The sequence below is a fragment of the Dreissena polymorpha genome, chromosome 4 (genome assembly GCF_020536995.1).
Source record: "Dreissena polymorpha isolate Duluth1 chromosome 4, UMN_Dpol_1.0, whole genome shotgun sequence".
In the NCBI taxonomy this organism is placed as follows: Eukaryota; Metazoa; Mollusca; class Bivalvia; order Myida; family Dreissenidae; genus Dreissena; species Dreissena polymorpha.
This window is the reverse complement of record NC_068358.1, coordinates 66,194,202-66,245,425: the sequence shown is the minus strand read 5'-3', so window position 1 is coordinate 66,245,425 and position 51,224 is coordinate 66,194,202. Positions and strand designations below refer to the sequence as shown.

At 35.2% G+C, this 51,224-nt stretch overlaps 2 protein-coding genes and 1 long non-coding RNA gene across 3 annotated transcripts; 2 read left to right on the top strand and 1 right to left on the bottom strand.

Annotated features, from left to right (window-relative positions):
- The first annotated feature begins 8,379 nt into the window (after positions 1-8,379).
- On the top strand, positions 8,380-19,665 carry LOC127879537 (trafficking regulator of GLUT4 1-like). The gene is made up of 4 exons (XM_052426445.1): positions 8,380-8,453; positions 9,729-9,874; positions 18,898-19,035; positions 19,255-19,665. Exons 1-4 carry the CDS (start codon positions 8,441-8,443, stop codon positions 19,426-19,428), a joined length of 471 nt encoding a protein of 156 aa, XP_052282405.1. The 5' UTR covers positions 8,380-8,440; the 3' UTR covers positions 19,429-19,665.
- Positions 19,666-32,140: 12,475 nt separating this feature from the next.
- Positions 32,141-48,856, bottom strand: LOC127875890 (transmembrane protein 272-like). Its single transcript, XM_052420637.1, has 7 exons — positions 48,770-48,856; positions 48,093-48,280; positions 36,668-36,761; positions 34,698-34,811; positions 34,297-34,356; positions 33,411-33,623; positions 32,141-32,320 (listed from the first exon to the last, which is right to left on the bottom strand). The coding sequence occupies exons 1-7, from the start codon at positions 48,783-48,785 to the stop codon at positions 32,145-32,147; spliced, it is 861 nt and encodes a 286-aa protein (XP_052276597.1). The 5' UTR covers positions 48,786-48,856; the 3' UTR covers positions 32,141-32,144.
- LOC127875892 (uncharacterized) lies at positions 33,541-35,298 on the top strand. Its single transcript, XR_008047494.1, has 2 exons — positions 33,541-33,727; positions 34,733-35,298. It is a non-coding gene; the product is annotated as an uncharacterized LOC127875892 (long non-coding RNA).
- Positions 48,857-51,224: the final 2,368 nt, after the last annotated feature.

Sequence of the window (51,224 nt, the reverse complement as noted above, 5' to 3'; positions counted from 1 at the left end):
CGATCTTTCGAAGGAACTGGCGGCTTTTATATTTAGATGTGTGCGCAAACTAGTACAGTCATTTACCGCAAGACACAGGACTTTAATATTTATGACTTAAGTAGCTGGCTCGTAAGTGCCAAATTTTAAAATACATGTCATTAAAAGCAGTCAATGTCAATCGTCATAAGCTCTTTGATAGGGATATGTCCATGTGAATAAGCTCTTTGATGCCTGAAGCATTTCCTTAGCATTTGTTGGAATAGACATCGCTGTTGAAGTTGTGGTTTCTTCAAATACAGTTCTAAATAATGTCATCACAGAACGCAATTTAAAATATATTTATGAAGGAAACTATCAATCTATGGCATTCAGTTATTGCTGATATTGTCGCATTTTCTTTTTTTAACTTCGAGCTGTATTGATAAACTGTGTATAACTGTTCTATAGAATTAAATTAATGCTTTTCCATAAACTAAACGATAGACATTACATATTGTTGATTCTGATCTGAAGTAACATTTTTTTTATTGTCATTTGCAAATCGGTTGACGAGTTTTTGTAATTTTAAAATCCATCATGGATAAATAAAATAGGTGCATTAAAGTCGGATCTCCACAACTAAGGATTAACAAATCTTATATGTAGGTGAAAACTTTGATCCAATGCGTGTAGCATCTAAAGTTTCATTCAAATAATTAAAGGTAATGCGGTGTAATATTTTCAAAGGATATTAAATCGGTCGGCTTCGTTTTTACAAAGAGATTAGCGTTTGTTTCTTGATGTTGGTTGTTTTCAAATTCTAGAAAAGTCTGGTGTCTATGACGTCTTTGACAAAACGCGTAACTTTATTATTCTACTTCTAAAACAATTCAACATTCAACAATTTTCCATCCGTACATGTCATGATTCACGAGACCAGCTTGATGAGGACAAATGATCACAAGTTTGGTCTTTACTTTCTTTACTTCCTCTTCCTGATAAGAATAACATAAACAGTAACATCATGGCGGTGAAATTTTAGCGGCTTAAATTGTTTAGCTATGGATAGACAACAATACACAACATTTACGAAAAACATCATGACTCTATTGTAACATTCTAGAAAATGTTTGTGTACTAAATGGTCTTCTGACACACTTAGTTCATCAAGTAAACTGCTTTTTGTGCATAAGTTGACTTCAATGAAGCCTTTGATTAAGAGGTTCGAGGAAATCTTTGGTGCAAACTCATTTAACTAGGGTTTTGAGGCAAAAAGTAAAATTAATATCGACATCTGTTCAATCCAAAGTAAAATAGTGTATGAATTAAATGGAGATTTTAAATCGTTGCCAGGGGTCAGGCATGGAGATTGCTAATTGCCGTTCCCGTTTTCTAAGATTTTACGGATAAAGAATCGGTCTTTTCTGCAAATGGTATAGATTTAGATTATTTCAATCTTTTTCTTGTGTTTTACGCAGATGATATTGTGTTTTAAAATTTACGATAAGGAATTGCAACACTATCTAAATGTATTTTATGCATATTGTAAACGCTGGAAGTAAACAGTTAACACCTATACAACTAAAAGCGTGATATTCAAGAAATGGCCAAACATTATTTTATGATCAATGACCAATATTTTTGTTTTATGACCAAACAATAATATTGAAAAATAGTAACGATTTTCAATTATCGTTGCGTTTTATTTACGTCTGGTGGCCTTTTTCTGATGCACTAAGCACAATAACTGACCAAGCTATATAGGCGATATTCAAGGCGAACAAATAATCTGACAAGTTTACTTACATTACTGTGAAACACAGACTAGATAGTTTTGATAACTAATATAACATATCCTTAATTACGGATGCAAAGTTAGGGGTTTCCAAGGACAATTCATCAGAAAGCATTCATATGCAATGGTGTAAAAAAATCTGTTCGATGTTAACAGAAGCACTCAAAACGATTTTAAATACGGCAATTTTGGGCACATAAACAAGAATAACATATTAAGTAAAAATATAACACGCTTATAGCAATGATTTCAATAAAAAAATACATTAAAGTGTTGAGTGATTGCGAAAGATATCCTAACAAATTGTTGTTCCTTACTTTGTAATTTGCTCAAACACATGTTTTTTTTAATGCCTGGTATTTTCAGGATGTCGGTAAAGTTTCTGTATTTTTTGCGCTATTAAACAAAGAATTACGGATAATTGTATCCAATATTGGAACGGTCGATTGGAATTCGATCAGAGCTCTTTTTTAAATTGAAATATAGCAAACTTTCAAATTCAACCATACGTTATATTTATCAATATTAAAATTTACCGATGTAGCATATCGATGTCACGATAGTTTTCTAATAGATTGAGAATAAGAAGTATCATATGTCTGAACCCAACCCTACACCTGTTGAACAAATGACATATGTTGTATGTAACCGTTAAGAAGACGAATACCATTTTGTGCTTGAATGCAACTTAAATGCTTTTTAAATGTAAAACTTTATTTTGCAGCAACATACCACTATGCAAAAAATTATAGAACTCATATCTTCAGATAGTGAATCTGTGTTAAGAAAACCTAGAACCATACCGCATTATAGTTAGATTAACTAACATGTATCTGCTCATGGGATGTGTATTTACCCATTATAAATGTATCCCATACATGTCACCTATCTAATTATGCTTCCGATAGCTCAACTATGAAATTGCAGCTTCTTGTGGTTTTGTATATGAATAAAATATACGAATATTCCTTACGTCATTAAAATTTTAAGTATATAGCTTTTAAGTCAACCAAAAAGGGTATTTAATTTTGTCTGTTTAAATTTTAATTGAATGACGTAATCCATGCATGCTATATATCATATGTTTTTGTTGCGAACTTGTCTGCCCTACTAACATAAATTGCTTTGTGTCAGTATGTAACAACATCATGATGCTAGAAGAAACCTGGAAGCAAAAAGAGTTCAAGGTCACTCACTCCAACAAGTTCCTGCTTCTAGCGGAGCTGCTTGACGAAGAGACGATATAGCAAACGTGCCAGAAAGTGAAAGTACTAGTGACATCAACATGCCAAGAAGTTTTAAGCCCCAAGCTGTACACGAACAAGGAGTGAATCTCATCAGAATCTCATCAGAGACGCTTCACAAATTTAGAGAGAGCAGAGGAAAAAATGCTAGTGTCAACAAGAGAATAAAATTAGCCGCAAAGTGAAAGCACAAGAAGGGTACATAGAAGCACATAGAAGCGTCAAGCGAAGTATTAGAGCAGACAAGTGGAACTACCTATAGACGCTGGCAATAGAGGCCGAAGTGGCAAACATCGTCACCAAAAAAATAAGCAGAAATTTGCGAAGCAAAATAGGCCATTAGAAGATGTAGATGAGCACTTCAATGAGTTATTCAACAGGCCAGTCCCTGCGAATCCACCGGAAATACCTCCAGCTATAAGCAATCTGCCATTCAAGTACTGCGCTCCCACGAAGGAAGATTTCCGCTGCGCTTCAAGCTATTGAAGAACGAAAAATCTGCAGGACCTGATAAGCGCGGAAGTCTAACGTCGAGACCAGTGTGGAGCTACTCTACCTGCTTTCCGAAAGATATGAAAAGAAAAAGAAATACCAACAGAGTGAAACGAATGATACCTTACTAAGCTCCTCCAAGAAAGACGACCACAGTTCCTGCTCCAACTACCGAGGAATCGCGCTGTTGTAAAAATATGGGTCACTGGCATTCTGGAATTGTTGTGAAAAATCTTTATCCTACCTGTGTTTATGTTTATCTGTCTAGAAGCGCAACTGAAACTGTCGATCATTCTCAGATTAAAAGTATTTTAACAGTATAACTTATAAAAGAAAAAACACGAATGTGTACATTGAGTCAACGAGATCCGACGCGGTTGTGTGTGGACTGTGTATCATGTGGTTTATGGCCACATGGTTCACCCACCCAGAGAAGGTCATGCACAATGTATTTATGACTACCTTAAATCGGATCGTCTCTGACACATTCAGTTTAAAGATTAAGGTCAAGTGCCTCATTTTGGTATTTTCACTCCTTTTCATGTTCTTCCAAAAACCTCGAATCGTTGAATACACTTTTAGAATATTATATCCATGACAGGAAAAAGTGTCGTTTACACGACTCATGCTATCAGACAAAAGGTCAAATTCATACATCAATGTCAGATAAACATGTATATTTATATTTCGTTCATCGCAATACCTTATAAATGTCTGATTCAATAGTGTGTTGTTGTTTTTCAAATTACTTTTCCACACGATTCGTCGATATGAAGCAAAAGTGTTACATGCTTATCAGACAAAGATTAGACAGACATAAACATATTATGTTCTTTCTCGTAAATAGCTAAACACACATAACATTATATAAAATAAACAGTCAATTATGAATGCAAATACAAATACACACAATCGACGACAAAAATTACGTATTTATATTTATCGAGGGAGAAATGAAATGTGATAATATTATTAAGGATCGTCCCAGTGGGCATCCAACATTGCTGCAACGTTGTATTTAGGTTGCATTCGAACGTTGCAGTTTGGTTGTACCAATTGTCAATATGAAAGTTTTCCCGACGTTTTTTTCCCAACGTTGCTGCAACGTTGTATTTAGGTCGCATTAAAACGCAGCATTTTTAAATTCTATTTTTTTAATAATATAACATTTAAAAACAATTATTTACTGCCAACCTTTTTTCGATTAGTATCGGCAGTTATGGACATTTTCGAGTTCGTTTCTTAGAAAACTTTCATATAGACCATTGGTACAACCAAAATGCAACGTTCGAATGCAACCTAAATACAACGTTGCAGCAACGAAAAAAAAACGTCGGGAAATCTTTCATTTACACCATTGTGACAACCAAACTGCAACGTTTAAATGCAACCTAAATACAACGTTGCAGCAACGTTGGAAACAAACGACGGGAAAACCTTAATATACACCATTGTTACAACCAAACTGCAACGTTTAAATGCAACCTAAATACAACGTTGCAGCAACGTTGGAAAAAAACGTCGGGGAAACTTTCATATACACCATTGTGACAACCAAACTGCAACGTTTGAATGCAACCTAAATACAAAGTTGCAGCAATGTTGGAAAAAAACGTCGGGAAAACTTTCATATACACCATTGTGACAACCAAACTGCAACGTTTGATGAAACGTTCGGGTAATGTTTTGTATGCAACGTTTTGGCAACGTTCGGTAATGGTTGCCGACGTTGCGACCTAAATATTACGTTGCCACAAAGTTGCATACAAAACATTACCCGGACGTCCGGAGAAGTGAAAATACCAAAATGAGGCACTTGACCTTAATCTTTAAACTGAATGTGTCAGAGACGATCCGATTTAAGGTAGTCATAAATACATTGTGCATGACCTTCTCTGGGTGGGTGAACCATGTGGCCATAAACCACATGATACACAGTCCACACACAACCGCGTCGGATCTCGTTGACTCAATGTACACATTCGTGTTTTTTCTTTTATAAGTTATACTGTTAAAATACTTTTAATCTGAGAATGATCGACAGTTTCAGTTGCGCTTCTAGACAGATAAACATAAACACAGGTAGGATAAAGATTTTTCACAACAATTCCAGAATGCCAGTGACCCATATTTTTACAACAGCGCGATTCCTCGGTAGTTGGAGCAGGAACTGTGGTCGTCTTTCTTGGAGGAGCTTAGTAAGGTATCATTCGTTTCACTCTGTTGGTATTTCTTCTTCTTTTCATATCTTTCGGAAAGCAGGTAGAGTAGCTCCACACTGGTCTCGACGTTAGACTTCCGCGCTTATCAGGTCCTGCAGATTTTTCGTTCTTCAATAGCTTGAAGCGCAGCGGAAATCTTCCTTCGTGGGAGCGCAGTACTTGAATGGCAGATTGCTTATAGCTGGAGGTATTTCCGGTGGATTCGCAGGGACTGGCCTGTTGAATAACTCATTGAAGTGCTCATCTACATCTTCTAATGGCCTATTTTGCTTCGCAAATTTCTGCTTATTTTTTTGGTGACGATGTTTGCCACTTCGGCCTCTATTGCCAGCGTCTATAGGTAGTTCCACTTGTCTGCTCTAATACTTCGCTTGACGCTTCTATGTGCTTCTATGTACCCTTCTTGTGCTTTCACTTTGCGGCTAATTTTATTCTTTTATTCACACGGATGCCATTAAAAAAAGGAAACCAATGTAAATAAAATGAACAATGAAATATTTTGTGGTTACAACACAAAATCATAGATAATGGTTATTTGTGGGTTATAACACAAACTCATAGATAATGGTTATTTGGGGGTTGTAATGCAAAATCATAGATAATGGTTATACAAGTATCTTTTTCTATTTTTTTTAAAAATAATCAGCCAATATATTAATATTGACAGTACAAAAAAAATCGTTCCATGTAACTTCATTGAGTGCCTTTTACACTGAAATTTCCGACGCCCTTTGATTCTTTGCATTAAAACTTATCTTGTATATAGTATAAAATACATTTGACTTTGTATGCGGAAGAATGGTCGAGAGGTCTAAGTTTTTCTTTTATTAATTTTATTCTTGATTTGTTTTACTGAAGCATTTGAGAGCAAATGTTTACATTTATCAATATAAAGCATTTATTGACAAAGTTCAAAGCATGTCAAAATCTGTGAAAAGGCCCCTTTAAGTCCATAGGACATCCGGTCCTGTGGGCTTAGATAATTTGCAGGACCGGACCGGATTCATTGGGCAAAACATAAGTAACTGACTCAAATTTATTGACATAATGATAATTAAAAAAAGGAAGTAAACTGATAACAAACAACACAACACAGAACAATGAAAAGAGAACAATTACAGTTCACGACATTCTCAGTCAGTGTTCTAAAGAAAACATATTTAAACAACAATATAGTTAAACACAATATAAGTTCGCTATTGAAAATTCTAGACATATACGGGAATTCACATACATATTAAACATGTTTTTTAGAAACTGATAGTCAATTGTGACAATGACTGAAGAATATCAATCAATATTAACACAAAACACTCATAAATACTGGTTTAGAATCAAAGAGGTATCTTTAATTTAAACAACACATGTAGAAGATCATTACATAATGCAGCACACTCAGTTTTAAGAGCATAAAGCAATCATAAGAATTTAGATATTCATAATGACAAATATTTCCAGGTCGCGAAATTATATGACACCATAGAATTTGAATACAAACGTCAACGAAATGGACACAAAGATATATAAATCAATGAAAGATCAATTCAAAACGTAAGTTGAAATTGAAACAAAATGTTAATGCCCGGATTATAACGATCTGAGATACAGAACGTGTTTTCTTTAAACTGAAAATTGACTATTGACACATTTTCTGTCATTGGAGGAAGTTTTCGGGTGCGCATGTGCAAAAACCTGTCATGAATATACAAAAACTACGAAACCATGTTTTCCTGCTCGTATTTCATTTTAGCTCGGACCTGTCTTTAAAACGCCGGTGAAGTCAAACACTTTTGAGAATGTCTGTTACATGCATTAAAAATTACTACTTGTCACATGAAACTAATAACTTATGGTATTTTTGTACAGATTGATTGATATATAGATTAATATATCTTTGACTTTAGTGTAACAACGATATATACATATACAATGGTATTGGTCTTGTAAATCAACGCCGTTACAACACTAACAGTAACCTTCGTTCCGTGTGATGTATTTTGAGCATAATTATTAGCCACTTTGGTTTCTCAACGGGTTTGCAGATATTATTAATCTTATCAAAAATAAAACTTACAAGTTGTTATATTCCAAAGAAGTTTAACAAACTTTATACTTACCTCATACAGAATTGTTATTGAGCTATCCATAACATGTTTCACAACCCAGTGCAGAAACGATTTGTTATATAATTTCCGGTCGTTTTCTACTGTGCGCATTTAATGCGCCGTTTCTATTGTGTATGTCATTTTGCAAGTAAATGTACTGTATTGTTTTTTTGTCAAAGATTATCGTAGGTGTCAAAATGTTTTATTATGCATGTGGGGTATTAATCAAGTCATTATAATAAAACAAAAATGAGTTTACGAGTTCGATATGCTATCCATTAATAAGAACTAAAATTTCAATGCGTAGCCATGATTCTGGTGCTGAACTCTTAAAATAAGTAATAATGTATTTATCATTATATTATTTGTATCCATTACTTCTATTTGGAGAGGTAAACAACGGTCTTATGAACATTATTATGTCTATATCTTTAAAATGTATGAATCGTTTTTTACGCATAACGAACACTAGGTTGCTAAGTTGCTCCATGTATAAATGAGCACGTGTTTAAACAAAAATCGAATTTGTTTCCTGTTTGCAGGAAAGTATAAAAGCCGCCGCATTATGTTTTGCAACACTTTTTCAATTTCATATACTTGGTATTTTGTAACACAATTAGGATGGACAAAGCAGGTTAATTGTTTAGTTTTTTACATATAAAAAGCAGAAAAGCAAATCGCATTTTGCAACATCTTTAGACAAGTTTTGTTCTTTTTTGTTAATAAATGGTATATTACTTGATGCTAAACTTAATTTTGTAACATGTCATACATATACATGTTATGTCGGTTATATCGTTGCTTTTTAAAAATAAATCGTATATAACCGTGTTCCAGCGGGTCATGTAACTTTTTAGCTAACTTCGCTTACGAACAGCATTTAAAATATACGTAATTAAGGTACATTAATCAATGATACCGGGTTTGGTCGGGGAAATAAGAGAGCATGTGTCGCCTGCTGTAAACATTAATATGCATACTTTGTTCCCTTGTTAATAAAATGTAGTGTAAAATATGTCAGTATATTTAAAACAGTTCAAAATAATGTAACAATTCTTATTGAACATTCTTTACTTATTTGCCTTTATAAAACGCTTTAAATCAGCTATATTACAATGTGACGTCATGAACATAACATGATTATGCAATTCAGCACTTCATTTACCTTTACCTAATTCAATTTACCTTTCGAATGTGTAATATATTACAGACAAAATATATACATACCTACAACAAAAGTCTTATAATATGTATAAGCAAATTGGTTGGTATAGTGTTAGAAATATTAAACCGTATAATTCGTAAAATGAATGTATGTTTCATAACTTAATGTATGCTGTACTCAAATAGCTGAACTTAAATATTCTGTAAAAAAACATGCTTGTATGTATGTTGTATCTTACGGATAGAATAGTTTATGTACCCCCCTTATACATGTTCGTAAAATACTTTTTATAATATATGATTGTATGTATGGTATGTATGTATGTCTGTAATGTCTTACGAGGAAAATAAACGTATATGGTAAAAAAAAATTATTACCGATGTAAAGGAAAAAGGACGAGAATAAATTAGAACTGACAGTAAAACCTTCTTTAAATGCATAAAGGGTATGGCATCGTTTTCTTTTTCAAAATGACGCCGTTGTGTGTCTTCAAAAAACTCTTACAAATTTCATGTACAACAAATCCATATACATTTAAGACACTGGATTTAGCCCCGGCATGACTTAGTATAGACCTAGTTAGAGTCATGAGAATAATTTAATAAACCAACATATATTTTTTACTTTGAGGTTAATACGTTACGTTTAAAACTACGTGTCTGACTAAAAATCCGTATGTGATTTTAGTGTGATATGCGACAATACCAATTCCAAATGCCCAAACCGTTTATTTAAACTTTCCAGATCAGCAGTATCCTCCGGCCTACAATCAGCAGGCAGTTAACTACGGACAGCCACAAGGACAAGGTGGCTACATACAACAAGCTGGCTACATACAACCAGGAGACTTCATCCAGCAAGGATTTGTCGCCGCCTCTGGGCAGGTCGTGGTAAGTTGATAAATCTTAACACAGCACAAGTCATCTAAATAAAAGCTAATTTTTTTACAAAGCCTATGTCAAGATAAGTATTGCTTACACATGTTATTTCTTGGTAGTAATAGTTCTCTACACTGGGCATATTAGCTTAAACCTACTTAGTTAGCTGGTAATGACAGTTCGTTACCCCGGGCAGGTCAATGTAATAATGGACACTTCATAATACTTATAATTATTTACACCAGTTCTGTGATGGGAAGTTTCATGGAAATACCAATTGTTTTCACAGTGTTTGTCTTGGTGATTACAAAGCTTTACACATTGTGGGCCGTTGTGATTACTATGATTTACACAGCGTGGGTCGTGCTGATTACAATGGTTTACACAGTGTCTGTCGTGATGATTACAATGGTTTACTCAGTGTTTGTCGTACTGATTACAATGGTTTACACGGTGTTTGTCGTGCTGATTACAATCGTTTACCCAGTGTGGGTCGTGCTGATTACAATGGTTTACACAGTGTGGGTTGTGCTATAACCATGATTTACACAGTGTGGATCGTGCTGATAACCATGGTTTACACAGTGTTGGTCGTGCTGATTACAATGATTTACTCATTGTGTGTCGTGCTGATTACAATGGTTTACTAAGTGTATGTCGTGCTGATTACTATGATTTACACAGTGTGGGTCGTGCTGATTACAATGGTTTACTCAGTGTGCGTCGTGCTCATTATAATGCTAAACACTGATATTACCAATGTTGGACCGTACTTATGACATTGTATGAGTCACATCCATTTTATAATGTCTAAATCATGATCAATTCAAGGTCTTAGCCCAGCCTCAGCCTACAGCGGTGATCGTAGCGACTGGGTCTCGACCGCCGGACTACTTGGTGCCCTCTTTTTTCGCTTGCTTGTGTTGCTTTTGGCCTACTGGGGCATTCGCACTATACTTCTCAAACGAGGTATTGTTCATGTATTTTACTTGTTTTTTATACATCTACAATAATACGAAACCATGCAAGGATAAGATCGACATGTTCCATAACAAATAACGTGTCGTAATGCAAAACAGACAACTATTTGCGACTTGTAAAAGAACAGCGCCCAAATTATATGCCATGCATTTGTGATTTAAGATATAGATCGATTATATTTAAACATCCGATTACTTAATTTGACAGTCAAAAAAGGCGTTTGAGGATGGTGATATGACGAACGCCAACAGGTATTCGGTGCTTGCCCGAAACCTCATGATCAGCAGCATTGTGATTGGTCTGATCTGGATCATCGCACTCAGCGTCGGGGTGGCATTAAACTATTCAACATCAAGGCATTGTACTGGTTATTACTGTTGAAGTACGTACACGGGAGAGACTATCGCAAAGCATGACACGTCAAGAAATTGTAATTTATTTCTTTTTTAAAAGAGTTTTAAAGGTTTGGTTTTATATAAGGAGTTACAATGTCAATCAGTGATTATGAACATTATTGGCAAACACGTTCAGACATTTGCTCAAGAACGAGAGCAAATAAATAACTTGTTAACATTGTGTATATTCTGATAAGTTATGTTCTATAATTCCATTTTCCTAACATTCTTCCTCAAAGGACTATACTTTTTTGTCATTTTCCTGTATGTAAGTATATCTTCTGTTGAAAGTAATAAAAATGTAACAATGAAATAATCTCTGGTAATTATATATATGTATTATGTTGCTAAAACAAAATATTCGGCTCGACTAGGCGAGACACAAGTGGTCTATGATAAACGCGTGATAATCATAACGGCATCTTCCGGAACAACAGAAACGTGCGAGGTGTCAATTTTTTTCTTGAGCTTATCACAGTATGGTCTGTTTGTCGTAAATTGATTACCATTTATACCAAATATTATTGCGTCATTTATTAAAAGCTACCTATTTTCGAAGTCAAACACATCGTCATTTGTGTAAGGATTCTGATTGAAAATAACAAACGTATTTGACACTTCTGAGATAAACTAAATCAGGTGGTTTTTAATTAAATTCATGTTACTACTTGTTTGTGGCATGAGCGTATATTAAATTTTCATGAAGAACATGCAAATATACGGAACGTGGCTTTATTTATATGCTTAAATTACATCGGTAAATCAATATTTGACCGTTTACGACTTGATTTTAATTTTAGCTGCTACAACGTTTTGAACACACTACTAGAGGTCTCCTTCGTGTTTCGGAAGGTGTTCCCAATTGCCTTATTGCCTTACTTATTCCAATTTAGTTTCAACAAACGCGGAAATGTACAGTCACACAAACAGAAAAAAAAATCAAGTTATTGGTGTCCTGTTTCGGGTACTGTCGAGGCAGACTTTCGAGCAGTTGTCAAAAGTGAGAACCCGATCTTTCTATTGAGCACGTCATATAAGTTAAATTAAGTTAACTTGACGCCGCACGGCCACCATGCCCTAACCCTACGTTTTCTTCATTTGCATAAAGCATATGAATAATAAAGCAAGTGAAACATAAGTATTGGAAGACAAACATAAAAACAAGCCGTAAGTTTTGTATTCCTCACATAATCAAGTTGATATTTATCCATTCACTGGCTATGGAAAAAATGTTCCCGATGATAACTATCGAAATTATACTTTATTCCCGTCATCGTTGCATTGAAATGTTCACCCAAAAATGGCGACAGAGATATGCCAGTTCCATTATTGTGGCACCTGTACAGTATATGAAAAGGTGTGCACAAGTACTGTAATTCTGGTAGATTTAATATTTATAGCTTTAATGAAGATTACCAGTGTGCTCCGCGTGTGTGTTATGCATTTTTTCGGGTAAACAAAACGTGCACATAGCACGCGTTTCTGTCCGTGGTATTTTTTACACTTTATATTTAACGATCGCTGTATTATATTTAACGACTTTAACCATCGTCGGTATCCACGGCATCTGTTTTCAAATTGTATACGATGTGTTGTATAAGGCCTTTGTGTGAAGGTGAATGCAAATTTGTAAGGAAACTGCACGGCGCATTATGGTTTGACGCAAATCATAGGATTTTCGTAAGACTGTTTTATTGTGTGTGTGTGTGTGTTTGGAAGCTTATCTCTGAAGCCGTTCAAAAATCGTGCGAAATCTGTGTCGAGTCCGTTGGTCTTCGCATGGCCTTCTTACATAACTTAAACGCGATAAACCATCGCTGGGTGCAGCCATCTAAATATTTACCGGCTAAATGTTTTTACGACCTTAAAACAGAAAACGCCTTACCTTTATTAAAGAAATCTTACGGAAGCTTTTGAATCCGTAAATCCGAACGTTCTTGTGTGTAAATCGTGTTTAACATTTTAAGGAGTTTCGATATTTTGACCTTACTTTTTTTTTGAAAAAAATGTTGTATTCGTCATGGCAGGCTTTTAATGAAGTTATTTCGTTGTTGTTAATTTTGTCGTTAAAAATAACTTGTAAAATTGTTTATGGTGAATGTTTATGCCTTACATGTCAAAAAAAATATCTGTTAATTTTCCATCATTGTTTACAGCTATATTGTATACCCTCTTTTCAAACCATTATCGATTGATCAATGTTAACTTAAAACATGAGAATAATATGGAGGAGGAAAACTATCGTGCAATCAGCGGAATGCGGCTTTTAAGTAAATATTATCCGGGCATCTTAATTTTTACTATTACAGAACTAACAAAATGGTTGAGGTTTGTTAGTATCGTACATAGATCGATATACATTGTTTTGTTGCGTTTGAGAGGAAGTAAACTTGCATTGAACGAACAAAATATGTGGTTTTCACAATACGTCTTTTTTCTGCACTATTAAAAACAAAAACGTTGAGACAACTACGTTCGATAAAAGCCTTTGTTGTTTGTTCTCCTCCCATAAGCGAAAAAAATGCATTACATACTAGTCGCCGCCCTCCAGGGCGACGCCAATAAATGTCTGATTCAATAGTGTGTTGTTGTTTTTCAAATTACTATTCCACACGATTCGTGGATATGAAGCAAAAGTGTTACATGCTTATCAAACGAAGATTAGACAGACAGACAGTAGAGACTCATACAACAGTACATTGTCTTCATACTTTAATAAACATATTATGTTCTTTCTCGTAAATAGCTAAACAAACATAAAATTATATAACATAAACAGTCAATTATGAATGCAAATACAAATACACACAATCGACGACAAAAATTACGTATAAATATTTATCGAGGGAGAAATTAAATGTGATAATATTATTAAGGATCGTATTTCTTATAACTTAAGCTTCTTTGTTATTACACATTAAACATTCCCAAAAGTATTTTAAAAGGGCCTTTTCATGTTTTGGTAAATTGACAAAATTTTAAAAAGTTGTTTCAGATTCGCAAATTTTCGATTTAGTTATGATATTTGTGAGAAAACAGTAATACTGAACATTTACCATGCTATCATATAGACATTATATGCATTTTTTACGATTTAAAGACCTGAAAATTATAAAGCGTTGCAACGCGAAACGATTAAATAATTTGGAGAGCTTTGTTGTTGTCGCTATATTTTGTGAAACTACGATGATTGCTTATATATAGTATAAAATACATTTGACTTTGTATGCGGAAGAATGGTCGAGAGGTCTAAGTCGGAGACTTTTTACGCCAGGACTCCAGGGGTCAGCGGTTCGAGCCCTGTTGAGGGTTATTTTTTTTCTTTTATTAATTTTATTCTTGATTTTTTTACTGAAGCTTTTTAGAGCAAATGTTTACATTTATCAATAGATAGCATTTATTGACAAACTTCAAAACATGCCAAAATTTGTGAAAAGGCCCCTTTAAGTCCATAGGACATCCGGTCCTGTGATAATTTGCAAGACCGGACTAGGATTTATTGGGCAAAACATAAGTAACTGACTCAAATTTATTGACATAATGATAATTTAAAAAATAGGAAGTAAAATGATAACAAACAACACAACACAGAAAAATGAAAACAAAACAATTACAGTTTACGACATTCTCAGTCAGTGTTCTAAAGAAAACATATTTATACAACAATATAGTTAAAAACAATATAAGTTCGCTATTGAAAATTATAGACATATACGGGAATTTACATACATATTAAAAAATGTTTTTCAGAAACTGATAGTCAATTGTGACAGTGACTGAAGAATATCAATCAATATTAACACAAAACACTCATAAATACTGGTTTAGAATCAAAGAGGTATCTTTAATTTAAACAACACATGTAGAAGATCATTACATAATGCAGCACACTCAGTTTTAATAGCATAAAGCAATCATAAGAATTTACATATTTATAATGACAAATATTTCCAGGTCGCGAAATTATATGACAACATAGAATTTAAATACAAACGCCAACGAAATGGACACAAAGATACATAAATCAATGAAAGATCAATTCAAAACGTAAGTTTAAATTGAAACAAAATGTAAATGCCCGGATTACAACGATCTGAGATAAAGAAAGTGTTTTCTTTAAACCGAAAATTGACTGTTGACAAATTTTCTGTCATTGGAGGAAGTTTTCGGGTGCGCATGTGCAAAAACCTGTCATGAATATACAAAAACTACGAAACCTTGTTTTCCTGCTCGTATTTCATTTTAGCTCGGACCTGTCTTTAAAACGTCGGTGAAGTCAAACACTTTTGAGAATGTTACATGCATACAAAATTACTACTGGTCACATGAAACTAATAACTTATGGTATTGTTATACAGATTGATTGATATATAGATTAATACATCTTTGCCTTTAGTGTAACAGCGACATATACATATACAATGGTATTGGTCTTCTAAATCAACGCCGTTACAACACCATCAGAAACGTTCGTTCCGTGGGATGTTTTTCTGAGCATATCAGCCACTTTGGATTCTCAACGGGTTTGCAGATACTATTTATCTTATCAAAAATAAAACTTAAAATTTGCTATAGTCCAAAGAAGTTTAACAAACTTTATACATACCTTATATAGAGGTGTTATTGAGCTAACCATAACATGTTTCACAACCCAGTGCAGAACCGATTCGTTATATAATGTCCGCTTGTTTTTTACTGTGCGCATTTAATGCGCCGTTTCTATTGTGTCGGTCATTTTGCAAGTAAATGTATTGTTTTTTTTGTCAAAGATTATCGTAGGTGTCTAAATTTGATATTATGCATGTGGGGTATTTACGTCATCATGATAAAACAAAAATGATTTAAAGAGTTTGATATGCTGCTCATTAATAAGAACCAAAATTGCAATGCGTAGCCATGATTATGGTGTTGAATTCCTATAAGTACTCGTATTATAAATACGTTGGAGAAAATAAACAATAGTGATTTAAGCGTTTCATGTTTTATTTGTTTAAGTTATTATTCACGAACGTATAGAGCATTGATATTTTCTGTTTACGTGGATACCATCTGTTACCGGTCGGGTATAGAGAATAGTGTTTGCTCATGAAAGTCAATACAGCAACAGCCGTGACAATATACTATCTAGCCATCAATTAACATGTATTTATCATTATATTATTTGTGTCCATATGGAGAGGTAAACAACGGTCGTATGCACATGATTATGTCTATATCTTTAAAATGTATGAAGCATGTTTTACGCATAACGAACAATAGGTTGCACAGTTGCTTCGTGTAAATGAGCACGTGGTATAAAAAATCGAATTTGTTTTCTGTTTGCATGAAAGTATAAAAGCCGCCGCATTGTGTTTTGCAACACTTTTTCAATGTCATATACTTGGTATTTTGTAACACAATTAGGATGGACAAAGCAGGTAAATTGTTGTTGTTTGTTTGCATATATAAAGCAGAAAAGCAAATCGCATTTTGCAACATCTTTAGACAAGTTTTGTTCTTTTATGTTAATAAATGGTATATTACTTGATGCTAAACTTAATTTTGTAACATGTCATACATATACATGTTATGTCGGTTATATCGTTGCTTTTTAAAAATAAATCGTATATAACCGTGTTCCAGCGGGTCATGTAACTTTTTAGCTAACTTCGCTTACGAACAGCATTTAAAATATACGTAATTAAGGTACATTAATCAATGATACCGGGTTTGGTCGGGGAAATAAGAGAGCATGTGTCGCCTGCTGTAAACATTAATATGCATACTTTTTTCCCTTGTTAATAAAATGTAGTGTAAAATATGTCAGTATATTTAAAACAGTTCAAAATAATGTAACAATTCTTATTGAACATTCTTTACTTATTTGCCTTTATAAAACACTTTAAATCAGCTATATTACAATGTGACGTCATGAACATAACATGATTATGCAATTCAGCACTTAATTTACCTTTACCTAATTCAATTTACCTTTCGAATGTGTAATATATTACAGACAAAATATATACATACCTACAACAAAAGTCTTATAATATGTATAAGCAAATTGGTTGGTATAGTGTTAGAAATATTAAACCGTATAATTCGTAAAATGAATGTATGTTTCATAACTTAATGTATGCTGTACTCAAATAGCTGAACTTAAATATTCTGTAAAAAAAACATGCTTGTATGTATGTTGTATCTTACGGATAGAATAGTTTATGTACCCCCCTTATACATGTTCGTAAAATACTTTTTATAATATATGATTGTATGTATGCTATGTATGTATGTCTGTAATGTCTTACGAGGAAAATAAACGTATATGGTAAAAAAATTTTATTACCGATGTAAAGGAAAAAGGACGAGAATAAATTAGAACTGACAGTAAAACCTTCTTTAAATGCATAAAGAGTATGGCATCGTTTTCTTTTTCAAAATGACGCCGTTGTGTGTCTTCAAAAACTCTTACAAATTTCATGTACAACAAATCCATATACATTTAAGACACTGGATTTAGCCCCGGCATGACTTAGTATAGACCTAGTTAGAGTCATGAGAATAATTTAATAAACCAACATATATTTTTTACTTTGAGGTTAATACGTTACGTTTAAAACTACGTGTCTGACTAAAAATCCGTATGTGATTTTAGTGTGATATGCGACAATACCAATTCCAAATGCCCAAACCGTTTATTTAAACTTTCCAGATCAGCAGTATCCTCCGGCCTACAATCAGCAGGCAGTTAACTATGGACAGCCACAAGGACAAGGTGGCTACATACAACAAGCTGGCTACATACAACCAGGAGAATTCATCCAGCAAGGATTTGTCGCCGCCCCTGGGCAGGTCGTGGTAAGTTGATAAATCTTAACACAGCACAAGTCATCTAAATAAAAGCTATTTTTTTACAAAGCCTATGTCAAGATAAGTATTGCTTACACATGTTATTTCTTGGTAGTAATAGTTCTCTACACTGTGCATATTAGCTTAAACCTACTTAGTTAGCTGGTAATGACAGTTCGTTACCCCGGGCAGGTCAATGTAATAATGGACACTTCATAATACTTATAATTATTTACACCAGTTCTGTGATGGGAAGTTTCATGGAAATACCAATTGTTTTCACAGTGTTTGTCTTGGTGATTACAAAGCTTTACACATTGTGGGCCGTTGTGATTACTATGATTTACACAGCGTGGGTCGTGCTGATTACAATGGTTTACACAGTGTCTGTCGTGATGATTACAATGGTTTACTCAGTGTTTGTCGTACTGATTACAATGGTTTACACGGTGTTTGTCGTGCTGATTACAATCGTTTACCCAGTGTGGGTCGTGCTGATTACAATGGTTTACACAGTGTGGGTTGTGCTAATAACCATGATTTACACAGTGTGGATCGTGCTGATAACCATGGTTTACACAGTGTTGGTCGTGCTGATTACAATGATTTACTCATTGTGTGTCGTGCTGATTACAATGGTTTACTAAGTGTATGTCGTGCTGATTACTATGATTTACACAGTGTGGGTCGTGCTGATTACAATGGTTTACTCAGTGTGTGTCGTGCTGATTATAATGCTAAACACTGATATTACCAATGTTGGACCGTACTTATGACATTGTATGAGTCACATCCATTTTATAATGTCTAAATCATGATCAATTCAAGGTCTTAGCCCAGCCTCAGCCTACAGCGGTGATCGTAGCGACTGGGTCTCGACCGCCGGACTACTTGGTGCCCTCTTTTTTCGCTTGCTTGTGTTGCTTCTGGCCTACTGGGGCATTCGCACTATACTTCTCAAACGAGGTATTGTTCATGTATTTTACTTGTTTTTTATACATCTACAATAATACGAAACCATGCAAGGATAAGATCGACATGTTCCATAACAAATAACGTGTCGTAATGCAAAACAGACAACTATTTGCGACTTGTAAAAGAACAGCGCCCAAATTATATGCCATGCATTTGTGATTTAAGATATAGATCGATTATATTTAAACATCTGATTACTTAATTTGACAGTCAAAAAAGGCGTTTGAGGATGGTGATATGACGAACGCCAACAGGTATTCGGTGCTTGCCCGAAACCTCATGATCAGCAGCATTGTGATTGGTCTGATCTGGATCATCGCACTCAGCGTCGGGGTGGCATTAAACTATTCAACATCAAGGCATTGTACTGGTTATTACTGTTGAAGTACGTACACGGGAGAGACTATCGCAAAGCATGACACGTCAAGAAATTGTAATTTATTTCTTTTTTAAAAGAGTTTTAAAGGTTTGGTTTTATATAAGGAGTTACAATGTCAATCAGTGATTATGAACATTATTGGCAAACACGTTCAGACATTTGCTCATGAACGAGAGCAAATAAATAACTTGTTAACATTGTGTATATTCTGATCAGTTATGTTCTATAATTCCATTTTCCTAACATTCTTCCTCAAAGGACTATACTTTTTTGTCATTTTCCTGTATGTAAGTATATCTTCTGTTGAAAGTAATAAAAATGTAACAATGAAATAATCTCTGGTAATTATATATATGTATTTTGTTGCTAAAACAAAATATTCGGCTCGACTAGGCGAGACACAAGTGGTCTATGATAAACGCGTGATAATCATAACGGCATCTTCCGGAACAACAGAAACGTGCGAGGTGTCAATTTTTTTCTTGAGCTTATCACAGTATGGTCTGTTTGTCGTAAATTGATTACCATTTATACCAAATATTATTGCGTCATTTATTAAAAGCTACCTATTTTCGAAGTCAAACACATCGTCATTTGTGTAAGGTTTCTGATTGAAAATAACAAACGTATTTGACACTTCTGAGATAAACTAAATCAGGTGGTTTTTAATTAAATTCATGTTACTACTTGTTTGTGGCATGAGCGTATATTAAATTTTCATGAAGAACATGCAAATATACGGAACGTGGCTTTATTTATATGCTTAAATTACATCGGTAAATCAATATTTGACCGTTTACGACTTGATTTTAATTTTAGCTGCTACAACGTTTTGAACATACTACTAGAGGTCTCCTTCGTGTTTCGGAAGGTGTTCCCAATTGCCTTATTGCCTTACTTATTCCAATTTAGTTTCAACAAACGCGGAAATGTACAGTCACACAAACAGAAAAAAAATCAAGTTATTGGTGTCCTGTTTCGGGTACTGTCGAGGCAGACTTTCGAGCAGTTGTCAAAAGTGAGAACCCGATCTTTCTATTGAGCACGTCATATAAGTTAAATTAAGTTAACTTGACGCCGCACGGCCACCATGCCCTAACCCTACGTTTTCTTCATTTGCATAAAGCATATGAATAATAAAGCAAGTGAAACATAAGTATTGGAAGACAAACATAAAAACAAGCCGTAAGTTTTGTATTCCTCACATAATCAAGTTGATATTTATCCATTCACTGGCTATGGAAAAAATGTTCCCGATGATAACTATCGAAATTATACTTTATTCCCGTCATCGTTGCATTAAAAAGTTCACCCAAAAATGGCGACAGAGATATGCCAGTTCCATTATTGTGGCACCTGTACAGTATATGAAAAGGTGTGCACAAGTACTGTAATTCTGGTAGATTTAATATTTATAGCTTTAATGAAGAATAGCAGTGTGCTCCGCGTGTGTGTTATGCATTTTTTCGGGTAAACAAAACGTGCACATAGCACGCGTTTCTGTCCGTGGTATTTTTTACACTTTATATTTAACGATCGCTGTATTATATTTAACGACTTAAACCATCGTCGGTATCCACGGCATCTGTTTTCAAATTGTATACGATGTGTTGTGTAAGGCCTTTGTGTGAAGGTGAATGCAAATTTGTAAGGAAACTGCACGGCGCATTATGGTTTGACGCAAATCATAGGATTTTCGTAAGACTGTTTTATTGTGTGTGTGTGTGTGTTTGGAAGCTTATCTCTGAAGCCGTTCAAAAATCGTGCGAAATCTGTGTCGAGTCCGTTGGTCTTCGCATGGCCTTCTTACATAACTTAAACGCGATAAAACATCGCTGGGTGCAGCCATCTAAATATTTACCGGCTAAATGTTTTTACGACCTTAAAACAGAAAACGCCTTACCTTTATTAAAGAAATCTTAAGGAAGCTTTTGAATCCGTAAATCCGAACGTTCTTGTGTGTAAATCGTGTATAACATTTTAAGGAGTTTCGATATTTTGACCTTACTTTTTTGTTGAAAAAAATGATGTATTCGTCATGGCAGGCTCTTAATGAAGTTGTTTCGTTGTTGTTAATTTTGTCGTTAAAAATAACTTGTAAAATTGTTTATGGTGAATGTTTATGCCTTACATGTCCAAAAAGTGTCTGTTAATTTTCCATCGTTGTTTACAGCTATATTGTATACCCTCTTTTCAAACCATTATCGATTGATCAATGTTAACTTTAAACATGAGAATAATATGAAGGAGGAAAACTATCGTGCAATCAGCGGAATGCGGCTTTTAAGAAAATATTATCCGGGCATCTTAATTTTTACTATTACAGAACTAACAAAATGGTTTAGGTTTGTTAGTATCGTACATAGATCGATATACATTGTTTTGTTGCGTTTGAGAGGAAGTAAACTTGCATTGAACGAACAAAGAATCTGGTTTTCACAATACGTCTTTTTCTGCACTATTAAAAACAAAAACGTTGAGACAACTACGTTCGATAAAAGCCTTTGTTGTTTGTTTGTTTTTTTCGTTACAATGAAAATTATTTTCCTCGTTAAAAGGTGTGTCAAGACCAGTACCATTATTGACTTGTGTGTCGCCATGGTGGCTAATGCTGAAAAATCGTTTTATTTATAACACTTTAACGTATTACTCTGCTCCTTTATTAGTTGGCGAAATTATATTAATATGCAACCATACTCAACTGTTTTAATGCCAAGAAACGTTATATTTAACGATCCATTAAAATGTTGTGCCCCAATATGATTTTGTGGAATATCTTCAAAGCGTTAACATCCGGTGAATAATTATGTTAAGTATAAGAGCATGCTTACATCCGTATATTCGATTGTTTCGCCCTTTTTACAAAAGGTACATGCAAGTGAATCTTTATAAAATATTTTGAAGAAAAAAGTATCTTTAAGTATGTGTTTTAACCTGTACTATATTGTAGCCACTGTAAATTATTTTCGTTTGTAATAAAAATAGTGGTTTAAACATATGCCGCAATTTTTTAAAGTTAAATATTTGGTAACACCACTAACCATTTTTTACCTTTACATACTGACAATAGTCCACCCATCTTTAACTTCATACTTAAAATAGTTCATAATGACATTATACGGTTATCTCGCTAAAAGTAATTAAGGAGAGTTTGGATCATTTACAAGATCATCCTTCAGGTGTTATAGTTAGTGATGACAGTGGCAGCCTTAAGCAGCCACCACAGTTGAAATCCGGAATACCATTAACACCAAAACAGAAATCTTCAAAGTTTCAAAATATTAAGCAAGTCAGTTTACCAATAAATACAGACAGTGGAAATATTGGAAACAATAGTAACTTGGTTACTGAAAAGACTGAGGAATCGCCAATTGAGAATGTTTCTAAACTGCCAAAATTAAAAACTGACAACTCCAAACCTCCTGTTTCTCAGCATAATCCTGGTGAGGTTAATGGAAATGAAAGGCCACAGCAGAACATGGAGCTAGAATCTCTAACTGAATCACATCAAAAAACAACTCCAATACAAATTGAAGAGCAAGTTGCTGAACCAAGTGTTAACAGTTTAATTGAACCGGACAAACGAACAAGGGCTGACAGTATTGGGAGGCCACCAGTTGCACCAAAACCGAAATCAAATCTGCCAAAATGTTTGCCAAAGCCAAAGATAATTGTTAAAGAAAAGTAGTTAAATAACCTAGAAAATGCCATAATATATGTAAGAAATGAAAATAATGAGGTTGAACCTAAAAATGACAATACGTGTAATGAAGAAAGGAAGAAAAAACGTCCTGAATGTTGATAGAAAAAATCAGGCGCAGTCTGAACCCAGGTCTGAGTCAGAAACTGGGGAGGGTTTTAAATCTGGAAAAGAAAATGATAGCAAAATTCCTAGTAAATTAAGCAGAGATTCATCCGAACGTGAAAGTAAAATTCCAAGTAAAGTAGGAGTTCATCTGAAAGTGAAAGCCAATTGCCGGGTAAGCATAAAGTAGTTACAGAGAATGAAAGCAAAACTCCACGCGGAAGTGCTATAGTCCAGAAGTCACCGCAATTAAGAGGCAGAAAGTCCAATATACCAAGCCCAGGAACGAAAAATAAAAGCAAAAATAAGTCCAAAACAGAATTGGAGAAGGAAAAGAGTCAAGGTACAAATAATGATGAAAAAAGTTTGCGTCAGCGACCCAACAGTCAAGCTAACAGAACATGTATTCCATCATCTGTAAGATACAAGTCCAACAGCCCAGCAGGCAAATCAGGAATACCGTCTCCTGTTAACAAAACCCAAAAACATAAGCCAAGTGGCCTTGTGGCTCCAAAAAGATTCTAAACTGCGAGGATGTTAATAAAACTGATGAAAATCCTGAGCAAAACCATGTAAATGAAGAGGCAGTTGCCAATGCAAATTGTGTAAGCAATGATTCAACAAATGCTAATCCAGAAAATCCTGCAAAACCACCAAGGGTGCAAAGGCAGAGCAGCCAGAATGGAAGGACACCAAAGGGTAAGAGCCTTCTACCACTGATACACAAGTCATTGGAGAGTGGGAAGGGATCTCCGAATGGGGTCTCCTCACCCACAACTGGGACCAAACAAAAGCGGGGCATCCCTGCTGCGAAACCAAAGAAACCCTCGTCAACATCATCTGATGGCTTTCAAAGGGAATGGTTTTGTTATAATTTATTTTGAAACAAATATCTATTACATGATTTTCTTTATCTTAGAACATATATATTTAGCGTTTTTTCCAGAAAATCGAAAAAGCATGGGTTTAAAGGTTACGAGCATGTACACTCGTACTTGCATTGCCTTGCCTAGTTATTGTTCTTATCTTTTCCTTGATATATTTAATATGCAGTTTGGGTACGAACAAGAAATTGGGTCCGAAAACAAAATTGGGTACGAAAAAAAAATTGGGAACGAAAAAATTTGGGTACGAAAAAAAATCGTATGTTTAAGTGAATCGGTGTAGAAATGAAAAAGTAATAGTAAAAGAAAATTTTGGGTGGTTGTTGCCTATATGGGCGGGGCCCTGGGGTGGGTAATGAGGACATGGATGGTCGAGATAGACCGTGTTTTCATAAGAGATGTTCAGTATTAATTTGAAGTCAAGTGGAAAATAAATGAAGAAGTTATATTAAAACAACAAAATTTTGGGTTGGCGTGGTCTATGTTGGCGGGGCGCCCAGGGTTGGTAATGGGGCCATGCATTGTTGAGATTGACCGTATTGTCATAAGAGATGTTCAGTATCAATTTAAAGTGAATCGGTCTAGAAATGGAGAAGTTAATGTAAAATAACCTAAACTTGAGTGTTAACAAGGTTTTACTATAGCCATGTAAGGAAAACTGCCCCGCCCCCATAACTTTTGACCCAGGGGTCAGATCAAAATTCCAAATAGTGCACAGTCGCACATATGCTCACAGCTACCATATGTGTAAGTTTCAAGGTTTTAGTGCTAATAGTGTAGGACGAGATAGTGGCTAGGACGGACGGACAGAACGCGGAGATAACCACAATATCCCCACGCTTTTAAAACCGTGGGGATAATAACATTTAAATAGTGTCATGTACTTCGTCTTTTATGGTGCTTTGTCTAATGGTTATTTAACACCCCTCTTAAACGTTCGAAAGTTCATTAAAAATAACACAACCATACGTCATACCTTTGAGAATTATAGTCATATAATGTTTTAGACGGCTTTTGTTTATCTTTGTTTTGTTTAATCATCGATGCTGATTCTTCAAACCACCTTTACTCTGATGGTCATGGGTAACTCGTTTTTTTATAAAGATGAAATACCGTGTATAAAGGTACACTAATCGTACTAACTAATATATCGTTGCATTATTATTTAGAATGGTTATACTTATATTATAAATACTTATAAATTTATTTACTAAACACATGCCTGTATGCATATGTTTGACGTTATTGTAACCCGTTTTAGTGCTCATGAAACTTCTGAATGTCAACAATAACAATCAACAAATATAAAATCATCGATATTCTACGCTAAAGACATTTACACGTTCAGCCTCGTTCTGAAATTAGACGCGTCACGTGATATCTAAAAATAGCAACAGTGGTAGTATTGTGAAACTGGTCTATTAAGTGACTCGTAACCTACAATTAAGTCCCTTTGGCCTACAAATAAGTGACCCTTATTCTACAAGTAAGTGACTTTGCCTACAATTAATTGAAATATTAGCCTACAATTAAGTCACTCTTAGCCTACAGCAAAGTACTTCATAGCATGCAAAAAAGTGAATCTAAGCCTTAAAATGTACAAACTGGCTGCCTGTAAGTTGCATGCCTCTTAACCTGTGGATATTCAGATTTTGCTAAACACTGCATTCTGTTGTATGTTATTATATTATGTTTTTTTTGTTAAGATCTGATTATTAAAGTGAAAAAATCTTATTTGTGTTTAAAGGGCCTTTTCACAGATTTTCGGCATGTATTTAAGTTTGTCTTTAAATGCTTTCTATTGATAAATGTAAACATTGGATCTAAAAGGCTCCAGTAAAAAATCAAGAATACAATTCTAAAAAAGAAAAAAGTATCCCTCAACAGGGCTCGCACCACTGGCCCCTGGAGTCCTGGAGTAAAAGTCTACCGCTTAGACCACTCGATCACCCATGCTCATACAATTAAGGATACTTTATATAAGCAATCCTCGTAGTTTCACAAAATATAACGACAACAACAGAGCCCTCCAAATTATTCGTTTCGCGTTGCAACGCTTTATAATTTTCAGGTTTTTAAATTGTCAAAAGATGCATATCATGGCTATTTAAGAGCATGGTTCAGTATTACTGTTTCCTCACAAAATGTCATAACTAAAACGAAAATTTGCGAATCTGAAACAACTTTTTTTAATTTTGTCAATTTACAAAAACGTGAAAAGGCCCATTTAAACACATTATCAACTCTAATATGGTATTTGGTTTAATTGAATTGACACAAAGTGTCATACTTGAGCAGTATAAGGTTTTCAATGGTTAACAGTTTAGAGGAAGTTATTGCATGAACTTCGCAACTATTTTGCTTCATAAAAAAAATTATTTATCTTATAGAGTAGTATGTTATGTTCGTCTTTGATAGAATAATATTTTCAAGACTATGCCCTGGAAACATTAAACAAAACCAGTTTATGCCCCCCCCCCCCCCCATCATCATGAACAAGTGGCACATGAACGGCGTCCTGCAAACATGGGTCTTATGCCATATGCAACCAGCAAACCAGCAAAGGTCTACACCGAGTGCACAGTCTGGTCAGGAGCTAAATTGTCTGCTATAAAGTCACGCAAGGTGTCCTGGTGCCATCAGTGAACAGTGTATCTTCCGGCCAGATTGGCTGCATATGGCATATGACCCATTTTCGCATGATGCCGCTCATTTTGTGATAGTCCCTCTTTTAGTGTGTCACATTGTTGACCACTTAGATTTTTTTATGATTGTGATTATACCAGTTAAACACACATTTTGGCTCGAACACAGCTGATAATTTTTTGAAGGGGAATAAGTGACCTTTGTGACTGGGGCAGAGCTATTGTTACAACAAATTGTAATTGATCAATTTTAATTGATTGAAATATGTACATATTTCAATATCGTTCTATACAAGGTATGTGCTATTTCATTTGCATACATTAAGATTCGAAACTTGAATTATATTTTACTTTAAATATTATAATTATTAAATCATTCTGCTTTTTTTACACATTTATAATCCCCCACCGGTGAAACCGGAGGGGACTTATGGTTTGCGCTCAGTGTGTCCGTGATTCTGTCACACTTTTCTGGATCCTGCGTTAACTTTAAAAGTTCTTAATTTTGTTCCCATGAAACTTGCAACATGGACAGATGGCAATATGGAGATTATGCACGTCATTTCATTTTGTTCTTACGTCAAGAATTCTGGTTGCTATGGCAACAAATAGACTAGAAATATTGCTGAAAATGGTGGAGTTTCACCAGAAGGGGACCATATTGTTTGACAATACTCATTTTGTTTTGTGATTTCATTCTCATGACATTTTGTAGATATTTGTTTTTTCATTTCTACCATATGTATGTGTATTCAGTAAAATGCAAGAATAAATAAATGTAACATTCAACTATGACTTCTTTGAGCTGGGTTGTGACGACACTGAAGACACATGCTTTTTGTCCAGTTTTCCCAAAGCGAACCTCGTGTTAACTCTTTCCCACTTATAAGCAAAGTGAAAATGGCTATGTGCAAACAGCATAAAACCAGAACAGCCTGCGAGTTACTCGCAGTCTGTTTAGGTTTTCTGCTGTTTGCTGCTCATCAGTATCTAAGGGTTGGAAATTAATCCTTAAAAACTTTAATTTAGTAAGAAAGGACTTTAATTAAATGTAACTTTCTAAGGAACTACAAATGCATCAAAATACGTTTCTCAGTGTTAAAGATTTAATAACTTTCCTTTTATTATGCAGTGGTGAATATTTTTGCAAGCAAACATGATTCAGATGCGTAAACTATTAATTCTTACCTGTCCCCTAGACACGTACAAGCACACATATGGACCATGCTCTGTGAAAAGGGGGTTTAATGCATGTGCGTATGGTGTCATAATAGATTAGCCTATGCAGTCAGCACAGGCTAATCAGAGACGACAGTTTCCACTTTTATAGTATTTATACACCCACAAACGAAGTTTATGGGGGGGGGGAGCATATAGGAGTGAACTTGTCTGTCTATCGGTCTGTCTGTCGGTTGGTCTGTCTGTCGGTCGGTTGGTCCGTATTAAGTGTCCGCTCTCTTATTCCAGTTGTTTTCATCCGATCTTCACCAAACTTGGTCAGATGTTGTATCTATATGATGTCTAGGCAAAAGTTGAACATGGGTCATGGCTGGTCGAAAACTAGGTCACGGGGTCACTTAGTGCGTTTAAAACATTGAGCATGGTGTCCGCTCTTTAATTCAAGTAGTTTTCATCCGACCTTCATCAAACTTAGTGAGAAGTTGTATCTAAATGATGTGTAGATAAACTTTGAATATTGGTCATGCAGGGTCAAACACTATGTCACGGGGTCACTTAGTGCTTTTTTTACATTCAGCATGTTGTTCGCTCTCTAAATCAAGAAGTGTTCATCGAATATCTTCACCAAACTTGGTCAGAAGTTTTATCTAGATGATCTCTACGCCAAGTTTGAACATGGGCCATGTCTTGCCCAAAAATAGGTCACGGGTTTACTGAGTGCGTTTTTTTTCACATTCAGCATGGTGTCCGCTCGCTCTCTAATTCAAGTAGTTTTCATCCGATCTACACCACACTTGGTCAGAAGTTGTATCTAGATGATGTCTAGGCCAAGTTCGAACAAAGGTCATGGTAGGTCAAAAACTAGGTCACGGGGTCACTTAGTACGTTTTACACTTTCAGCATGGTGTCCGCTCTCTAATTCAAGTAGTTTTCATCCGATCTTCACCACACTTGGTCAGAAGTTGTATCTAGATGATGTATAGGTCAAGTTCAAACATGGGCAATGCCGGGTCAAAAATTAGGTTACGGTGTCACTTAATGCGTTTTAAACATTGAGCATGGTGACCGCTGTTTTTTGTGAAGACAACATGCAAAATATTCGGTGTCAATGCGGCATGTGGGGTCATTTGTAACGTCTGTGAAAAAGCTCTAGTTTCTGTTTAAAGGAAGTCTCTTCTTAGCGAAAATTCAGTTTATGCGGGAAAAGTCGTCCCTGATTAACCTGTGTGGAATGCAGAATAAACTTATATATGTACATAAACATATTACTCTGCCTTTCTGTTTGTGTGTGGACAAATGATACCAACATTTAAATGTGTTTGGATGGAAATTTAACCTAGTAAATAATTGAGTACTAGTACTAAAAGTAGTCAAAATCATGGAAAAAATGCCTTTCGTACTCAAAAGTGTCATATCTCAGACTGAAACTCATATCCTGTTTTCATGCCGTCAACAACAATCGTCAACAACTGACATATACCAAAATGTCCTATGAAAGGATATATAAAATGTCTTTGAAAGCGGGGTGCCCTTCTATTTAACTAAGTTGTAATGACGAGTTAATATCAGCCGTGTAATGCGAAAATGGATCTAATGCCATATGCCGCTAGCATAACATCAGCACAGTCCGGTCTGAAGTTACCCAGTTCTTTGAGACCACGAAACCTTGCGTGACTTTATAGCAGACAGCTTAGCTACTGACCAGACTGCGCACTACTTATGACGGTCAATCTTGTGACAACTTTCTTAACTCTTTACCACTTAGATAGGAATGTTCATGCATTTGTAGTCCCTTAGAAAGTTATGTTTAATTTAGCACCTTTCTTACTAGCTTCAAGTTTTAAAGGTTTCATTTCCATCCCTTAGATACTGTTTTATGCTGTTTGCACATAGCCATTTTAACTTTGCTTCAAGTGGGAAAGGGTTAAATAATCAAAACAAATAAGACAATCTATAAAGAATTCAGAAATTTATTTGAAAACACCATGATAATCAATTGTACAGATAAATGAAACTGGATCAATAAATATTACAAAAGAATAACACCATATGTAAATAAGTATATACTCATATAAAAACTTACCTTACATGGGAAATATAAATACAGGTAATGTCAATACATAAATACATGTAATTACTTAGTATAAAAAATACACAACAGCCATGGGACTTCCCACAATGATATTTGTCCAACAAAAGTAATATTTAACGTAGAAACAAACTACATGTCTGCAATTGCATCAGAGTGTTTCATATATCAAAGTGTTTTATCTTGGAGTTAAGCTGTATTTATTAGTGGCTTAAGGGTGCAGATAAATTAGATAGCTGTACATAACTTGTTATGCATTCCGTGAGCACACTTCTTACAAGTAACGCACACTTTTTACAAGTAACTACCCCAAAATCAAAGTACTGACAGAACTGGTGTGACGATGCTTTTGAAGAGGATGGATATAGAAACATCAATTTCAGTTTATCTACATCACCACAATCGTGTATTTGAAGAGGATGAATATAAAAGCATCAATTTAAGTTTATCTACATCACCACAATTGTGTATTAGGGTACGAAAAAAAAAATGGGTACAAACAAAATTGGGTACGAAAATTTTCGATACGAAAAAATTATGCCAAAAAAATGTGGTACAAAAAAATGTGAGTACGAACAAAAAAATGGGTACGAAAAAAAAATGAATACGTACCATAATTTGGGTACGAAGAAAATTTGGGTACGAAAAAAAAATTGGGAACAAACATTTTTTGGGGCACAAACAAAAATGGGTACGAACAATTTTGGGTACGAAATAAATTTGGCCCATTCAGCGAAACTAGGAGGCGGCTTACATTATCGATCCAATCTAAAAATAACTAGCGGTTTTCCAATCGTCATAACGTTTGAAGTGCCACCTGGCAGTTTCGTGTCTGGTTCCTGTCCCGAAACTATCGATTAATTTGAAAGAGAACGGGAACCAAGCTGCCTTTACCTTTATCAATGATAATCAGCGAGGTATGCCAATTGAGAAAATTTAACTAACTCAATCGGTCTTTTAAATAGGTCGCCATTGTGAAGAAATTGTTCATGGTATGATAACTTACACGAGCTGCTTCGCTGAAGCAGCATCGTCAAAAATGTCTTGTTTCTAGAACAGTCAATGTCATAAATTTATGTAGAAACTCTTAAACATTTAACAATTGTATTGATTACACATCCCTTTTTAGAACTGTTGTGCTTGAATAGCTGTTTGGGAAGCAAATCTTAATTCAGGTGCATCTTGCAAAAAGGGCCTTATGACATAACCAAACCAGTGTTTTATCACCATTTTGGGAATGGGGCAGGGTCCCTTTGAATTGGTGAAAATTCGCAGCGTTTTGACTAAAATTGGGAAATTAGTGTGTTGCTGTTTTGCTATAAAAATGCTTCAAATTGAGAATATAAAAGTTTTCAGTTTTATTGTTACTAAGGTTGAACTAATATGGCTGAATGGGAGATGAACAAAATGTTGAAATCTACAGAAAAAACATTTTGGTGGAAATATTCCATTTGGGAATTTTAGGTCCCATTTGGGAAAAATATATACTTTTTCCATTGGGAATGGGGCCGAATACCGGATCCGATTTTTAACACACAAAAAACTGCCAACAGTGTAGCTCCAGACATACATCTCTACCAGAATAGTCTGATGAGTAGTTATAATGTCCTCTAAACTAAACATTGCATGACTGTATAGCCAACAGAGTAGCTAGTAACCAAAGAGCATGAATTTAAAGGCTAGTTTGTAGTTACGCTTGACGCATATAACAAAACACACACATTTGCAAGATACAGATCAATTAACTTGATAGTTTTTATACTATTATTCCTTTTAAAGTAAAATATAACTAGGTTTATGGACAGAATAACAAATGTTGCTAAAACAACCACAAATATTTACCAAAAGAATAAATTTGGGTAAGCAATTTGCTGTTAAAGCATATGAACGAAAGTAATACAGGTACCAAAAACAAGCCAGTAAATAAAATATTTTTCACATCCAAAATATGGCCATCAGTCCAATTTCATGTTTCAGAAAAAATTAAAGGATGCTTATTTTATATGCTCTTGATGATATAAACTATAATCAAATTTGCAAAATTTAAGTCCTAATTAATTTTACATCAAAATAGTTTACTTCACATGCACAAACAGCAATTCTAACTGGCGTTGATTATTTAGCCACATGCAACCAGCATTGTGGCCAAACAAATGCAGCAGAACATACTACCCACGAGGATGTACATGGCGGTCGTTAGCCAGAAAGCAAACCAGTAGAGGGACGGCTCGCAGTAGTTAGCCTGTGTGGGGTCCTTGGACCATTCACCGTGTATGCGGTAAATCAAGACGTTCCCTGAAAGAAAAAGGGGAATTTTTGTATCCAGGTATTGGCTTTTTTGGTTTGTTTCTTGTTTTCATCGTTTATTTCAAGTCCACTTTATGTATATGAAACATTTACAATTAAAAAACTAAAATTTTACAATTATAAGTTAATAAATTTTCAACTTTTTTAGTTCAATAATTTAACAACAAAATGGGACAAACGCCAAAAGATTGAATTAAAATAAGGTATAGTGGTCCAGAAAATATTTGTAAATGAAATTTTGAAATATATCTGTTCTTACAATTTGCTGTGATGGTCAGGATTATTTCTGAGCGTGTAAGTACTTCAAAGTTTATGAGGTATAAAAATATTTGCCTGGTTTTAAATATTCGTCCTAGGCATTGTGCAATTTTGGCTAAGCTATAAAAATACTTATCCCATCAAAAGTTGATTGGTTCACACTTTATTAACCTCCAAAGCAGGCGTTTACAATTTCAGCTATTGGAAATCAATCATGAATGTTTGTTTTCTCCAATTATTGTTACTAAATCCACTTTTTTCGAGATTTTAGAAGTAAGAACCTTTACAATGTACATTTAGACTTGTATAGTTTTATAAACAATAACCCTACTCTCCCAACATCATCAGACAGATCAAACAGGAGTGACAACTTTGACAATATCCTCTCGGTTCATTTGCTTTTACTTGACATGTCAATCAAATTCTTTTCAATAATCTTATCAGATTTGCAGGCAGCCAATGAACGTGGCCGTGTATTCAATAACAGAGCAAGGCATTATCAATACTGACCAATCCTTATGACCATAGTGAAATAGATATGGAATAACTGTTGCGTTTCAAATTAGAGAATATATAAACTCTTAATTGTTCTAGATTAAGTTTTGATCAAATGTACTTAAACACTTTCAACTTGTGCTATTTAATTCAGACTGCGATGTGCTGTTGTATAATTTATGTACTAGTAAAAGTTAAAATGTGTATTTTTTGTACTTTTAAGATAACGTATTGTCTATCTGAAACTTTTTTGTTGAAACTTTCAAACACTTCAGCAAAACAAGTAACTCTTCAGATACTAAACTAAAAAAACAACTTTCCTTACCAGCAATAAACCATGCAAAGAGGAACAAGTTTATCGTTTTGTCAAACAGGTTCGTATTTGCATTCTTCTCATCTCTATCTTCATCGTCCTTGTTCTTGCAACGTTGCCGGATACTTGAGAGGATTTTAATGATTCCAAACGATCCGCCCACAATCAGGTAGATGGGGATCATGCGCTCGGCTGGGCAGTCATTCTTAATTCTGTGTATAGCACCTGAAATGAGTCGGTTTTATTGAATACTTTAACATGATACATCCTCTTTTTTATAGATACAGATGGAGCAGTTGTTCTTGTTTATAGCACCTGAAATCGATCAGGTTTGTTGAACATTCTAAAAATGTTAAGATATTTTGTATATGAGGCTAACAAACTGATCATTTGTTCAATTATGGAATACACAATTTAAAACAACAACATTCCACATTAAATATGTTTTAATCAACCATTGCATATACATTCTTAAAAAAAAATCTTAAGTAATAAAATAAAACAGCGAAGACATTGTCTATATGACCCTTTACATTTCTGAGTTTACCAAACTTAAGACGTTCTTCTAACTGTTAATCAATAAAAATTAAATACTCTACACCTTTGTGTTAAATTATTTAGTTATTTAAGACATGATTGTTAACCCTTTCCCACTCAGAAGGAAAGTGATTATGGTTATGTGCAAATATCATAAAACCAGAACAGCCTGCGTGTAACTCGCAGTCTGTTCAGGTTTTATGCTGCTTGCTGCCCATTAGTATATAATGCTTGGAGATGAAGCCTTAAAAACTAGAATCTAGTAGGAAAGGTCTTAAATTAAATATAACTTTCTAAGGAACTACAAATGCGTCAAAATACGTATCTTAGTGGTAAAGGATTAAGACAAAGTTCTACATACCCATTACTATCATTGTTATAGGAATGACCAACACAAAGGCGAGCGTGATTGCACATCCAACTGAAATTGAGATTTAAAATGCTGCAAATGTATCTTTATGCACAAAAGAGTGTTCATAATAAACTAAACGCAGTTGCATAATGTGGAACACAGCAGGCAATTTAAGTTATAGATAAAACCGATACTGTTGGTTTTAGAATATGTTTCATTTTTTAAAATATTGTATTAATTCTCATAAATGTATTTAATAAAAAATATATCTTTGGATTGCTCATCTACATGTATCATGCATTTATATTTACAAGAATACGTTTATGTCATTACAAATCACAAACTGGTAAATAAAATATAGCACAAGAAAAATAGGACATAAAAGTATTGTGACAATGTGAAGTCCATACTTGATCCATTGATGATCATCATGATTTTTTTGCAGAAGTCCACATTCCCGCCAGAAGACTGTTTGGCAGCCGTCACTTTCCCGTACATCGAGTCACGATATGAAGGGGGAGGTGCTGTCAAAACAAGGCAGTGATTTCGCTTGTACCTAATATTTTACAGCCTTTACCATTTGGATTGGGACAAATTGCGCAATAAACCATGCTTATCGGAAAAAATGAAACATTATTAATATGATTATATATAATAGTATGCCAATTGTTTATAAGTACATGTTTAATAGCATTTTTGAATTAATATTATAACATGAGTTTATTGGAAACGTTTGGCATTTAATTGGGGCAAATATTGGGTAGATTTTAGGGACAAAAGGTTTATTTCTGCCAATGGGAAACAACCCGTAAGAGGCTGTTATTATTGCCACAAAAATTACAGTAAGGGAATAGAGTTGTGACCTGTATTTAGAAGGCGGTATAACAGAGAAAAAAACTTTGAAGTTATGATTAAATAAACAAATAAATAAATATAAATATATAAATATATATAAATAATATACTTGATGGATGCGAATTCTAACCTAATAAACTTAAATACAAACATTAACCTGAATTTGTTACCTACAAAGACTGGCATTAACCAAAACTGTCGTTAAACCGGTTTAGCACTATATAGCATCAGTACGTAGCTTCAAATAGGGATAACTTAAACGGGTTCTGGTTAGCAGTTCATGTCCTTTTGTGCGGGGCGTTGTTATGCAATTGTGTTAAGAAAAAAATTGTATTTTTCTGCATTTAATTAGTGTATGAACTGTAAGGAAAAGTATTCCTTATTTACATAAACAACAGCGTTTATGAATTGAATTACATTATCCTTGACTTATTAAGACCCAAATACAAACTCATATTTGCCAACTATCAACAGACTGGAATCATTTTCGATCACTGCCAAGACATAATTACCAGTGATGTTCTGACCGTGACATTGATGTGATCACTTTGCAAAATAGTGTTTTTAATGGTTCACTTAAGAAATATAATAATAACGTCCAAGCCCAGGGCCCTTGTGGCCAATTGTATAAATATAAATACCTTAATCCAAAACTAAACCTAAATAAGCAGCAGTTCGGATATATTTTTTATAAAATCGCTAACCCAAAAAAGATATCCAAATTTTGATGATAACCAAAACTTATTCGCTAGATAAGACCTATCCAGATTTATAAAATTTGCTACTTGCAGCTATGTTTTAAATGCTTCAGAACAATTTTGGATTTCCATCACATATCATTAGAACAAAAGTTCTGAGCAAGTTTCATGAAGATAGGGAATAAAATCTGGTTTCATTATAGCCATGGGTAAAAAACTGCTGCCCTGGTGGTCATGTTTTAACAGAACACAATCATTTTAAATCTTGATATTTTTTAGATATAATATGGACAAATGTTCCTTGTAAATTTCATAATGATTGGGCAAAAAATGTGACATAACCCTTTATCCCTTATATTTTTATAAATTAGTTATGCATGTGTAGCCCCATAAAAAGTTATATTTAATTTAAGACTTTTCTTACTAGATTCAAGTTGTTAGATACTAATGAGCAGCAAACAGCATACAAACTGAACAGTCTGTGAGTTACTCTCAGGCTGTTCTGGTTTTATGATGCTTGCAAAAGCCATTTTCACTTTGCTTCTTATGGGGAAAAGGGTTAAAGAGTGTTCATATGCTTTTGTCTTTAAATTGACCTAGTGACCAATTGTTTCATCCCTCGCAATTTTTAACTAAACTAACACTTGGACAAAGGTTCCGACCAAGTTTCACGAAAAGTGGCAGTACTTGTGGCCTCAATAGTTTTCCAAAGGTGATGGTGACATACAATATATGCGCCAGACAAAGGAATGGCAAAAGGCGATTTTAATCGCTCACTAAGAGCAAGTTGTGCTCAGGTGAGCTTCTAAAACTGTAACATTCCATACCATCAGCGGGTGTGTTCGAGTAGCAAGGAGGAATGTTCGAAGTTATTATTGTTAATTCATACACCGAGGGTGGGCCATCGGACATCTGGGTCTCCTGAAAAACAAGAAAATACTTATCAGACTTTCATACGAGCACAGATGATAATACAGACCACTGGTCTGTATCTTACTGATCAAAATACAGATATTTTAAAATGCTTTCACTATTTTCACATTCCATTTAAACTAAGTTTAATCCTCAATAAAGTTTGAGAATGCAGGGCTTTTTTTCATCGTTAGCAAGGGACTTATAAAAGCACCTTCCCCAAAAAGAAAGACCCCTTTCATAAAGAGAATTTCTTTAAAATGATGCAATTTTCTCCAAATCACGCTTACGTTGGGATGTTTTCCCGTTTCTCAGTTTTGTCAATAGCTTTTTCCCCAAAATGAAAGGTCAGGCCCTTTCCCTAAATCAAGAAAAAAGCAATGGAATGTTAAAACGATAGATTATGTTGATGGGGGTTTAAATATGGTCGATTCATGGCTATTCTTTAAAGCTCATGGATCCGACCGCATTTTGAATGGAAATAGCAAATGGAACAAATATGGACTCTTATTTTACAATAGGTCAAAATAAAACTGTTCTATTCTCCTTTCTAGGCAAAATAAATGCAATACAAAACACCCATCGATACTGGTGGTTCGTTTGATGCTAATTTAGCTTAGCCATTTATTATTTTTCTATGCATGAATACTACGTTTAAGATGGATAACACATTATCAGAATAAAGTTGAGGATGGATAAACTATTTTAAGTATGAAGTTAAAGATGGGTGGACTATTGTCAGTATGTAAAGGTAAAAAATAATAAGTTGTGTTACCAACTATTTAACTTTAAAAAAATGCGGCATATGTTTAAACCACATTTTTTATAACAATCCAATATAAATTTACAGTGGCTACAATATAGTATAGGTTAAATCACATACTTAAAGATACTTTTTTCTTTTTTTAATATGTTATACAGATTTACGAAGTATAAGAGCAGACAAGCAGAATTACCTAGAGACGTTTGCAACAGACGCGGAAGAGGCAGCCTACTAGAACAGAATTAAAGATCTGTACCTCATCACCAAGAGATAAGCAGGAAAGTTTGCAACGCCAGAGATGCCAGTACGGGACAAAAACGGAGGAGTAATAACCAATGTCGAAGGGCGGAAGAAGAGTAGGATTGAGCACTTCCAGGTGCTACTCAACAGGCCAGCTCATGCAAACCACCGGAGATTTTTCCAGCTACAAGCGATCTGCCAATCAAGTACTGCACTCCAACGAAGGAAGAGATCAGCAGCGCCATCAAGCAATTTTCGAGAACGGAAAATCTGCAGGACCTGACAGCATACCCGCAGTAGCGCTTAAAGCTGACATGGAGACCAATATGGAGCTACTACACCCGCTATTCAGCAAGATATGCGAAGAAAAAGAAATCCCAGCAGAAAGTGGAAAGGGCGTTACCTGATCAAGCTCCCCAAGATAGGCGACCCAGTTACTGCTCGAACTATCGAGGAATCACGCTGTTGTCCATCCCAGGAAAGGTGTTTAATCGCATCCTGCTGAACCTAATGAAAGACGCAGTAGACCCGCATCTCCGTGACCAACAAGCCGGCGTTCGAAAGGAGAGATCGTGCATGGATCAGATCGCAACCATGTGCATCATTATGGAACCATCCCTGTAGTGGAATTCGCCCCTGTATGTCAACCTCATCTACTATGACAAGGCATTAGACAGCATTGACCTGTAGTCCCTCTGGAGACTTCTGATCCACTACGGAGTGCCAGAAAAGATCACCAACCTCACCAGAAAGTCTTATTGAGGGATGACCTGCAGAATCGTTCATGGCAGACAGCTCACGGACGCCTTCGAAATGTGAACCGGAGTTAGGCAGGCTGCTTGCTCTTACCTTCCGGTTCCTGCTGGCGAAAGACTGGGTATTATAGACATCGACAGAGCGGAAGCGAAATGGAATGCAGTGGACACTCTGGAAACAGTTGGAAGAACTCGGCTTAGCCGATGATCTGGCTCTTCTCCCCCACACCCAACAACAGATGCAGGAAAGGACAAACATGGTCGCCGTCAACTCGGCTAGACTGGGCCTCACCATAAACAGAGGGAAAAGCAAGGTGTTTAAGACCAACGCATCCAACAACACACCCATCAATGTCCAATTCGATGCGCTGGAGGAAGTGGACAGCTTCACCTCTCTCGGAAGCATTCTGGACAATCAGGGAGGAACGGATGCAGGTGTCAGATCCCGCGTCGGTAAAGCATGAGCAGCCTTCCATCAGCTGAAGAACATCTGGGTATCCAGCGAAATTTCCATCACCACCAAGATAAGGCTCTTCATTACCATCGTGAAGCCAAAACCCTTCTATGGAGCAGAGACCTGGATAACCACTGTCTACCACTATAAAGAAAATACAGGTCTGCATCGACACCTGCCTCATAAAGATCCTCAAGATCCGCTTGCAAGGCAAGATCTCGTACGAAGAATTATGGAGAAGAACAAATCAGCAGCCAGTTAAAGAAGACATCCTTCAGAGACGTTGGCGATTGATATGCTACACCCTTCGCAAGCCTGGATCAAATACGACAAGGCAATCTCTCACATGGAACCCCAAAGGGAAAACGAAGAGATGGCGGCCTAGAATCACCTGGCGCCGTGAGCTGGATGCAGAACTGTGACGCCTGGATGAAGCTATTTGGTGGCCCATGTCCCAGACGGGACCACAGGCGAAGATGAGATGAGATGGTGACATACATGAAACAAATTGTGGAACTACGATACTTACAGCAAATCCTCGTTCCAATCCACGTTTTTTATTTAAGGGCATTGTTAACAGATGTTGTCATTTCCTTCATATGCATATGTTATAACTGCTTAAAAATCTTCAATGTTTTAAATAGTCTTATCTATTTTTTATAGTAAGAACAACAGTTGAACAAAAACGTCGCCGGGATTCGAACCCGTATCGTAAAGATCTGTAGTCGGACGCACTACCTCTGCACTACCTCTGCGCCACGCAAACGTGTTTCGGATTTGCTGTTTACGATAGTCCATAGGCTTAAGTCAATAGACTAAAACACCATTTATACAGCAGTTAAGCTTATACAAGCTCATAGCCTACATTACGTATGCATTATACAATGCAAAAGTAATTGTAGAAGATACAAGTTGGACGATAGTGTTATGAACTGATTAACATGGTGAGTTGTGAAGGCAAAATATAATTGCATCTCATATTGCAACTGCTAATATTAACTTATTTACTTACAAGACATACGATAAGAAGAAATTGCAGTAGTGCAGTGCATCTTAAAGCCATTAATATCACTTGTTCATCCATGCTCATACAGTGATTGGTGTATTTTATACAATATAAAAGCAATCCTCGTTATGTTACAAAATATAAGGATAAATCAAAGTACTGACAGTACTGGTGTGACGATGCTTTTGAATAGGATGGATATTAAAGCATCAATTTAAGTTTATCAACATCACAACAATTGTGTATGCGGGTACGAAAAAATTTGGTTACGAAAAAATTATGCCAAAACAAGAGCTGTGTTCGTAAAACACAATGCCCCCTACTGCGCCGCTTTGAAGCCATATATTTTACCTTTGACCTTGAAGGATTACCTTGACCTTTCACTTCTCAAAATGTGCAGCTCCATGAGATACGCATGCATGCCAAATATGGAGATGCTATCTTCAATATTGCAAAATTTGACCTTTTACCTTGAAAAATGACCTTGACCTTTCACCACTCAAAAAGTGCAGTTCCATGAGATACACATGAATGCCAAATATCGAGTTGCTATCTTTAATATTGCAAAATTTGACCTTTGACCTTGACCTTGAAGGATGACCTTGACCTTTAACCACTCAAAATGTGCAGCTCCATGAGATACACATGCATGCCAAATATCAAGTCGCTATCTTAAATATTGCACTATTTTGACCTTTGACCTTGACGGATGACCTTGACTTTGACCTTTCGCCACTGAAAATGTGCAGCTCCATGTGATACGCATGCATGCCAAATATCAAGTTGATATCTTCAATATTGCAAAATTTGACCTTCGACCTTGACCTTGAAGGATACGGGACGGGCGGACGGACGGACAAACGGACGGACTGACTGACGAACAGACAGACGGACACTTAAAAAACTATATGCCACCCTTCAGGGGCATAAACAAGTTATGGCGAAAGTTAAAGTTTTTGGACTGACGGACAGATGCCATATATTTGACCTTTGACCTTGAAGGATGACCTTGACCTAGACCTTTTACCTTTCAAAATGTGCAGCTCTTTGAGATACACATACATGTCAAATATCAAGTTGCTATCTTCAATATTGAAAAAGTTGTGGCCAATATTAAAGTTTTCGGACGGACGGACAGGCGCCATATATTTGACATTTGACCTTAAAGGATGACATTGACCTTCACCTTTCACTACTCAAAATGTGCAGCTCTATGAGATACACAAGCATGCAAAATATCAAGTTGCTATCTTAAATATTGAAAAAGTTATGACCAATGTTAAAGTTTTCGGACGGACGGACATACGCCATATATTTGACATTTGACCTTGAAGGATGACCTTGACCTTCACCTTTCACCACTCAAAATGTGCAGCTCCATGAGATGCACATGTATGCCAAATATCAAGTTGCTATGTTCAATATTGAAAAAGTAATGGCCATTAATTTTTTCGGACGGACGGACAGACTGACACACTGACTGACTGACGGACATTTCAACTGCTATATGCCACCCTACCGGGGGCATAAAAATAATTTAGATACGAAAGAAAATTTGGATACGAAAAAAAATTGGTTACGAAAAAAAAATTGGGTACGAAAAAAATTTGGGTACGAAAAAACATCGGGTACGAAAAAACATTGGGTACAAAAAGTTTGGGTACGGAAAAAAATTGGGGGTACGGGGAAGTAGTACCCGTGGGGAACTTGACCCACAATCGCACATTCTCGGCCCTTTCCGTCAAACATCGGATAAGTACCTCGAAGGCCATAGTATGAATAAACATTTCAGAAGCGGTAATGAGGTCCTACCTATGCTCGTCAAAATGTTAGCGAAATATGTAAACAAAGCGGTAGCCTGTCAGGAATGTTTGAAATAACGAAGACAATCGTGTATTGATGTTAGTTAATTGAAGAAATGTACAGAAAATATGTTAAATAAACAACGCCGATATTTTTCTCAGCCACATAATTGTTAATAGTTTGGTATCACCAAATGAAAGTGAAAGTAGAACTGTCAAAAATGACAACCTGTCAATGTGTTGTTTTTGCTGGCAAGAGAGGGCGATTACACTCAATGTGTTCACACTTTTACCATAGGCTTTGCCAATGACCTGTATAGTATGGGTGGCTTTGTTTGTTATTATTTATTGCTATCATGTGACTGCATGATTGTGTATATGTTTACAATACACAAAGCATAAATAATGATATAAATTACTGATTGAGCTTATAATAATCTGATAACTATAGCCAGGTCAACTAAGGACTTAAAAAACATTTTTGTCCTGATTTCATGAAGACTTGAGCTATTTATGCACATAGAGTATTAAGATATGGGGTGATCCACAAATAAAAAGTTTTTTTGGTCTGTGTTGTGCAGGCTCTTTTTCCATGACTGTGAAAGTTAAATTTTCTTGTGAAAAGGATGTCAATTTTTTTCTGAAGCATTTCATTCAATCATTGCATATAATGAACTGTTCAATTTGCCATTTTGATAGGTGTTTATTAGGTGATCTACAGGAGATGACCAGGGTGCCAGAGAAAAGGGATATACATTTGAGATCAGGTCAGGGCTCCATATAAAAGTGGTTAAATGGTATACTTTTATATATGGCCAGTGCTGAAGAGAAAATGGGTATATATTTCCGAAAATTTTACCATTTTAAAATGTTTAAATACCGCTTGACTAAGGCTCTTAATTCATCTAGCATAAACATTTGTACTAATCTTTTTAACACTAAAAAAATAATATTTAAAGTACAAATTTAATCTACCAATGTGTACAGATACTACTTAGCATATATTTGACTGTATTGAATGTAGGAACTAGTTAAAATATCAATTAGAAAAAAAAGATCAGGGGGTGAAATATTCATTGCCTGAAGCTCTGACCCTGGAACTATTTTTATCTTTAAACACGCTGATTAAAGAAGTTAAACAATACATTGATACAACAGAGGGAAAATCATCCACTCTCAACAACATGATACATAATTATGTTTTATATTTATGGATCTGTATCTGGATATGGATATTATCAATAAAAGTATACAAGATGCAAACATATTTGAAATAATACACTTTGATATACTGTATATAATGTAACTACACATCCAAGCAGTCCATCAAACCATTGCAACCGAGCCACCCAGTGTGCCAATGCACCAGCAGAAAAGTCAAATGCCTTCTAACTTAGTGCATTTTACTATTTATAACATCTACATTAGTTACAGGTACATGTTTACATTTGTATGTGTTTGAAAAAATGTACAATCTTTAATCACATCATCTGACCATGCATCCTTGATTTCAAAATCAAGGCCCTGGTCTGACACATTGATAACATAAACGTTAAACTGTTACCAGGCTTCTGAAATTAATTTTTATTGAACTATGTAAGGAAATCTAAATCAGGCACTGATTTTTCTTGTTTTAAAACAGTCATATCAGTTGTAGCCTCTCGGAAATGACCCATTTTTGCTTACTTGTCACAACCTTAAAACTTTCCAGACTTCAATAATAGCAAATCTGGATTTAGGTGATCTTCAATGGTTCATTTACACTTTAGCTCTGTCACAAGAGTGCTGGAAAAGACAAGTCACATATTTAAATCTAGGCCATGTCAAACTCAAAGTGTCAAAGACAAATGAAAGATGTGTTCATAAATTATTGTCCCATTGTTTACTACTGCTGTGAGTTTTTATATAATATAACTGATGACCATCATGTGAGAGAAAATTCACAATATCTTAGTATATAAGGTTTAGCAGCCTTTTAGATAACAAAGTTGGCTAGTTTACAACGTCGCTTCTGGGGATCAAACTCGCAGCGCAACCTCCTGCAATCAAAGTCGACACTCTACCACTAGGCATTTAGGTAGATTCTGAAATTGTTCGATCCCTCGAGAGCAACCAAACCAAAAATTAAGTCAAATATTGCCGACTCAATTTTATTGAGTCTGTTAAGGAGAGATGATGGAAGGTGCAACATCTCTCACGCCCCCTAGCATCGCCTTAAGCAGTATTCAATTCTCAACACGAAAGTGCTGGAGTCATTGATCGCGAGGGACCAGAAAAAAAGACTTGATTAATGTTTGAAATAAAATCATTTGATTTATGACAATTCTATTATTTGAGCCAGGTCACAGGAAAAGGGCAGTCTAATCAGTATTCAATTAAACTATTTGTTATTGTCAGAAAACCGCTTTTAAGCAAACGGCTTTCAAGCGACTGCAGGCTGATCTGGATACAGACTGGCCTCAATCGCCTTAATGTCTCTTTTACTGTGACACAGTTCATTTAACTTTAAAAAGATATCAAGTACTAAAATAGAAAGAAGAAAGAATGCAAACCAGTAATTTGAGTAAAGAGTTTGTTATCAATGTTGAATTTCAGGACAGCTTGGTGATATGCAAATCCCATATGATATGTTGATATCGGGTATCATAGTCAATCAATAAGTCGCAAAATGCTCAAATAGAATTTATAAAGCAAAATGTGACTGAAATTGATAATAAAAAATACCAGTATGCCAGTTTTGCCGTGTCAAGTTGTCAAGATCCAGAAAGTCCTTCATTCACATCGAATATATCCTTCGAATTCCATCCATTGTTGTCATTAGCGGAGATTTAGTGAAAAAATAACTCATATATCCTTAATGACAGTTTCTAAATAGCCAAACAAGCCGATTTATGCTGTAAGAACGTTTTATCAACATTCTCTCATGGGCGCGGCCATTGTTGTATGTTGAGGCACGAACGACAACTCTGCTGTCAGAGAATGTTATCAATTAAAATCAGCGAGGTATGCCGATTAGAAAAATCGAGTTATCACAATTGGACTGGCTCGGTCTTTTACATAGGTCGCCATTGTGAAGTATTTTTTCATGGTATGATAACTCAGACGAGCTGCTTCGCAGCATGGTCAAAAAGAGCTCTCCAAATTATTCAATTGTTTCGCGTTTGTAACGCTTTTTAATGTTCATGGTTTTATATCGTCAAAAGATGCATACAATGGATATTTTAGAGCATGGTAAATGTTCAGTATTACTGTTTCCTTGCAAAAATCACTACAACGAAAATTGTCCAATCTGAAACAATTTATTTCAATTGTTTCAATTAACATAAACGTGAAATCGTCGACTTTAAATAGCCATATTTCAATTAATCCTGAATAATAGTAACCAGGATTTTAGTAACATTCATGGTAATACCTCATTTGCATATACCAAAATATATTTTATTTCAAAAATGCCTTTAAACAATTATAGAACTTGATTTACTTACCCTACCGAAATTCAGCGAAATCTATCGGCAACTTTTCCAAGCACATCCAACTTTTCACAGCATATCGCGTTTCCGGGGGTGGTTTTACTACATCGGATTTCGGGCAGGAATACAACTCGGGTACAGTCTAATATCGACCGGGTACGATTAAGTATATTTACCGTACCCGGGGTACATGTTAGTATACTTAAGAGTACCCGGGGTACATGTAAGTAGTACCCGAGCCGACAATGACCAATCGAGCGCAACTAAGTAGATCCGCTTTTCTGCGTTTATGATGTCTTGTCACAAAAACGCAACACGAAATCATTATTCTGACTTGCCAAAGTGAAAACATGAAAGAGTCTTATTAACAGATGACAAGAATTACAATTCATGGCCTTATCAAAATCAATTTAAAACAGTTAGCAGGACTAATCATTTTGCTCACTGTAATTACGTCATCAGTAAGCCAAAGGTTCTCTTCCATAAATATTCCTTTGCGAACACTTGAAATATCTTTAGTTCGTGATAATGAAATCAGAACTTAATCAACAACTTCTGTTGCCAGACAACATAGAAATGTAATGGCATATCAGACCTCGTCACATGTACGCTTATACAAATAATACACAGATAAATAAAAACAAGAAATTTACCAATCTTCCAATTCGGACAAAAATACATTGTTACACGAATATCTGCAATGCGATCACCGTCCGCAAAAAATATCGTTATAGAGATAACAATGTGATAATCGTAATTTAACGACTTCCATCGCACGACGATGACTTGGCAAATCCAGATCAGGCAAATAACCATGTTGATAAGTATGAGAATCCGAGCATTCCGCGAGTACCGGTTGGCTTGCATTAGCAACCATTTTTCTTGACTGTAACAATGGAAAACGTAAATGGCGTGTAAGCAATAAAGTACAATCAAGCTTAGCAAGCTATGCAATTCATAGTGTTAATTGTATGGGATTATGGGATCGAGAGTTCAAACATAAGATTATCTCAATAGTGTACCAAAACGTTTGCTGTGTCATACGTATTGATTTAATTTTAAGTTTGTGACCGATATGAAGTAATCACTCGATTACCTCAACATAATTGAAAGTTGTTCACGACTAAGCGCTTGATAATATTAAATAAGTGAAACACGTAATCAGTGTGTGATTTTTTCAGTCATTCATTAACATCAACATCAGTAGCAGGAGTGGTAGCGATTGTTTGTACAGAATATATAAGTAGTTTGCAAACGACATATTTAATTTGATTGCAATCAGACGTGTATCATGTTTTACGGCTTTTTCCTTTTTTTTCAAACACCGATATTCATTACTTTCACAAATACCTCAATGGAGAAATAAATGGCGGCAATTGCAGTGGGCAAGAAGCAGAACAAACACGCAAAAATTGAGGGCAACATATAGTCCAAAGGTACTGGCCCTATCGGCACTATCACCGCTGCTGGCTGGGGTTGTGATACAACCTAGATGCGAATATAAACGGAAACTTGTAAAATATAGACAGTGGATACTACAAACAGAGCGCATTTTTCACCAACAAATAAGAACATTGAAAACTTCAATGTTATGAGGATAGGAAATGCCACATTTATGAGCATTGGATTAGTATGAGTTTGTGAAACTATTCAAAATTATGAGAATTGGAATCTACACAATTATGAGCATTTCAAAATATGAGCGTAAAATGTGTGTCACACTTTGATGTGAGAAAATATATTGGGCATAAAATAACTAAATAAAAAGGTATATTACTAAGTAGTATCAATTAAACATTTATTATGTTGAGCTAATTAATTTCCGAACATAATTTATTTATTTACTTTATTTGGGTATACTCGTCATTAAGTTCATTATTTTCAAAACAAAACAAGCAGCTATTCGTCGGATTTTGTAATTTGCAGAAGCAATTAGCTTCTTCAATAACGCAGATCAACATGTACATATTTACAATAAATCATTAAACTAAAATGATAATAACAGTTTCTGTAAAATAAAGCACGCAACTTTAAGTTGATGCCCTGAAACACTGCGTTCAAGGAAAAAATCATTTGTTAGAGACATCAGTGATATTTGACCAACCAGCTAGAACGTTTAGCAACGTCTAGCGATATAAAAATATATGTAAAAGATGCAGAATTGAAGCTAAGATTGTAAGAAAATAAAATAATATGTGAACTGAAGTCTAAGATGGAACAAACATCTTGGAACAATACAATACATTTGCAGAACTTACTAACTCAACATTTTTAAAACTGATATACCTCAGAAATTAGTCAGCATTTTTATTTAAACTTGTATATGTGATCAGTTGACTGCATTCTATACCAGCCCTCGATACAATAATTCAACAATCGGACGCTTAAGCACGTTGGTAGGTATGCTTTCATCTGTTTACACATGAACATAGTAAATCGCGATGAAATCATTTTACATTTTATTTCTATTTCATCATTCTTGTGGCCTTCCTACCACCAGGAAAGCATACAATTTATTAAAATAACAATATGACGCGTATGAATATTCTGGAGCGCAGCCTCGAAATTGGCATGTTGAAGGCTACCTACCGCACTTGCTAAATCGTCCGAGCGTCACGGATGAACGATTTTATCATGAGCTTGCACATAATATAGTACAAAGATCACATGTACAATTTTCAATAAAAACCTTATATCATAACTGAGATATTGAAGTGTTACAAGTTTTGCGTTAGAAAAGTATCCAAGTCTACATTACACTCCATGTTAAACTTGTTTGTTGTCACGACCCATCGTGTGAAAATAAATGTAATTTCCATGACCTGACTTTGCAAAGCATGTTTAGCTTACCACATGCTGCCCATGTTCTCCGACATAGCTTGGTTGTATGTAGCCAGCGTGCTCCTTGTTTTCTGGCTGTCCGTAATAAACTGCCTGCTGAGTGAAGGCCGGTGGTTGCTGCTGTTGCTGCTGGTGGTGCTGCTGAGTTTGAAACTGCGGCTGAGACACCGGATAATCGCTCGGTGGGTTTTCATTTGCTGAGAAAATATTTATTCACATAAATAATGTTGCGGAAAAACGACAATATCAATATGAACTATATGAGTTTGACTGTCATCGATAGAAATATTAACAATACATATATTTATTACTTTGAAATGCCTTGTAATCTAGGCTTTGTTTAAAATTTCACACACACAAAATGTTCAGTTCTCATCTGAAATAATTACTTAAATATGATTCGAATGTTTTGTATCCGTTATTAAATAACGTCGACACAACATATTATGAATTATATCACTCTTAATTAACACTGTTGAACGCCGAGTTTAACTTAGATTCTTAAATCAGCATACTATATGGATTGTACGACAAATATGTTAACGATGAGAAACATATTAGTATCCGAACATCAATAAAACTATATCTCTGCAATTTTACAAGTAAAACCAAATAAAAGGACAACAAATATTTATTTTGTTTCCATTTTATTCACTGTCAGGTTATGCATACGTAACAAACATTACCGGTTTTTTCCATCATGCAAGTATGTTACCATATGCTAAGTAAACAGTTTTACAAATAAAATATTGGCAATGGTTTTTACACTTTATGGTAAACAGGAAACGATGTTGATGTGTTGATTTGAAAGCTACGTACACACACTCAAGAGGTACGCACTTATGTTAAACAACGTACACGTTTATAAATGCACAAGTAAAACATGCTGTATACTAGCTCAGTCAGTAATGCCCATTAACGAGAATTTGGAATTCGATTATTGACCCAACCACATTGAAAACATACATGGGAGCATTTTACTTCAATACAGTTAAATTTTGCGATACATACAAAAAAACGCCGATATTAATCTAGACGTGTTTGTATCTTGGAGTTTTTATCGCGTCATGATAAATATATTACCCAAAATTAAATATACAATTTGGCGACAAAACAAAAAACGCAGTTATAAATCTAGACTTGTTTTTTTTTTATCGCTCAATGTAAAATAAATTTACTAAAGTTAAATATTTAATTGTTATTAATTATTCCTTTTTAAAAAGCAACATACGATACGAAAAATACACATTTACACTATTGCACTGTTAATAACTGTAAACAAACAACGTCAGAGACACATTGCGGATATGCTTGCCACTTATACTGATATCAAATCAGATAAAAAGTCGAGATTTTGACAAAATGTATCATAATTCAAACTATAATAAAACGATTTGCTACGTGACAACTTATCAGAGGCGTATTTAGGTGGGGGCTAGGGGGCTTAAGCCCCCCCCCCCCCAGCTGGCTGGCTAGATACGATTTAAAAAATGAGCCCCTTACAGTTTCAATTCACTTGTGTATTTCCTGTCATATGCCCCTAATTAAGCCATAAACAGCTGTCGATTTGTGTGATTAGCCGCCAGGCATGTGTACAGACGATCTAACGCTCGCCAGCTAAACTTCACGCTTCATTGACTGTTAGTGATAAACTGCGTTATTTTATTGGCTGACGGAGATACATTCAACTAAATTAATTAATGAAATCCATCGATACATTTAGCTATAGTTAAATGTTAACAAATGGCTGCCCCATGGGACTTTGAAAAACAATATTTCAATTTGTAGCAATTAAAGAGTTTAAACAAACGCAACGGACATTCATAATTAATTTTTCGGTAAGTTTCTTTGATGAATTTAAATAGGTACATGTTTATAAATTGCCTCCGCATGGGACTTGTCAAAAACAATATTTCAATTTGTAGAAATTAAGAGTGAGTGATGATCCTTTTGAGTAACAAGCTATTGCCATTGAAATTCAACAGCACACTTAACGAATGGCAATTAATTTGTTTTGTTTTTTATACATTGGGCTAACTGCTTTGATGTTCATCCAGTTTTTATGCCCTCGGTAGGGTGGCATATAGCAGTTGAACTGTCAGTCCGTCTGTCTGTCAGTCTGTGCTTCCGTCCGAAAACATTAACTTTAGCCATAACTTTTGTAATATTGAAGATTGCAACTTGATATTTGGCATGCATGTGCATCTCATGGAGCTGCACATTTTGAGTGGTGGAAGGTCAATGTCATCCTTCAAGGTCATAGGTCAAAAAACAAAATCCAAGGGAAGTAACAAACCTTAAAGGGAGATAATTTCTATTTTATATCCTTTGGCAGGTACAGATCATTTACACAAGGGAAGTAATATTTTTAAAGGGATATAAAAAAATAAAATATTCAAAGCGGTGCAGTAGGGGGCATTGTGCGTTTCTAACAAACACATCTCTTGTTGAAATTAAAAAGGACTCAAAAATAAAGAATTACTTGGCTAGTATGAAACTAAATCATTTTCAAAATGAAACGCCAACAGGTAACAACTGAATCCATTAGGAACAAGAAACAAAAAACTAATGAACCAACTGAAAATGAGTCTGTTGCTGCTATCAGGTACTTTCTAAAAAATTTGATTGTGTTCAAATTGTACTTTTTAATTTAATGAAAAGAAAATTTATTGAAAACTTTGAATTGAATTACCTATCTTCGATTACTTTATCTATTTTCAGCTCTCCGGCACCCTCTTTAGTGGTTTGGAAGACATTTTATTTACCACTGTATGTCTGTCTGTGTGTGTGTCACACTTGATGTCTGAACTCAAGTTCTTTTTTGTTTTACATTCACTTTTATCATGCAAAATGCTGATTAGATAGCAGGAAATTGCATCATTTCAAGGTGCCATTTCCAAAAAAAAATGTTGACGGGAGGGGACACCCCTCCCGCACCCTCCCCATGCAGTTGAGCCCCCCCCCCCCCCCCGTGAAAAAATTCTGGATACGCCTCTGTATCTTTAACAAACAAATGTTTAAAACACCATGAAGAAACAAAAGTGCAAACGCACATATATTGATACGTTAAAGTTACATTTATATTAAAGCAGCTTCCGCTAACTTCTAAATCTTTCGGGACTTCTTCACAGTCTGGCAAAT

Bases quoted from the DNA above. Each gene is read 5' to 3' on its own strand.
- LOC127879537 (XM_052426445.1), top strand. The intron at 9,875-18,897 runs GTAAGTTGATAA...GATCAATTCAAG, and splicing joins CCGCCTCTGGGCAGGTCGTG to GTCTTAGCCCAGCCTCAGCC. The intron at 19,036-19,254 runs GTATTGTTCATG...TTAATTTGACAG, and splicing joins CACTATACTTCTCAAACGAG to TCAAAAAAGGCGTTTGAGGA.
- LOC127875890 (XM_052420637.1), bottom strand. The intron at 36,762-48,092 runs GTAAGCTAAACA...CTTGTTTTTCAG, and splicing joins GAGAACATGGGCAGCATGTG to GAGACCCAGATGTCCGATGG. The intron at 32,321-33,410 runs GTAAGGAAAGTT...TTTTTCTTTCAG, and splicing joins CTTTGCATGGTTTATTGCTG to GGAACGTCTTGATTTACCGC.